We start from the raw sequence: 72,089 nt of genomic DNA, 5'->3' as shown, positions 1-72,089 counted from the left end.
AGATTTTATTTATTTGTTTGACAGAGAGAGAAAAAGAAGGAAAAAAAAAGAGGAAAGAAGTGATTAGGCTGGAGACTAGAACAAGCCCATGTGCTAGAGTTAGGATATATTTTGATCTGTTAGAAGACACTGTACCCCAAAATTTTAAAGAAAGAACAAACTATATGTATATAAAAAATAAGTTTACATATAATGAAGGGTTAGAATATGACAATAACAATGAAAATTTAAAAAGATTTTTTTAAAAGGTATTGATAAGATAAAATAGTTTTAAAAAGTTAAAATAGGAAGGAGGAAACATGTAAAAATCAGAATAGAATAAGAATAAAATAAAATTTAAAAAATTTAACTTTGAAAGACTGAAGAATCATGGGAAAAGAACCATCAATTCTATGTGTTGCATTCCCCTAGCACTGGTGTTTTGCAGTTCTCATTGATCAGTAAACTTGGTCTTAGGTGGATGCTCTTGCGGATCTTCTTGGGGAGGGGCCTGTTGCAGTGATTCTCAAATGTCTTTGCCTGAGGCAGAATTGCACCACCCTTGCCAGGGTCCAGGCTGAGTTCTCTGTTTGGGTTCACTCTTAGAAGCTTTTGTTCCCTGAACACTTTCCATAGAGCTCTGGAGAACAGGAATGGAAATGGCGGCCTCCCAGTCTCTGGCCTGGAGGAGCTGAGAGCTCGGGGCCTCACTCCCCAATCCACCCTCAGAGAAAAGCAGTCAATCCCTCCCGTCTCCCCGGTCTCTGGCTGCACTATGTGCTTACCCAGCCTGTGACCGGACATTTCTATCTCTGACGTACAGCCCCATTTGAAGTCTCCAAACCCAGCAGATTTCTGCCGTGGGCTCCCATGCTGCTCCTCCCGGAGGAGGATGGTGAGTTTCCCCAGATCTGCCACTTGTGGGGTCCCTGCTCGAAGAACAGTGGCCTGACTGTGCCTTGGATCATGGGTTAAGGTAACCCCAATCTCAAAGCTCACTCCTCGGCTCCATCTCTGTAGCCGGCTTCCTTGCTCTGATACCTGGGAGCTCTGCCATGCTCAGATACCCCCAGTCTTTCTGTGACCCTGAGGGAGCGCAGACCACACTGTCCCCGTGAGTGCTCCACCCCTCTGGAGCAATGTCCCTCAGTGGAGAGGACTTCTAAAAGTTCTGATTTTGTGCTCTGCTGCTCTCTCATGCCAGTAAGTGGCTGACAGAGGCTCCCGCCCCCTGCCCCCCCCCCCCATCCAAGTCCTATGTTCCCGTATATCATCTCAGATTCATTTCTCTGCAGGTCCTACCTTCCAGAAAGTGGTCGCTTCTCCATTCCTAGAATTGCTGCTCTTCTTCTCTTCCATCTCATGTTGAGTTTGTACATGTTCAGAATGGTTTGATAACGATCTAGCTGAACTCCTGGGACTGGATGAAATTTCGGTTTCCTACTCCTGCACCATCTTGCTCCTTCCCCCTGCTTGCTATTTTTATTAAACAGAATGTGCTTTAGTTTTTGATCTTTTCTCTTCTCAGGTAGTAGGAAACCATGTAGCATTATTTGTAATGCTGTAACAGATACACTTCTTCTTATTTTTTTTTAAGAGTTTATTTATTTATTTGACAGACAGCGATCACAAGGAAGCAGAGATAGAGGGGGGCAAGCAAGCTCCCCGCCGAGCAGAGAGCCCAACGGGGCTCCATCCCAGGACTCTGGGATCATGATCCAAGCCGAAGGCAGAGGCTTTAACCCGCTGAGCCACCCAGGGGCCCCAACAGATACACTTCTTTTAGCCAAATGAAAGTTCTATGAAATGTCAGCATGGTTGAATTAAAAAACTTGCTCTTATGAAAGTTTTACTTCTTAAAAATAAGTTTTTAAATTTTTAAAAATAAATTTCCTAAAATTTGTAAGATATGGGAACATAGAAGAAATTATATTACCATAGTTCCACTTCTCAAAGATCATCACTCTTTCTAAAAAAAATTTTTTTAAAGATTTTATTTATTTATTTATTTATTTATTTGAGAGACAGAGAGAGAGAGCATGAGCAGGGAGGGAGGGCAGAGGGAGGGAGGAAGGCTGATGCAGGGCTCAATCCCAGAACCCTGGGATCATGACCTGAGCTGAAGGGAGACACTTAACCAACTGAGCCACCCAAGTGCTCCAAGATTACCATTCTTAACATTTTACTTTACTTACCCACTCTTTTTAAAATTTCTTTTCCTCTTGCACTTAATTGTACATAATTACAGCCAGAAAGTACATGCTGACATATATTGTAAAAGTGTAAACAAAAGAAAGATGTTATAAAGAGGGGCCTAGTGGCAGATACTATTTACCACTTGTGCCTGTAACAGTTAGACTATCCTCACTACAAGGCGCCTGGATGGCTCAGTCAGTTAAGTGTCTGACTCTTGTTTTCAGTTCAGGTCATGATCTCAGGGTCATAAGATTGAGCCCTGCGATGGGCTCTGGGCTGGGTTTGGAACGTGTATGAGATTCTCTCTCTCGCTCTCTCTATGCCTCTTCCCCTGCTTGTAGGCTCTGTCTCTCTCAAAAGAGAGATAGTGAGAGAGCTCTTTACTCAAGTGACAGACCACCTAGCTAAAACTGGCTTACACAATGATGACGTTTCAGCATCACAAATGAAAATCTGCTGGTAGGTGATTCTAGAACTTGTTCAATAGTATCCTGACGTCTTCAAACTTCTTTGCATCCTACTCCGTCGACCTCACTGTTGTTGCTTTACGGTTCCCAAGTGGCTGGTGTGATCACAGGATAGGACAGAAGAGAGGGAAAAAGGCTTTCCTTGCTTGTCTCTCTTTTTCATAAGAGAGGAAACTTCAAGAAGGTCTCAAAAGGACTTCTCTCTCAAAAGGCTAGAAGTAGGTCTCATGGCCACCCCTAAAGGAAGCTGAGCGCTGAAAATCTGGCATGAAAAAAAACTATGAGAAGTCTGCCCAGTGCTTGTCAATGCACATGATGGACGGTTTGCCATCTGTGCTGCTCTCTACCTACTTGGCGGATCTTACCACTTTTTCAGAACTTAAAGCTGACTCGCAGGTTAAAATCAGTAACCATTCCCAGGGCCTAGAAGTCATCTATTTTAAGTCTGTTGTGCTGAAATAGGATCTTCTGTGACCCGTATTACTTAGCTTCTTGTCAGTGAGCAGATGGAGTGTGTGAAAAACTGCAGTCTACCAGGCCTCTTCCTGTCTCTATCCCTCTCACAGTGGTTTTCTGACTGAGCGTTTGACGCGAACTCCTGCTGTGGGCGGAGCAGGGCAGCAGGCCAGAGCAGCTGCCTGGGGCTTCCTCAGACAGCAGGACTGATGCACTGGGATTGCTTCCAGATCATGGCCAGAACGTGCTGGGGTCTGGAGGAGGCCAGGAAATAGCACCCCTCTTCACTCGCTGACCAGGTGATAAGGAAGAACATGAAGTGTACAAAGGGTGAAGGTCATCATCATCTCCATAATGAGAAAGGCTATGTGGGAGGATGCAAGTTAATGTGAGTCCCAGGACTCCCTCCTGACCCATCTAGTCCTTCAGATAAGCAGGTCAATGACCTCTTACTGGTCCGCGTGGAGAAGGGAGGCCAAACAGATCACCGTTCTTGGGCTCATGACGTTGTTACATTATTGCCTATTCACTAGGTAATTCAGTTCACCTCCAAGAGGTAGATGAGGAGAGGCAGCAAGACCAGCCAACATGTTTTCTCTTGGAGACCAGATGGATGACAAGAAGGCATTCACCTCCAAAAGTATAGATCTTATGATATCGAAACAGGGTGCCTTCAGGAGGGGCAGATAGTGGAGTCACCCAGATGAGCCATGGACCTGCTTTCTGTCTGGTTTTATCAACTAAAGGAAAACCACCCTCATTTCTGGCAATAGGTAAACTGCCAATTGTATCAGGGAGTATTAGGCAGGTGCTATTTAAATGAGACATGAAACGCAAACTTCAGGTGTATGCGAGTGCAGGATCTAGATCTGGGAAAGAATAATTTCTGCCGTATTCTGAAGTACGATTGAAGGAGGAGATGCTCAGCTTGGGAAGAGAAGACCCTATGAAGAAATAAGGTTCTTTTTACATATCTGAAAGGTTGTCAAGCAGAGTAATAATGCCAGCTTCCGTTTACTGATAACATACTGATAACTGGACTACGTACTTGAGAACGTGTCGCCTTATCTGACTGTCACAATAGTGGTATAAAACAGGCATTGTAACTCCTTTTTAGAGTTGAAAATGCTGATTCTTTGAGAGGTAGACTTGCTCAAGGTTGCCCAGCCGGCAAAGGAAAGAGCTGACAATTGACCTTGAGTCTGCCTGACTCCAAAGCCTGGGCTTGGAGACGCAGCACGCAGTTGCAGGGAAGGGAGAAAACATGCATGGTGCGCAGTTCTAGAGGTAAAATTTGGCTTAGTGGGTGGGAGATAGATTTCAGTTTAATATGAGAAAAAACTTTGTCTCAATTATAGGTTCTCGAAATAGTATGGGCTTTCTCAGGAAATTGTGATTTTCCTAACACTTGAGGAATTCAAGTAGGGTGTGGAGGACTAACTCTGGAAAGGATGTCTGTATTATGTGGGAAGTTTTATCAGCTCAACTCTGAGATGCCTTTCGAATAGACCTTCTAGGATTATATAATATTTCTTGTGCGTGAGGGTGACAAAATCTTTGTTGCCCTGGGCTTATCCCATTTCCAATGACAGTCAGAAGGAATGTGTTGGGCAAAAACTTGACCCACAACAGCTAAGAGAAGAACAAGGTTAGGTGACCCCTTCTTGGAACGTGAATATGCCGCATTTTTGGTGACTTTACCCTGTATCTGGTGTTCTCTGTTGGTCTGCTCTTTGTTCCCACTTTGTTCTCAAACTCTTTTATGGAATCTAGGCTGAAACAAGTACGTTGTACTTGAAGTTACTCAGGCTCAATAGCAGGGCTGTATGGGCTACGTGTGTGACTTAACTTGTATAAGCATGACACCTGAAGACTTGTTTTATGAGTGCAGCAGATAGAGCTTGTTTGGATGAGAGATGAGCTCCTGTTGGGTCCCAAGTGAAAGCTATCTTTGATGAAAATTCCTGGCTCAGTGTCTCATGGGACAAAGTCCCAAACAGATTTTAACCAAAGTCTACTTGTATGTTTAGACCTGGCACAGCAGACTGACAATCTGGCTCCTTTTAATGTTTTGACACAGTGAGAGAGAAAGACTGAAATACTCAAAGTTGCCAATACAAAAGCTTAGTACTGAGCTATTTTGGATTTGTTGGAGACTAATAATAGACTATAGTGTATAGAACCTAAAATCTTTAGAAATGGTGCTTTCTGACTTACTTGAACAAAAATTTTGAAACTCCTCAATTTATAAGCACTGGGATTTCCTGGTATGAGAATATGGAAATGATGCCACTTACCTTCTTACTTGACTAAAAGCAAATATGGCTTTCTTTATTATCTTCATCGTTGTTGTTATGGCCATCATCATCCTCATCGTCATGGGCACCATCAAAAATTATTTACCAACAGCTCAACGTAGAACATTGAGTTACATATAAATTAGCTTTTTCTGTTTAGCAAACTACCCCTCAAACTGTGACTTTAAACAGCAATCCCTGATTGGCTCAGGATTCTGTGGGTTAGAAAACCGGATGGAGTCATTTGAGTTCTTCTTCTGGTCTGCTGAACCCACTCTTGAGTCTGCTGTCAGCTGGTAGTCTGTGGTCTGCACACCTGTCTGACATTTGACTAGCTAACTGTTGGCTGGGCTAGTGGTTGGATGACTGGGCTAGGCCAGGCTTGTTCACTGATGGTGATCTCAGTGTCACGTGTCTGCTTCTGCTACGTTTGCTAATGTACACTGACCAAAGCAAGTGATAGGGCCAACCCAGATTCAAGGGGTGGAGGAATAGAATCCATTTCTTGGTGGGACAGTCTTCAAAGTCACATTGCAACAGCGTAGATACCAGCAGGGAGAGGATTTGTGGCCTTTTTTTGCAATGGACCCTACTTACTAACACATCATTTTTGTTCCTAAAGGTTCTCAGAATCTTACTATGGAGCTAGAACATAGGTATGAACAAATAACTAGCTCCCTGAAGTATATGTGCCAATAAAGTAGAACAGAGAAGGGAATGATCCATGAGGTCGGGATTGCTTCACCGACAATATGGGATTTAAAAGAATGTAGGTGAGGAAAGGTATCGCGACTACAGAGAAAGGTAGCAAAGACATTGTATTAGTTTTCTGTTGTCGCCCTAAAAGCTACCAGAAGCTTGATAGCGTACATTAACTCAAGTCTATTATTTAAAGTTCTGCAGTTCAGAAGTTCAGTGCGGTTTCACCAGGTTACAATCAAAGTGTTGGCAGACTGCGTTCCTTTCTGGAGCCTGTAGAGGAGAATCCATCTCCAGCTCATTTGTGTTGTTGGCAGAATATAGCTCCTTGCCATTATAGGATTGAGGTCTGTGTTGTGTTGCTGGCTGTCAACTCAAGACCATTCTCAGCTTCCAGAGACCACCACTTTTGCTGGCTCCTGGTCTCCTTCCTCCATCTTCAGAACCATCAGTGGTGAGTTGAATCTTCATGTCTATCTCTGACCTATCTTTTGGCCTTGGTGGCACTTTTTAAGGACTTGTGAGATTTAGATTGGGTCCATCCAGATAATCCAGAATAATCTCATCTCAAATTATTTAATCTTAACACAAAATCCCTTTTGTCTTGTAAAGTAACATAGTCCGCATGTCTCAGGCATTAGGACATGGCATCTTTGGGGGAGTCATTATTCTGCCCATGAAATACATGGAAACAGAACTGTACATAGTGTGTTTGATTGCAAAGAGTGAAGGTAAAATAAGGAGAAAGAGGTGGAAGGTAAAATAGAACTGATCGAATCACACTCGTGCTACTTACCCTACTTTGGGACCAGTTTTATGACTGGCCTTTTTAGACCTATGCCTTCCTTGACAAAAAATAAATGTTTTAGGCCTCCTTAGTGATTTTGAAACTTTTTCTTCATACCCTTGTTAACCAATAAATGTATATGAAGTTTCAGTGTTTGGGGTTAGTATTATAAAACAAATATTTTTAAAAATATAAAATTATACTTCAACTCTTTCAATATGCTTAAAAAGCTACACATTCCCTCCCTACATTCATCTATGTGATCTACAGGCCCTCTGTTGTCTTTCCCAACACCAAGAAATAGGATTCGCTCTGTGAGACACCTCATCTGCGCTGAAGCCCTGTTTCAGCTGACAACTTTGACCTTGTCTATACCACTTGTTAAAGCAGGAAGTCACCTGACTGGCATGAAACACACCCTCATCTTTAGGACCTTATATAAACTGCATTTTCTGGTGGGAGCCTACAGCTCATGTTTCTAGGACATAAGCATATTTACAAATATGGTTTAAAAATTTCTATTTAGGGGTGCCTGGGTGGCTCAGTGGGTTAAAAATTTCTGTTGATGTGATGTCAGCTTCTTATTAACCGGTTGTATCATTGTGGAACATCATGTCCTTGACTAGACCCGCAGCCACATTTTTGTTTTGTTCTCCTTGTGGTGAGTTTCCCCTGCGAGTTGGAGTTTGCGGTGTCTACAAAAAGTCTGAAGGACCATCCCTATTCTCAGGAATAGCATCAAGCAGCCCCGTAAAGGCTCTTTGAACCTCTGAGCTGGGGTGGAGATTAAAGGAGAAATGCTCTTTGCCTTAAAGACCGTTTTTCTTTCTTCATAAAAGCAATCAGCCTTACTTTACTCTGAAAAATGTTAAGAACAAGAGAAGTCATTTGCAGAGATGAAAACCTGAAAGCATAAAGGAATGGCAATTTGCTGTAGCTAAAATTAGACCCCACCTTGATGCATTTATATCACGTGGGTTGTTAGCAGCGCTGTCCAGCTTCATCTGCAAAGAGATGACGTCAGAGCTGGCAGTCAGGTATCAGATTCAGTTGGTTTTACTGTGCTTTTCTTCCAAGAGGGATGCATTTCAGTGATTTCCTCTTCAGACTCTCCCCACAGACATAAGGGGGAGGCATAATTATTCCATTTTTTGATTCTAGTCATTTATCGTGACACTACATATACCTATGAAAACCAGTCACAGTCCCTGCTTCCAGGGGACTTAGGTCCAGGAGGGGAGAAAAATACAAGACAAATAATTACACATTCTTTCATTACAATTGGGATAAGTGACAAGAAACAGAATGGGAAGTGCCATGAACATTATAAAAGGAGGAACTCAATTAGTTTGGATGTCAATAAAAGCCTAAGGAAGTGACATTTAAAAGACCTGAATAATGAGCAGAAGTGAACTGAGTGATGCTGAGTGGGGAGCTGGAGGAGAGGGAAGTGAACTCCAGGTGCCATCCAGGCAACAGTCTGCAAACTCTGAGCTGAGGGCCATATTTCCACTTTTCACTTGACTTCCACTCTTAATGTTGAAATGGGAGACCCAGAAGATTCCAAAGGGTCTCTGTAGGTGAAGACAGACTTTCCACCACAAAAAGCTTCCTGGGAGAAGTGGCAAGTGACCCCTGTGCCATCCTATTAAATTGCTTACATCATCACTATTTTTTCAAAGAACAGTTTTCATTTTAAAGAGAGGAAAAGTACAGAACTAATGTTTCAGATCAAGTGTTCAATTTCAATAAACATTTCACATTTAAAATATTTTTTGTTTTAATTTTCAAGCCAGGCTTTGGTGTGATTGCTCACCTAGCCTGTACTACACTTCAGCTCAGTGGCCATGTCTTGAAAGTTGTGATCACCTGCAAAAAAAAATCTTAACATTCAAAGAAGCTCCTCTTTGACCACCATCTTATGTCCTTCCAGATCTCTCCTTGGACACTATGTCTATACAAGTTCTTTGATTTTATTAAAACTTCCCTCCATTCCTAGTACTCTCCATATTTTCCCAATAGCCCTTTCTTCTACCTTCAATTTCTTTCTGATTCAGCTTAAACAACATGGTCCCTCACTTCAAACCCCTTGACAACATCCTCATCTCAGCTTGACCCATTGTACTCCTTTGTGCTCAAATGGCACGAACCCAAACATGCCATCAAAATCCTGGCTTTCGAAAAGATCAACAAGGAAATAAAGGCCTTAAATGAGAGACTGAACCAGATGGACATCACAGATATATTCAGAAAATTTCATACCAAAGTAACAGAATACACATTCTTCTCTAGTGCACATGGAACATTCTCCAGAATAGATCACATCCTGGGTCCAAAATCAGGTCTCAATAGGTATGAAAAGATTGGGATCATTCCCTGCAGATTTTCAGACCACAATGCTCTGAAGCTAGAACTCAATCACAAGAGGAAATTTGGAAAGAACCCAAATACATGGAGACTAAACAGCATCCTTCTCAAGAATGAATGGGTCAACCAGGAAATTAAAGATGAATTGAAAAAATTCATGGAAACAAATGATAATGAAAACACAATGGTTCAAAATCTGTGGGACACAGCAAAGGCAGTCCTGAGAGGAAAATATATAGCAGTACAAGCCTTTCTCAAGAAACAAGAAAGGTCTCAAGTACACAACCTAACCCTACACCTAAAGGAGCTGGAGAAAGAACAAGAAAGAAACCCTAAACCCAGCAGGAGAAGAGAAACCATAAAGATCAGAGCAGAAATCAATGAAATAGAAACCGAAAAAACAATAGAACAAATCAACGAAACTAGGAGCTGGTTCTTTGAAAGAATTAATAAGATTGATAAACCCCTGGCCAGACTTATCAAAAAGAAAAGAGAAAGGACCCAAATAAATAAAATCATGAATGAAAGAGGAGAGATCACAACTAACACCAAAGAAATACAGACAATTATAAGAACATACTATGAGCAACTCTACGCCAACAAATTTGACAATCTGGAAGAAATGGATGCATTCCTAGAGACATATAAACTACCACAACTGAACCAGAAAATAGAAATAGAAAACCTGAACAGGCCCATAACCAGTAAGGAGATTGAAACAGTCATCAAAAATCTCCAAACAACAAAGGCCCAGGGCCAGACAGCTTCCCAGGGGAATTCTACCAAACATTTAAAGAAGAACTAATTCCTATTCTCCTGAAACTGTTCCAAAAAATAGAAATGGAAGGAAAACTTCCAAACTCATTTTATGAGGCCAGCATCACCTTGATCCCAAAACCAGACAAGGATCCCACCAAAAAAGAGAACTACAGACCAATATCCTTGATGAACACAGATGCAAAAATTCTCACCAAAATACTAGCCAATAGGATTCAACAGTACATTAAAAGGATTATTCACCACGACCAAGTGGGATTTATTCCAGGGCTGCAAGGTTGGTTCAACATCCGCAAATCAATCAATGTGATACAACACATTAATAAAAGAAAGAACAAGAACCATATGATACTCTCAATAGATGCTGAAAAAGCATTTGACAAAGTACAGCATCCCTTCCTGATCAAAACTCTTCAAAGTGTAGGGATAGAGGGCACATACCTCAATATTATCAAAGCCATCTATGAAAAACCCACTGCAAATATCATTCTCAATGGACAAAAACTGAAAGCTTTTCCGCTAAGGTCAGGAACATGGCAGGGATGTCCATTATCACCAGTGCTATTCAACATAGTACTAGAAGTCCTAGCCTCAGCAATCAGACAACAAAAGGAAATTAAAGGCATCCAAATCGGCAAAGAAGAAGTCAAACTATCACTCTTCGCAGATGATATGATACTATATGTGGAAAACCCAAAAGACTCCACTCCAAAACTGCTAGAACTTGTACAGGAATTCAGTAAAGTGTCAGGATATAAAATCAATGCACAGAAATAAGTTGCATTTCTGTACACCAACAAGACAGAAGAAAGAGAAATTAAGGAGTCAATCCCACTTACAATTGCACCCCAAACTATAAGATACCTAGGAATAAACCTAACCAAAGAGGCTAAGAATCTATATGCAGAAAACTATAAAGTACTCATGAAAGAAATTGAGGAAGACACAAAGAAATGGAAAAATGTTCCATGCTCCCGGATTGGAAGAATAAATATTGTGAAAATGTCCATGCTACCTAAAGCAATCTACACATTTAATGGAATCCCTATCAAAATGCCATCCATTTTTTTCAAAGAAATGGAACAAATAATCCCAAAATTTATATGGAACCAGAAAAGACCTTGAATAGCCAAAGGAATATTGAAAAAGAAAGCCAAAGTTGGTGGCATCACAATTCCGGACTTCAAGCTCTATTACAAAGCTGTCATCATCAAGACAGCATGGTACTGGCACAAAAACAGACACATAGATCAATGGAACAGAATAGAGAGCCCAGGAATAGACCCTCAACTCTATGGTCAACTAATCTTTGACAAAGCAGGAAAGAATGTCCAATGGAAAAAAGACAGCCTCTTCAATAAATGGTGCTGGGAAAATTGGACAACCACATGCAGAAAAATGAAATTGGACCACTTCCTTACACCACACACGAAAACAGACTCAAAATGGATGAAGGACCTCAATGTGAGAAAGGAATCCATCCAAACCCTTGAGGAGAACACAGACAGCAACCTCTTCGACCTCAGCTGCAGCAACATCTTCCTAGGAACATCGCCAAAGGCAAGGGAAGCAAGGGCAAAAATGAACTACTGGGATTTCATCAAGATCAAAAGCTTTTGCACAGCGAAGGAAACAGTTAACAAAACCAAGAGACAACTGACAGAATGGGAGAAGATATTTGCAAACGACATATCAGATAAAGGGCTAGTATCCAAAATCTATAAGGAACTTAGCAAACTCAACACCCAAAGAGCAAACAATCTAATCAAGAAATGGGCAGAAGACATGAACAAACATATCTGCAAAGAAGACATCCAGAGGGCCAACAGACACATGAAAAAGTGCTCCACATCACTCGGCATCAGGGAAATACAAATCAAAACCACAATGAGATATCACCTCACACCAGTCAGAATGGCTAAAATTAACAAGTCAGGAAATGACAGATGCTGGCGAGGATGAGGAGAAAGGGGAACCCTCCTACACTGTTGGTGGGAATGCAGGCTGGTGCAACCACTCTGGATAACAGCATGGAGGTTCCTCAAAATTTTGAAAATAGAACTACTCTATGACCCAGCAATTGCACTATTGGGTATTTACCCTAAAGATACAAACATAGTGATCCGAAGGGGCACGTGCACCCGAATGTTTATAGCAGCAATGTCTACAATAGCCAAACTATGGAAAGAACCTAGATGTCCATCAACAGATGAATGGAGAAGAAGATGTGGTATATATACACAATGGAATACTATGCAGCCATCAAAAGAAATGAAATCTTGCCATTTGCGACGATGTGGATGGAACTAGAGGGTATCATGCTTAGTGAAATAAGTCAATCGGAGAAAGACAACTGTCATATGAGCTCCCGGATATGAGGACATGGAGATGCAACATGGGGGGTTAGGGGATAGAAGAAGAATAAATGAAACGAGATGGGATTGGGAGGGAGACAAACCATAAGTGACTCTTAATCTCACAAAACAAACTGAGGGTTGCTGGGGGGAGGTGGAGTTGGGAGAGGGGGAGTGGGGTTATGGACATTGGGGAGGGTATGTGCTATGGTGAGTGCTGTGAAGTGTGTAAACCTAGCGATTCACAGACCTGTACCCCTGGAGATAAAAATACATTATATGCTTACAAAAAAATAAGAAATTTTTAAAAAGTCTTGGCTTTCTATACTCCTATATTTAGTCTGACAAATGTTCATGGAGGGCGTCACACAATCACAAGGGAATGCCATTATGAATCTATGATCTTCAAGTCTGAGTCAACTATCAAACTGACTTGGTAATCTATCTAGTTTTTCAATGTCGTCCTTACTCAGAGTTCCCACCTTATCACCTTCCTGTTTGTTCTAAGTCATCTTGAGAGGTCTCTTGCTCTCTGTCAATCAGTTCTCCTCAAGCAGCTACAATGAGTTTTCTAAACTTAACCCAGATTTTTGCATTTCTTAGGCAAAACACTATCCACTTGTCTGCCTGAATTCCAACGACCTTAGCATGACGTAGAAACTTCTTCATGATTTGGTCCCTTCTCCAGCATCTTCTCACAACTCAACACACATCTTGGTCACTATAGCTCAGTCACATGGAACTCATGGAATTTCCTAGAATGAGCAGTGCTTTCCCTAGCCTCTTGAACTTCACAAATTATAGCATTCATTTAGAAATCAGGCAACTGCTCCCTCCTTCTCTATATTTTCCGACTTTAGGGAATTGTCTCTGACCTCCCAAAACTGAGTTAGGTATTCTCCCTACATCAACAGTTAAGTTCCCGCCACACCTGTGTCTTCAACCTGGATCCTTCACACCAGCAATTCCATATGTTCCAGGTCATACCACAGCAAAGAAATTTTTTCTTGATCACCTATCTCCATTTAGCTCCTGCTTTATTTCTCTTCTTACCTTTGTAGGCAAGCTTCTTAAAAGAGGTATTTTCTCTAACAAGAGAAAATTTTCTTTTGTTCACCCAACCCACTGTCTATTTCTCAGTTCACCAGACTCTCTTGCTTACCAATGACATCTTTGTTGCCAAACATAGCGAACATGCACCTCACTTACATTCTTGGAAGCATTTTTCATTGTTGCTGTTCTTCCTGCTCCTTCTTTGTCTCCTTGGTGGCTCCTTTTCATCTGCCCACATCTTAGATGCTGGTTCTCCCAATGTTTTCAGTCTTGGCCCTCTTACATCTTCAGTGCCCACAATGTCTTTCAGGAATATTATCCATTCCAGTGGGTCAAGCAACCATCCATATCCTGCTAATCTTTGTCCAGAGGTATCTCCAGAATCTTAAATTTCTATTTACCATCGATAATGAATGAACACACTTGGATGTTCCACCAATCCTTAAATTCAAATTGTCCAAATCTGAAATCATGAAATTTCCTCCCCAAAACTATACTTCATATGTTTTCTGCTTCAGTGAATAGCGTCACAGTTATTGAACTTCTCATTCTCCTTTGTCCTTACTCCCATTCCCACAAAAAGTCTCCAGATTTGTTTATTTTTGCCCCACAGTTCTCTGTTTTCTTTCCTATGGTTTCATCTCTCTAGTGAAATTACCCATCTGATCTTGCAGGTTGTCTATCTTTTCTAGTAGAAACTTTAACCTCTTAACCACTGAGCTCTTGGTTTCAGCATTACTTTGTCTCTTGGCAGTGTGCGGCTTTCTTATGCTTCATTATATTTTGTTGAAAGCTTTAAGACAGGAGATTCTGAGACATATTGTTTTATACCTGGAAAGGGGCATATCTTTCCTTCTGCTAGGTCTTTGGCATGGGGATTTGAATTAACTTTGGAATTAAGCTGGGTTTGAGGCTTGCTGTTCCCGGAGTTAGTCTCTGTACCACAGGATTCAGATGTCTCTGGTGATACTTTGTGTTTCTGATCGGGCTGCTTTGTCGGTGGGTTTTCATAGTGTTTGCTCCCTCTTAGATTTAGGTCTTTCCTTTGCATTGCACTCACAGGGAGCCCGTCTCCATGCTCTTGCAACTCTCCCAGTGTATTCCACCGTTCTTTGTTACTCGATGTTTGCCAGCCTTGAGTGGGAGGGGAGGGGAATTTTCCATTCTGCTGATTAATCTTTGGTTGTCAGTGGGTACTCTGTCCCTGGGTCTTGGGGTTGTCACATTTCTAGTGCTCTTACCCCTTTCCCAGTTGTAATGCTAGTTCCATCAGGTGTTCCTTCCCTCTGCTGTGGAGTAAAGAATTATTCCTATAACCTTCCCCAACTACAATGGGTTTTCATCCGAGCCCCAAGAGTTACAGTCCTTCCTATCACATCAGACATCAGGAACCATCAGCTCTTTTTCTCTTACTTCTTAACCTTAGATTCTTCTTCTTCACTGGCTTCTGTTCCACCGAATTTTAACACACTCAAGTCTTTGTCCTGACAGCCAAAATTATTAAATGAGTAGTCTGTACTCCCTGAATCTACTTTCTCAACCCTTCCCCATTCCCAACACTTTCCCATCAGGCCTCCACTATTCCTGTGACATTCCACTTGTCAAAGTTTCCAGTGGCCTCTTTGACACGTAATTAAATTGACTCTTGACTGTCTTTATCTTGATTGGTCCACGCAGTGTTTGGCACTGCAGACTACAATCCTCAGAGACCATGCTTGACCTTCTGCACCTTTCCCAGAACATTTCGGCAAGATAATGACTGAGAAATAGGAAAACAAGTGCCAAAAGAGTAACCAAGCCAGTTGCACTTCAGCAAGCAAACATTAGAGTCAATTATTTATAGTGCAGCATAAATTGTTCCTAAAAATTAAAGATGCAAATGATTGGAGGCATCTGGCTATAGTAAGCAAGTACTACATGGCAGAGTCCAAATGAGAGGGCTTTCTTTATTTATAATTACTCTCATTTTTTAATCATTCATGTCCATTATTGAATCTGAAATTCTGATTAGTGTGCTTTATTTGGAGTTTGAATTATTGTGGAGTTAAAGTCTTATATGCTTGGGGCGCCTGGGTGGCTCAGTGGGTTAAAGCCTCTGCCTTCGTCTCAGGTCATGATCTGGGGTCCTGGGATCGAGCCCCGCATTGGGCTCTCTGCTTGGTGGGGAGCCTTCTTCCCCCTCTCTCTCTGTCTGCCTCTCTGTCTACTTGTGATCTCTGTCTGTCAAATAAATAATAAAATCTTAAAAAAAAAAAGAAGTTTTATATGCTTTCTAATCCGGAGACAGTGGGTTAAATTTCAGACATATCTCTTTGTCTACGAAATCTTCTAAAGTTTTAGGACTCCTATACATTTGTTCGGGTGTTAATCGCTAGGGGTTCTTTCTGAATACTGGTGACCAGGAAATATTTCATTGAGCAAAGCTGCCATTATTTATTCCTTTTGACACAAATTAGCATAAACTGTCCCAGCATGTTAAGATAATGTTTCTGGGGGCACCTGGGCGGCTCAGTGGGTTAAAGCCCCTGCCTTCAGCTCAGGTCATGATCTCAGGGTCCTGGGATCGAGCCCCACATCGGGCTCTCTGCTCAGCAGGGAGCCTGCGTCCTCCTCTCTCTCTGCCTGCCTCTCTGCCTACTTGTGATCTCTGTCAAATAAATAAATAAAATCTTAAAAAAAAGATAATGTTTCTGACAATGAAGATAATTAACAGAATGGTTTTCATATTGTACACAAATTAAAATATAATCTGATAAAACCATGATTCTTCCTTCTGTGAGTCGATACCTTAAAAAAAAAAAAAAAGACTGGTGGGACAGTGGTTAAAAGCTTTTGAGTCCAGTAGTCACTGGCTTCACGACTTATTAGTTGGGCAATCTTGGGCAGGTTACTTAACATGTCTGAGCCTCATTGTCTAATGTGTAAAAACAGTAATTCATAGGATTTTCATAGTGTCTGAATCATAATTCTGCTGCGTGCCTGACATATAATAAGCACTAAACAAATGATAGCTATAACTAGTAACAATATCGTTAGGCATTAACTATACCAAAATGAAATGGCATGCATGTTCAAGGATAATTCAACAAGGCAGTCTAGCCTCAGGCTTGACAATTCCTTTCAGTTTCAGGTTAGTCAAATTTAGCAAGCATGATCTGAGAGAATTAAAACTAGTACTTCATTTGTTCACGGTGAAACTGAGAGAAAAGTACAGGGATTTCCTGTATACCTGTACTTGACACTATCAGAATAGTACATTTCTTACAATTGATGAACCTACATTGACATGTCATAATCACCCATTGGTCTATCATTTATATTATGGTTCACTCTAGTGTTGAGAGTTCTATGGGTTTGGATAAATATATAATGACATGTATATATTACTATAGTATTATACAGAGTATTTTCACTGTCCTAAAAACCCTCTGTGCTCCTTCTATTCATCCTTCTAATCCATCTTCAAATCCCTGGCAACCACTGATTTTGTTATTTTCTTCATAGTTTTGCCTTTTCCAGAATGTCATGTGGTTGGACTCATACAATATGTAGTCTTTTCTTATTGGCTTCTGTCACCTAGAAATACGCATTCAAGATTCCTCCATGTCTTTCTGTAGCTCACTTCTTTTCGGTGCTGAATAATAATCCATTGTTTGTTTATACTACGGTTTATTCTCTCACCACTGAAGGATGTCTTAGTTGCTCCCAAGTTTTGGCAATTACGAATAAAGCTGTTTATAAACATCTATGTGCAGGTTTCTGTGGGCGTGTTTTCATCTCCTTAGGTTAAATACAACAAGTGTAAGTCTGACCATAGAGAGGGCTTACACGGGATCCAAACCAGACATACAACAGTGGGAAGAAAGCAATTATTACCTTTATCCTCTTCTAGGCAGTAGAGACAGCCTGAGCACAATTCATTTTAAAGGTTAAGAAATCAAAGCTCAGGGCACCTGGATGGCTCAGTCGGTGAAACATCTGCCTTTGGCTCAGGTCAAGATCCCAGAGTCCTGTGGGCTCCCGCTCAGCAGGGAGCCTGCGTCTCCCTTTCCCTCTGCCACTCCCCCTGCTTGTGCTCTCTTTTGCTCTCTCTCTCTGTCAAATAAATTAATAAAATCTTAAAAAAAAAATCAAAGCTCTGTGAAGTTGTCAGGAAGTAAGTTCAAATTCTTGTTCGCTGACTCCAAACTCAGTGCTCTGAACCTTCAGTAAAATGGCAAGGAAATACTTGTCAAGTTTCTTTTACTTCTGCCTTCATTTTGTGATAGAACATTTTAGTCCATTTGCACAGACAATCTTTTCACTAAAACAACTAAAGGCTTCAAGGCAATTTTGATAGGCCTAATCCGGGAAATAAAAATAATTCTGAGATTTGAACTCTGGATGAACTTCACATATTTTTAGCAGGCTTTTGTGGGTATTTAGCAGAACCTATTACTGTTTTTGATTAAGACTGGAATTTCAATTGCATTTGGGATTGTAAAAGTATTTTTTCATAATTTCCTCCTTCTCCCACCCCGCCTCTCCTCATTGTTGCACATCTTCTGCGCAATAATTCTTTCAAGGTAGATGCAATGGGTTACTTGGCCATACCTGTTGGTGACTGTGGCATCAGCAGCTGGGGCAGCAATGTGCCGGCTGGCTGGCCAGCCCTCTGAGATCTTCCCACACTGATTAGCTTCAGATGTAACACTGTGAGGGCAGGCTCTGGTTGGAGGAAAGTTGTAAATAAAAGTGACAGCCTGTAATTTCCTCCTGTCTTTTGTTTTGAAATTTGCAAGTAGATTATTTGAGATGGTAGTAGGACTTTCCAGATCTGTCCCCTCGAGAAAAAAAAAAAAAAAAACCAAAATCAAAAACCACAACTTACTTCCCTTTTCCTTATTTCAGGAGTAGCTCTACTCTCCTTAACAATTATATGTATTTTTTCAACTATGTTGTTTATCATAAGTCCTGCCTTACATATCACCTTAAGCAGTAAAGTAACTTCATTAATATTTACATTTTATTTTTTAAAAAATTACATTGTAGGAAAAGAAGGTTTGTGTATTTTACTGGTATATAAAAATAGGCATTAACTTATAGTGTTGAAGGATGCAGACAGTCAGATACTCTTTGTAGAGAAAGAGCCTCATAGTGAAGATTGTAAAATGGCTATACAGACAGACAGACAGATACACACACACACACACACACACACACACAGAGGTAGTCGTGGGTTAAAGCAAATTAAGCAACTGCCTGTACCACATCTTGCTAGACCTTAAGAACACGCACTTCCTCTACTATGAAAATACTGACTTTTGACTCTTGCCTGTGGACACGTGACATTTTATTCATAAGAATACAATTTAGGTAAATTTTATCATATAAGCGAAAGTGCTTTTTTTAATTGTTTTTAAAGCAGAGACACTGTGTTTTGGAATTTTCATTTGCAAAATCAGTGAAAGTGTATATTATCAGTTACCATTTAGAATAAATAAATGAGCAATTATTTATCTTGATAGAATACAAAATGTTTCATAAGAAACTTAAGAACTGGATCTCTCTTACACATGTGCCTCTATTTAGACCAGTTGGATCCCACAGGAATACGAGCATTTCGGTTTGAAATTTCCCTGATGCATCACTCACCCCAGAGATGCTGGCTTACCACAATTCCTGGAACTCAGTCATTAAAGTGTAAGAGTAACTTTATAAACACATTAAATTAAATGAAACACATTAAATAAAACATATTGAATTAAGTCAAATTGTTCACAGTGGGTAATTAATAAATAATAATAAGCATATGGCCATTAGAAGAAAAAGGATATGGCCATTAAAAAGATGTTCAGGGGCACCTGGGTGGCTCAGTGGTTTAAGCTGCTGCCTTCGGCTCAGGTCATGATCTCAGGGTCCTGGGATCGAGTCCCATGTCCGGCTCTCTGCTCTGAAGGGAGCCTGCTTCCCTCTCACTCTCTCTGCCTGCCTCTCTGCCTACTTGTGATCTCTCTCTGTCAAATAAATAAATAAAATCTTTAAAAAAAAAAAAAGATGTTCAGAAGGAAGTGAACATGACATGAACATGATATGCAGTAAGACAGGAAAAGGAAATAAAATACATACAGATTAGGGAAGAAAAAAATAAAACTCTTTATTTGCAGATGACGTGATTTTTATTTGCAATTCAGCATTTTAATAAAATCAGAATCTGTACAGCACATTCAATGCTAGCATCATACAAAAGCAATTACAACAGCTACAGTGACTTGAGGTTCAGTTATTACATTCAGCAAGCTTAAGTCCATTCTTACATGATTTTTGAAATCTTATTTACTAACTAAAAATATTGCTTACTGATAAAATTTGTTCTAATGCAATTGCTGAATGTACAAATCACTGATTATGCCAATATAATAAAGATAGCCCCGTGTTTGAGGATTGCAATATGTCACCAGACATTCACTGAAATACACACACACACACACACACACAATTAAACAAGACTCACACAACAATCAACTGAGAATCTGGACATATTATTTTTTATTTATCTATTTTTTAAAAGATTTTATTTATTTATTTGACAGACAGAGATCATAAGTAGGCAGAGAGGCAGGCAGAGAGAGGGGAAAGCAGGCTCCCTGCTGAGCAGAGAGCCCGATGCAGGGCTCTGTCCCAGGACCCGGGGATCATGACCTGAGCCGAAGGTAGAGGCTTTAACCCACTGAGCCATCCAGTCGCCCTGAATCTGGATATTTTAAATCACTGTTTTGAAGTATTTCAGTAATATCTTAAGACATGTGTATCAAAAGCTTGTCATGATTTAATTCCAAATTGCCAATTTTGTTTTTACTAACATCAGAAAGTTATGGCAACACTGCCAATGCCCAGGTCTGCTTAATTTGACTAAAGAGTTTAGTGTTAACTTAACATTGAAAACTCATGCTACCCTGAAATATGTAATTTCAGGCATATGGTAACATTTGACACTCAAGTACCAGTGTTTTTGCATTGTCTTTTGGTCAAGATTCTTTAAACTTTCAAAGAATAATTTTTATTTATTTTTTAAAAGACTTTATTTTTTTATTGGAGAGAGAGAGGGAGAGAACAGGAGGAAGGCAGAGGGACAGGGAGAAGCAGACTCCCTGCTGAGCAGGGAGCCTGATGTGGGGCTCCATCCCAGGACCCCGGAATCATGACCTGAGCTGAAGGTAGGTGCTTAACCAACTGAGCCACCCAGGTCCTCCTCAAAGAAAAACTTATAGGTTTATAAAAACAGATATTTGTCAAGATGCTCAATAAATATTACATAAACTAACAGCAAAAAATATTAAGAAATCTGAATGAAAATCCAAAGAATTTATTTTTTAAAAATATTTTATTTATTTATTTAACAGAGATTACAAGTAGACAGAGCAGCAGGCAGAGAGAGAGGGGGAAGCAGACTCCCTGCCGAGCAGAGAGCCCAATGCAGGGCTCGATCCCAGGACCCCAGGATCATGACCTGAGCCGAAGGCAGAGGCTTTAACCTACTGAGCCACCCAGGCACCATCCAAAGAATTTATAAAACAAAAACAAAACTCTTAGAACTAGCAAGTGGTTATAGGAAGACTAGAGGATACAAGGTTAAAATACAAAAAGTTGGGGGGGGGGCGCCTGGGTGGCTCAGTGGGTTAAAGCCTCTGCCTTTGGCTCAGGTCATGGTCCCAGGGTCCTGGGATCGAGTACCGCATCGGGCTTTCTGCTCAGCAGGGAGCCTGCTTCCCTTCCTCTCTCTCTCTGCCTGCCTCCCTGCCTACTTGTGATCTTTCTCTGTCAAATAAATAAATAAAATCTTTTAAAAAAAATACAAAAAGTTGGGGTGCCTGCGTGGCTCAGTCAGTTGAGCACCCGACTCTCGATTTGGGCTCAGATCATGATCTGAGGCTCCTGAGATTGAGCCCCACATTGGGCTCCATGCTGAGCATGGGGTCTGCTTGAGATTCTCTGTCTCCCTCTGCCCCTCCCCCTGCTTTCTCTTTCAAATGAATAAATAAATAAAATCTTAAAATGCAAAAAGTTGATTGCTTTCCTAGACAATAAAAACAAACCTTTGGAATTTGAAATTAAAACACAGCACCATATATATCAACACTAAAAAATGAGATACTTAGGTATAAATACAACAAAACTGAAGGAAATCAAAGATCTGAATAAATAGATATCCTATGTACATGGATAGGAGACTCAATCTCATCAACATGTCAGTTCTTTCCAGCTCGATCTATAGATTCAAAACAACCTTCCCATGTTCCCAAATCCCAGCAGTTTATCTTGTGAACTTTGGTGGACTGGTTGTGAAGTTCATCCGGGAAGTTGACAGACCAAGAACGGCTAACACATTGAAGAACAAAGTTGGAAGACTGACACTGTTGAACTTCAAGTCTTTCTGTAAAGCCACAGTAATTATGACAAAACTGATGTTGGTGAAAGAATAGGCAAATACATCAATAGAACAGAAAATAGAGTCTAGAAATAGACCCACACAAATGTAGTCAAATGATCTTGACAACAGAGCAAAGGCAGTTCAATGGAGATAGGATAGCATTTTCAACAAATTGTGCTGAAATAATGACATTTACATGCAAAAAAATTAGTCTAGACACAAGTTTATACTTTTCAGAAAAATTAACTCAAAATGAATCATATGCCTAAATGTAAAACACAAAACTATAAAACTTCCAAAAGATCCCATACGAGAAAGTCTAGGAGTCCCTGGGTTTGGCAATGAGTTTTTAGGTAAGCATGAAAATCACAGTCTCCATGAGAGAAAAGAATTGATAAGTGGGACTTCATTAAAAATGAAAAACCTTCTGTTTTGTGAAAGACGCTGTGAAGAAAATAAGAAGAAAACCACAGACTGGGAGAAAATATTTGCAAAATTGAAATCAGACAAAGAACTTGTACCCCAAATATATGAAAAACCCTAAAACTCAACAATAAGAAAACAAACAATCCAGTTTAAAAATAAACAACAGGGGGCGCCTGGGTGGCTCAGTGGGTTAAAGCCTCTGCCTTCGGCTCAGGTCATGATCTCAGGGTCCTGGGATCGAGCCCATCATCGGGCTCTCTGCTCCGCAGGGAGCCTGCTTCCTCCTCTCTCTCTGCCTGCCTCTCTGCCTGCTTGTGATTTCTGTCTGTCAAATAAATAAAATATTAAAAAAAATAAATAAATAAACAGCAGGGCGCCTGGGTGGTTCAGTGGGTTGAAGCCTCTGCCTTCAGCTCAGGTCATGATCCCAGGTTCTGGGATCGAGCCCCGCATCGGGTTCTCTGCTCGGCAGGGAGCCTGCTTCTCCCTCTCTCTCTCTTCCTGCCTTTCTGCCTACTTGGGATCTCTGTCCGTCAAATAAATAAATAAACAATCTTTTAAAAAATAAAAATAAAAATAAACAACAGATATGAATAGACACCTCACCAGAGAATATACAGATGGCAAATAAGCACGTGAAAAGATGCTTGAAAGCACATGTCATTAAGAAATTACAAATTAAGATAATGAGATACCACTACACACCTATTCAAATGTCCATAATCTGAAAAACTGATAATACCAAATGCTGGTGAGGATGTGGAGCCAAAGGATCTCTGATTTATTGCTGGTGGGAATACAGCCACTTTGGAAGACAGTCGGGCTATTTCTTTTTTTTTTTTTTTTTTTTTTTTTTTAAGATTTTTATTTTTTATTTATTTGACAGAGAGAGATCACAAGTAGATAGAGAGGCAGGCAGAGAGAGAGAGAGAGGTAAGCAGGCTCCCTGCTGAGCAGAGAGCCAGTCGGGCTATTTCTTACAAAGCTAAACGTATTCTTATGAGATGATCCGGCAGTTGTGCTCCTTGGGATTTACTCAAATAAGTGGGAAAATTAGTTGTCCATGAAGAAACCCGCACCTGACTGTGAATAGCAGCTTTAGTCATAACTGTGAAAACCTGGAAGCAAACAACACGTCCTTTGGCAGGTGGATGGATAAAGTGCGGCCCATGCACACAATGGAACATTATCTGGCACTAAACAGAAATGAGAAATGAGCTGCCAAGCCATGAGAAGACACGGAGTCTTACATGCATATTGCTACGTGAAACAAGTCTATCTGAAAAGGCTATGTACTTTTCGATTTTAACTCTGTGGCAAGCTGGAAAGGGCAAAACTATGGAGGCAATAAAAAGCAGGGTTTGCCAGGGGTTTGTAGGAAGGAAGGGAGGAATGGGTGGATGGAGTATAGGACATTGTAGGGCACTGAAACTTTCTTGCATGTTGTACAGTCCTGATGGACACATGTAATTACACATTTCTGAGAACACTATGGATCTGTACAACACGCAAGTGGACCCTAATGCAAATTATGGACTTTAGTTGATAATAATGTATCAATATTTGTTCAGGTGTAAATTTACACATTCATGCAAGAGGCTAAGAAGAGGGGACCCTGTCTGTGTGTGTAGGTTATGTGTGTGTGTAGTTAGTGGGGGACATTGACGTGGTACTTGAGAACTCTGTGTGCACTCTGATTAATTTTTCTGTAAACCTAAAATTTCTCTAAAAAATAAAGCCTATTGGGGTGCCTGGGTGCCTCAATGGGTTAAAGCCTCTGCCTTCGGCTCAGGTCGTGATCCCAGGGTCCTGGGCTCGAGCCCCGCATCAGGCTCTCTGCTCAGGAGGAAGCCTGCTTCCTTTCCTCTCTCTCTGCCTGCCTCTCTGCCTACCTGTGATCTCTCTGTCAAATAAATAAATAAAATCTTAAAAAAAATATAGTCTATTAAAACATGGGATCGAGGTTGTGGAGATACAAAGGCAGATGATTTGGAAATGAAACCGTTTGCTTCACCTAAGGGCTAACTAGCATTGACTGTAGCTCCTTTCACCTCATGGCCTTAATTGGCAATGTGGCTGCCACCTGTGCCTGAGAAGCTGCTCTTGCTGCCACCCGTGGCCACTGTAATCTTCCAGCTCTCCCTAATGATGACATTTCCTTCAGCAAGTCTGGAGAGAATCCTTCTCCTATAGGTATCAAACTGCTTTGGGCTTCTTAAAGCTACTGGGCACCCGTGTTTTGTTTTGTTTTGTTCCTTAAACCCCAGACAATCTTCCTCAGGACAGGGTCAGAGTGTCAAGGTGACTCTAACCATTGCTGTTCCTAAGAGCCCCTGTCTCTTCTGAATATCAACGATACCCTCATCCTCAAAAGGTCAAGTTTGTGTCTCCAGCCCAACTCTTCCAAGTTTGTTCCACAGTTTTAATTCCTGGACCTAATCATCAGTCAGAAATAGAAATCATCGATTATAAAGAGAGGGAAAAAAGTATTTAAAAATGGGTCCTCTTTGCTGTTTCTTGTGAGAAGCCCTAATATTTCTTAGTGACCCTGGTCACTCCTGTAGGGACAAGTTGATTTGTCTCTTCCTTGGACTCTTTCATCTCACACAAAATTAGAGATACCATACTTATCCCATTAACTGTGTATTCTTGTATAAATACAGGTCTTTTCTAACATCATAAAAAGATATTTTGTGTCAATTCACAGGAATTGCCCTTGGTCATTGAACTTAATAATTCTGGATGCCCTTGAGTCTATTTTAATACCTTGTTATGGATTTATTATTTGTTAATTAATTTGCAAATTTTCTAAAAGTAATTACTGTGTGGCTTCCACTGTACATTTTAAAACTCATCTCAACAATATAGACGGAAGTGTGGTGGCCTGTGCTGGTCTTAGGCTTGGTTTACCTCCCTGAGTACACAAAACGGAGATCATCTTTCCACTTTAGACATTCTCTCAAGAGAATTTGTAATCTCTAAAACCTGCCTGTTGATCCAGGGGTTAATTTTAAAGGTGATCTGTAGAAATATGGTCCATCACTTTAAAAACTTAATTGATGTTTTAGGCAGATTTCCCTGGTCTGGAAAATGACAGGGTGTGAAATAGTGTGTTTGTAAAATCACATATTTATTTGAAATTCAAATATGTATACAAAAATGGAAGTATAAAGATGTGGGGAGACTTTTATATGGCTGAGAGATAGAATCAAGTGGTATACTAAAATAGGGCCCTCAAAAAAAAAAGGGGGGGGCATGAGATAGAATCATAAGGATGGTTTTGAATAAGGGTGCCTGAGTGGCTTAGTTCATCCAGTATATAACTCTTGGTTTTGGCTTAGGTCATGATCTCAGAGTTGTGAGATCAAGCGCTGAGTCAAGCTCTTTGCTGGGTGTGGAGTCTGCTTAATGTTCTCTCCCTCTGCCCTTCCTCAACCCACTGCCCCCCCAGCCCCCACCCTGCTCCCACACCTGTGCACACGCTCACGCTCCTTCTCTCTTGCTAAAAAAGATAAAAAATAAAAAACAAAAAGAAAGGATGGTGTTGAATAAATTTATCGAAAGGGAAAGGAAAAGAGAGAAGGAGAGAGCGGTCTGGTGGTCCCCCAGAAGGCAGGCCAAGATTGCCGGGATATGAGGAGCTGGGGACCGGGCCACAAGTCCAGGTCGTAGTTGAGAATGGACAGTACGTGCTCTAAAACCTGGGTGGCTCCGCCATCAACCACAGGTCTTGAATTCTGTGTAAGGCTTCCAGCATGACTTTGTAACCTGAGAGAACCTCAGTTCCTAGGTTTGTGGATTTGAGGTTTGTGTTTCACAATGATCTCAGACACTCACTCCCTGATATTTCACTCCTCTCACCTCACCCCTGCATCCTCACTTCCACGCCTTCCTGGTCCCTGGCTACCCTGCTGCCCAGTGTCACATTGAACCCACGTTTGCCCCTGTCTAGCAGGAGGGACAAGATGCTAAAAATAAATGGGGCCCCAATAAGATTTCTCTCTAAGTGAATCAGAGATCTGAAATGCAGAAACACTGCGAGGAAGTCTTGGGTTGAAGAAAAACAGTAGGAGGATGGCTGTGTTTCATTGTTCTCTGGACACGCTCCTCTGAGATGGGGGAGGTGATTCTGAGCCCCATGTTTATTTGGATGGTGAACCTCCGGGGACTTCTGTTGAACAGAGTGTTCCCAATTCCAGGGAAAGACTGCTGAAATCGCAAAACTCAGCCTTTAAAATAACATCTCTCTGGACAAGGATCTCTGGGGCCGGGCACAGGGCCTTGCATATTGGAATGAGACAAAAGGTAACCATGGGATTTTGAACTTAGCAAGTGGGGGAAGGCTTGTGGGGGCCAGGGAGTTGCTTCTTCAGTTAAAAAAAAATTTTTAGGAGAAAAATGGACAGTTTTTATAAGTTGACCAGGTTGTTGGCAGATTCGCAGCTATTATTGTCACTGTGGATGGTATCTGGAAAAATAGAGCTAATAAAACTAATGATTGCCAGGGACTTTGGACCTAACATCGTATCCCTTTCTCAGTCACTTTTAACTTTGCAAAGTGATGTTTCATTTAAGGTAATTAGAATGCTATTATAACCTGCGGAACTGGGAGCCATTTTTTACATTTCTGAGTCAGTTTCCTTTCTGTAACTTGGGTCTAAAAGTGATTTGGTGTGAGAAATAAATAAGGTCTGAAAGTAAAAACCCTAACACGTAACCTTAGTGCCTTTGCTCTTCTCTTTACCCTGCTCTGTTTTAAGGTATTAGGGACAGATGACCATTTCAGACAATTTTCATAAATGGACATGGTAGAGACAGTAGAGCGTTCCCTTTCCTGCAGGTGACAGAAGAGCAAGGAGACCGTTGTGGACAGGACAAATTAGTCTCACTTCTGGTCAGGGAATCTTGTCAAGGTTCTGTTTCCACGAGGCAGTTCCACCCACAAACTGGATGTTTGGACAATCTAGAAACAACCTATGGCTTTAATAGGAAATGCCACTAGTTAATTTAAAAACAAAGAACAAAAAAGAAAAAGAAAAATGAAAGCACTCTGGCTTGGCATAGTCACCTGACAACCAAATCACAATCTGGCTCTACCATCGACTTCCTGGGACTCCACGGTCCCAGAAACCACTTTTGTTCTCATAGGCCTCGACCGCCACTTCTGTGCAATTCTTTAAGCTTCAAATGAAAGTAGTTTTTGTTTTTTTGTTTCTTTTCTTTTCTTTTTTTTTTAAGGAATCCCATTGACTTTTTCCCTCCTTACTGTTCTTATTTAGACTCCAGGGAACAGAGAGTCTCCCTGGACAGTTTGGAGCCGTTCCAGGACTGCTAACCTTCTCTGAAGGGGGTTGCTCTGCGGGGGAAATGCTGGCTTTTCAAAAATATCTCCTCTGAGAGGCCATCAGCTGCCTCGTTTTTGCTTAGTCAGGGAAATTTCATCCTCAGATAAGGGGTTTGAGAAGAGTTGGCTAAAAGACTCCACAAGGACGAATGTCCAGAACACAGTCACCCCCGTGACAGGGGTCAAGGTCTCTTTGTTTTTACCCTTTGTAGCTTTTCCTGCATTCTTATTCTATCTTTCTCAATCTCATGCCCTGTTGTGGGTCTGGAAGGAATCACAGCCATTGAACATATGCCTGGAATAATCTATCAAGAACCAATACATGGTGTGCCTTCTCCTTTCATTCATTAATTTGTTAGTTCATTCACGCATTCATTCATCTGAGTAGAATTTTATATTGTTAAGAAACATCTGTTACATAACATCATTGTTTTTCTAACCACAAGTCATGGAGAGGATGCTGACTTCCTTTGTTTTGTTCCTCTAAAGACATGTGGAAGCAGGGTTTTTAAAAAATTAAGTACTTCGGTGAATGGTATTTTTACTCTCCCTTCTTCCCCCGCCCCACCATAAGGTGGTTGGCACCCATTTAAATGGAAACATTCAGTTTTCCAGTTTTGCTCTCCCCTCAGGATCTGTGAAAGATCAGAGAGGAATCAAGAGGGCATAAAGTGGACAAGTAACAGGTTCAGGCTTGAGTGTGCCAACGGGAATCCAAGTCCATCCAGCACCTGGCGAAGAAGGAAGCCCTTTTTCTGGCAAATGCACACTCCTGAGTGTTGTGGGCTGCTCTAGTTTGGGTGTGCGTTGGTCTGAAGATGCAAGGCACCCAGTGTGCCTTTCGCATTCTCCACATCCCCATTATTCAAATAGTAGCATCATGCAGTGTTTACATGTTAAGAGATTTTTCTGTAATTATGTCCCTAATACATCCTCAGGGAGGGTGTTATCAAGACTGTAAAGAGAGTACGTCAAGAACTTCATTAATCTATGGTGTATCATATATAAAGAGAGCATTTGCTTATACCCTGAAGGGATGTAAGTGAGATTATATATTCACTTATCAAATAAAATGTCAGCCAGAATGCCATTTTGAAATAGAAGTGACTCAGTGCAGTGAGCAGGCCCCCAGGCATAAGTGTGAAAAGCTAAAGTTGCTCTTTGATGTCTCCCATCATTTCTGCTTTTCTCTCTCCCCCACTTTAACATACCCTCTCTTCCCACACTACCCTGTCCTCATCTCTCTCTCTCTCCTCTTTTATGTCAAATCTCCAGTATCCAGAAATGACCCCAAACCTATTCTCTCTAGAGCGTAGAAATGACTCAATTTGATTTTTCACTCATGGGACCTGGAATATAATAAAAAGAATGAAGACTTAAATGCAGATTTTCATTCATCTGGGAACTGGGTGTGAGGGTCTTCAAGGGAAGAGAGCTTCCGGGAGCCCCTGGAATCAGGAGGCATAGGTGAGCTGACTCACCCCTGTTGTTTGACTTCTCAGCAGCATCCGACACACTGACAGCTCGCCTTTCTGTAAAACCCTCTTCCACCTTGGATTTCTGTTATCTTACTTCAGCTCTCCCCCAGTTCACTACCCAAAGCATCTCAGATTCCTTTGATGGATCCATCTCCATCAACCACCCTTCAGAGATCAGTCTCAGAAATTCTTCTTTCTTTCTTATAATGTCCCTCCAGTTTGCCTTGTCCATTTTCATGGCTTTTGTGGAGATGACCTGTAAATTTTTATGTCCAGCCCCCTGAGTTCTAGACTCTTTCAAGTGTCTGGTGGACATGTCCAACTTAAGATAGCTAAATCAGACTGTTGCTTTTTCTCTCCAAAACTTGTTTTGCTTTTTTTTTTTTTTTTTTTTTTTTAAAGATTTATTTACTTGACAGACAGAGATTACAAATAGGCAGAGAGGCAGGCAGACAGAGAGAGGAGGAAGCAGGCTCCCTGCTGAGCAGAGAGCCCGATGTGGGGCTCGATCCCAGGACCCTGGGATCATGACCTGAGCTGAAGGCAGAGGCTTTAACCCACTGAGCCACCCAGGCGCCCCTTGTTTTGCTTTTTTATGGGTCTTTTTTATCTCAGTAAATGGCACCACCAGATGCCTGGTTTATTGCTTATGCCTGAGATCTGAGAGTCTTCTGTGATTCTTCTCTTTTTCTCTTCTCCTCTCGCCACTGCATCATCAAATCCTGTCAATTCTACTACCTGAATATATCTGAAATCCTTTGTCATATCTTATCTCCTCTTTTGTTCCTTTTCGCACCCCACCAAATTCTTACTCAACCTAAAAGCAAAAGTGTAGTGGTTAAGAATACATACTCTGGGCCACATGGCTGGCTCAGTTGGTTAAGTGTCTGCTTTCGGCTCAGATCCCAGGGTCCTGGTATCCCTACTCAGTGGGGAGTCTGCTTCTCTCTCCCTTTGCCCCTTCCCGGGCTCGTGTTCTCTCCCTTCCTCTTAAATAAATGTATATATATTTTTTCAAAAAGAGTGCATACTCTGTAGTGATAGGACCTGGGTTTGAATTCTGACTCTGCCAATTATGATGTGAATTTAGGCAATTAATTTCCCTTTTCTGTTTTATAGTTGCTTCAGTAATAAACCATAATAACGCCTGTCTTTTTTTTTTTAAAGATTTTATTTGTTTATTTGACAGAGAGAGACATGGCGAGAGAGGGAACACAACAGAGGGAGTGGGAGAGGGAGAAGCAGGCTCCCCGAGGAGCAGGGAGCCTGATGCAGGGCTTGATTCCAGGACGCTGCGATCATGACCTGAGCAGAAGGCAGATGCTTAACCATCTGAGCTTCCCATGCACCCACAGAACCTGTTTTATAGAGTTATAATTAAATGAGTTTTTTCCCTCTTGAAAAAAAGTGAGTAGTTATTCCATTCTTGAAATCCTTCAGTGGTTTCCTATGTACTTGATATAAAATCCAAGCTCCAAACCAAGGCCTCTGTGCCCCAAGTGGCCAGGCCCAGTCTTCCACCCTGACCTCATCTCAGCTCACTCTTTCCTTCCCTCATTGTGATCCAGAAGCACAGGTCTTCTCTCAGTTTCTCAGGCATGCTAAGCTCCTTGTTGCCTCAAGAACTTTCTGTCTCACTCTGCCAAGAAGCTCTTCCAAAGCTTGACTCCTTTGCCTGCTTCAGACTCAAACTAAATGACTCTTTTCTTAGCAACCTCTTCTGGCCATCCTATATAAAGTAAGTCCTCTTTTTATTCTCTGCTACAAGTATCTTATTTGCTTTCTCTATATCACTTATCAAAATATTTAATAATTTATTTGTCTTTGTTTCCTGGTAGGAATTCCTACCAAAATGTAAGTCCTGTGAAGGCAGGACCATGACGGTTGTGTTCATTGGTGGATCAGTAGTGTCTACCTAACATAATAAATACATGGCATACAGTAAGTGCTCATTGTTTGCAATGGGATGAACAACTGTTAAGCCAACCTTGACTTTCAGTAGAATTTAAATGTAAGCCTGAATCCAAGTTCTGCAGAATAGATCAGACAGTATGCCAACAGGTTCTGGTCACCTGACCTGCTTTGTTGTTTGGTGAAACAAGCAATACAGTGGCGTGCTGTCAGCTAGTGAAGGAGAAGGAGTCCTGGGCACAGAACCAGGAGCCTTGGGTTCATTCCAGGATCTGATACCAGCCAGTTCTGTAACCTTGAAGAGTCTCTAAGTATTTCAGAAACCCACTTTCCTATGGGAGAATGAGAGTAATTGGAATAACCAACGCTTTATTTCCCCCCAAACACAAACATTCTGTTTCGGTTGCCACATTTTCTGGCAGAGAAGATAAAATCAGTACACCATTTCATTTTTTGTGGAAGAGATAATCACATACTGAATTTTAGGGGAATCAAAGAATCATCAAGGGGTGCTTGCACAGATTCTCTTTTGGGGTATTTTAAATAGGTGATAATTCATCCATTCAGCAATCATTTATGGACCACCGTATGCTCCCTGAAGTCATGCTCACTGTACCTTGTCTGAAATTTTTTTTCGTGCCTTTTCTTTGTTTCTAGAGTACATGCGCACACGTATGTGCACACACACACACACACACTCACGTACACATACATCAACCCTCAGCTTTTTACCCTTTTCTTCTTCTTCAGCAAAATATTTCTCGAGTTGCTGGTAGTGGGACTTTATGGCAAAACTTCCAGTTCAATGTTATTTATGCTACATCCCAGGATGTTCTTGATACATTCCCTAGACTGGACCTTAAAGATCATAGGTTTGAAACTTTTAAATTTTTTTATTTTAATATTTATTTATTTATTTGTTAGAGAGAGAGAGAGCGCACAAGCAGGCAGAGTGGCAGGCAGAAGCAGAGAGAGAAGAAGCAGGCTCCCCCTGAGCAAGGAGCTGGATGCAGGACTCGATCCCAGGACCCTGGGGTCATGACCTGTGCCGAAGGCAGCGGCTTACCCGACTGCTTACCCGACGCCACCCAGGCGTCCCTGTTTGAAACTCTTTTAAAGACTTTAATTTCTTCTCCTCTTCACTGAATGCAAAGTTTTTGCAGTGAGAACTCCAAGAGAGCCCAGTTCAATTTTGGATAAGTTTAATGGTTAGACACTGATCATCAGATGTCGGAGAGTTGATGCCCCTTATCTCTACCTCAGCCTGCCTCCTCGCAAGGTTTGGGTGGATATGAAGACAGCTGGCTCTAACTACCCGAGCAGTCTGAAAGCTATTTCCATAATGATATTTTGTCTTTTCCTTTTCTCTTTTTTTTCTTCTATTGACTATGTTACCACACGTTTCTGTAATAAGTTTCCACTTCTTATACTAAAATTATCTCTTGTGAGAGGCTGAAAATTTTAAATAGAATGGATGATATATTTTGAGACACTCCAAAATAAATATTGGGCTAGAGAGACAATTAGAGCAGTGCCCCAAGTATTATCAAAAGGAGTCTTTGTGGGGCGCCTGGGTGGCTTTGTGGGTTAAAGCCTCTGCCTTCAGCTCAGGTCATGATCCCAGGGTCCTGGGATCGAGCCCCACATCGGGCTCTCTGCTCCGCAGGGAGCCTGCTTCCTCCTCTCTCTCTGCCTGCCTCTCTGCCTACTTGTGATCTCTGTCTGTCAAATAAATAGATAAAATCTTAAAAAAAAAAAAAAAGGAGTCTCTGTACCAAAAAGCAAGCTCTTCATGGGCCATAAAGAAGCTAGCCAGGCCACATGTTCTTGCACATCCCTCACATTTAGGATTATATCAATTAATATGCTTATTAATTGCAAAGAGATTCAGCTGGGCTGAAGAAACACCAGTCACCAATAACTGATTGTGGTATAGATATTCCTTTTAGTAATGGGCAGCCAAGAATCAAAACCATTGGAGGAGAAATGAACAGGATGAAAGAGAGGCTCCAAAATGGAAACAAAAATGGAGAAACTAAATCCTGATGAAATCAGATTAGTACAGGAAATAGGAATTTAATAAAATTCAATCTATGTGTCTCCAGAAAGATTTGAGAAGATTTTAAACCATAAAATAGTTGCAAAGGAAGCAATTAGAGAACACTAAAGAGCTTTAGGAAATTTAAAACTTGATTTCCAAAGCATTTCATGCCCCTAAGTAAGAAGGTTGAATGGCATAGCTGACAACAGAATTAGCAATGGAAAACAGTTCTGCTCAATAGATATCATGCAAGGAGTGCCTGGCTGGCTCAGTTGCTAGGGCATATAACTCTCGCTCCTGGTGTTGTGAGTTCAAGCCCTACATTGATCACAGAGCTTCCTTTAAAAAAAGATAGAATAAGAAATACCATTCAAGCTATATGTATAATTTGAATTTGTCTGGTAGCCGCAAAAGTAAAAAGAAACAAGTGAAATTAATTCACATAATTATATACCAATATATTTAACCTAATATATTCAAAATATCATTTTCACATGTAATCAATATAAACCATTATTAGTGAGATATTTACATGTTTATTATTCTTGAGGTATTGATGAAATAACTACGGATTACTGTAAGAAAACTTTTATTTTCATTCCAATTGTTTGAAAAGTAGATGTGTATTTTATACTTATAGCACATCTCTGTCCAGACCAGCCACATCTCAAGTGCTCGGTAGCCACTTGTGACTAGTGGCTACCGTATTGTACAATAATAATTCAAGGAGGTTGAATTGAAATCATTATTCCAGAACACAGTAAAAGAAGTATGAGAGAAAAATTAAGCTCCAAAAGGGACACAAATATTCTCTCAGGAATGAAGAAGAGTGAGGGTGAGTTAGAGGTGGTGGTAAAAGTTCAGGTGAGACAAGATGAGGATTTAGCGGTGAGGTAACAATAGAAATGGAGGTTGTTGGGAGGATATGGGAGCCCTTTGGGATAGAAACATGGGGTTTGCTGGCAGATTCGATATGGAAGATCAGGAAGAAGAAGACTGAGGCATAGTCCTTAGTTTTCAGCTTGAGTTATTTGATGACCAAAAGGCTCTTATTTTGAGGGGATACAATACAGAACATAGCCCAAAATTTGAACAAGAAATACCGTCCAATATTCTGCTAAGCCAATCTTTTAGCATCACATGGTAAAGCCTTTGCTGGACATAGGTAACCTTTCATTTTGCCTTCATCTCATGTAGTCTGAAAAATAATTTGCATATTTGTAAATTAAATTAAACTAGCAAAGAACAGGGAAAAAAACTGGTCTCTCTTTGAATACAATTGTTCTAGTAAGTCTGTAAAGAGCATAAAAGTGAACCAGCAGAAACAACAGTGACTGATAATGGGGAGAGTTCAAACATGATTCCCATTAGTCTATATTTCAAGGACTTTGAGAAATTTCCCCTTCCCCCACTCTCTTCCTTAGCACTTTTCTGGAAATAAGGGCTTTCTGAGTCTTTTTGTTTTGTTTTTTATATTTTTCGTTATTAAAAAAAACATTTCAGTATAGTTAGCACCTAATGTTACATTAGTTCCAGATGTACAGTGTAGTGATTCAACCTATATTATGCTGTGCTCACCACAAGGGTAGTTCCCATCTGTCACCGTACAACACTGTTATAATACCATTGACTATATTCTCTATGCTATGACTTTTATTCCCATGAATTATTCATTCTATAACTGGATTTTTGCTTCAGTTCTTAGCATTGTTCCTGCTTCTCAGAAACTAGTTACAATTAAAAGAAGCCAATTCCTATAAGGAAGATGTGGTCCATATACACGATGGAGTATTATGCCTCCATCAGAAAGGATGAATACCCAACTTTTATAGCAACATGGACGGGACTGGAAGAGATTATGCTGAGCGAAATAAGTCAAACAGAGAGAGTCAAGTATCATATGGTTTCACTTATTTGTGGAGCATAACAAAGAACATGGAGGACATGGGGAGATGGAGATGAGAAGGGAGTTGAGGGAAATTGGAAAGGGAGATGAACCATGAGAGACTATGGACTCTGAAAAACAATCTGAGGATTTTGAAGGGGCGGAGGTGGGAGGTTGGGGAACCAGGTGGAGGGTAATAGGGAGGGCACGTATTGCATGGAGCACTGGGTGTGGTGCAAAAACATTGAATACTGTTACGCTGAAAATAAATAAATAAATAAATAGATAGATAAATAAATAAATAATAAATAAAAGAAGCCAATTCCTCAAAGTTCTTTAGTAGGACAATTTTATTATTGTTTAAAAAAAAATCCAAAGTATTAGTGAATTTGGTTTTATTACCTGAATAGTCTTTATAATTAAAATATGTAGGGATTGAAATCAATACATGCATAAGGTTTACAATATACAACATGCTTTTCATATGTAATTTCATCTAATCTTCACAATTGTCCTATAAAGTGTAATTATCACTTATATTAATAGGTGAAGAGGTGTATATTGAAATATTTGCTAACATAAGATAATGTATACAAAGTGCCTAACAGAATGGCACATAATACACACTGAATGCTATCTAATAATGCTAACGGTAATAATAATGTTAATAATAATGATGATAATAACAATGATAATCAATTTACTCAATGTCACGTAAGTGGTGGTGCTGAGATTTGAACTCAGGAATCCCTGATAATTTCATGAGCGAATTAACTTGTCAAAATGAGTCTGTCTTTATTCATTTTTTTATTATACAAGTAATGTACTTACACAGAGAATTTGATAGAGCAAAATAAGTCACTCACCTATAATTCTACCATTTCAATATAATAGGTATTATCACACAAAATGATTTTAGATTTGTAAAGGTTGCTTTAAAAAGTATTGCTGATGTTTTAATTTGCCCTTTTTAGAACCCTTCTACTGAGTAGGAAAAAAAACACACTGTGTTTTTTTCCACTTCTTTCTATAACTTAAAAATATCTAGATTATAGATATAATCATTCTAAATAAAAGTAACTTTGGACATTAACCCTTTATTAGATATATTTTGCAAATATTTTTCCCATCCCATAAGTTGCCTTTTCACTTTGTTGATTGTTTTCTTTGCTGTGCAGAAGCTTTTAAGTTTGATGTAGTCCCACTTGTTTATTTTTCTTTTTGTTGCCTGAGCTTTTAGCGTCAAGTCCAAAAACAATCATTGTCAAGATCAATGTCAAGGAGCTTTCCCCCTATGTTTTCTTCTAGAAGTTTACAGTTTCAAGCCTTATGTTTAAATCTTTAATCAATTTTAAGTTGATTTTTTGTGTATGGTGTAAGATAAAGGTGCAATGGTATTCTTTTGCACGTGAATATCCAATTTCGCAACACAATTTATAGAAAAGTCTATCCTTTCCCCATTGTGTATTGGTTCCCTTGGTTCCCTTGTCATGGATTGGTTGACTGTATATGTGTGGGTTTATTTCTGTGGTCTATTCTGATCTATGAGTCTATTTATTTTAAAGATTTTATTTATTTATTTGATAGAGAGAGCAAGATAGCGAGTACACAAGCAGGGGGAGTGTCAGGCAGAGGGAGAGGAAGTAGGCTCCCTGTGGAGCCGGGACCTCCTCCAGTGTGGGCCTTGATCCCAGGACTCTGGGATCATGACCTGAGCCGAAGGCAGATGCTTAACTGACTGAGCCACACAGGCACCCCTCTGTGAGTCTTTTTTTATGCCACCACCACATTATTTTGATTACTATATCTTTATAATATAGTTTGAAATTAGGATGTATGAATGCCTTCTTTCTAAAGATTGCTTTGGCTATTTGAAGTCTTTGTGATTTCTTGCAAATTTTAGTATTTTTGTTATATTTTTGTGAAAAATGCTATTGGAATTTTGATAGGGATCACATTAAATCTGTAGATCAGTTTTGGTAGTACAGGTATTTTAACAATATTAATTCTCCCAATCCACCAGTTTGGGATGTCATTCTATTTCTTTGTGCCTTCTTCAATTTCTCTCATTCATAACTTTTTTTTTTTAAAGATTCATTCACTTATTTGAGAGGGTGGGGGCTACAGGGGGAGAGGGGCAGAGGGAGAGGGAGAGAAGGAGATTCACCACTGAATGTAGAGCCTGACATGGGGTTCCATCCCATGACTTTGAGATCTTGACCTGAACCAAAACTGAGAGTTGGATGCTTAACCAACTGAGCCACCCAGGTTCCTCTCATTCCGGTCTTATATTTTTTAGTGTACAGATCTTTCTCAATAACCCAATCCAAATAACTTCATTAAAAGATGGGCAAAGAACATAGAGATTTTTCCATAGATTTCCCATATATGAAAAGATGCTCAATATCACTAATTGCCAGAGAAATAGAGATTAGAACCACAATGAATTATTGCCTCACACCTATTAGGATGACTATTACCAAAAGACAAGAGATAGCAAGTGTTAGTGGGGGAGTAGAGAAAAAGGAACCCCTCTACACTGTTGGTGGGAATGTAATTTGGCACAGCCATTATGGAAAAACAATATGGAGATTCTTAAAAATATTCAAAGTGGAACTACTATATAATCTAGCAAGCCTAGTATAGTGTATATATCCAAAGAAATTGAAACCAGGGTCTCAAAGAGATATCTGCACTCCCATGTTCATTTCAGTATTATTCACAATAGCCAGATATGGAAACAACCTACAACCTAAGTGTCTGTTCATGAACAAATAAGAAAATGTAGTATATGTATACACGATGGACTATTATTCAACCATAAAAAAGAAGGAAACTCTTTCATTTATGACAACATGGATGAACCTCAAAGACATTACGTTAACAGACAGAGAAAGAAAAATATTGTATGATCTCACTTATCTGAGGGATGTAAAAAAGTCAAACTCATGGAACTAGGGAGTAGTATACTGGTTACCAGGGAATGGAGGATGGGGAAACTGGTAGACATTGGTCAAAGGGTACAAACTCTCATCCAAATAAATAAGTAATCCAGTTAAGAAATAGGGAGAAGACATGAATAGACATTTTTCCAAAAAAGACAAGAGATGGCTACTGTTAGCCATGAAAAGTTTCTCAGTATAACTCATCATCAGAAATACAAATCAAAACTTCAATGAGACTTGCCTCACACCTGTCGGAATGGCTAAAATTAACAACACGGGAAACAACAGATGTTTGTGACGATGTGGAGAAATGGGAACCCTCTGACACTGTTGGTGGGAATGCAAACTGGTGCAGCCACTCTGGAAAACAGTATGGAGTTTCCTCAAAAGTTAAAAATAGAACTATCCTATGACTCAGCAATTGCACTACCAGGTATTTACCCAAAGGATATGTATATACTGATTTGAAAGGGCATATGCACCCCAAAGTTTATAGCAGCATTATCAACTATAGCCAAATTATGGAAAGAGCTGAAATGCCCATAAACTGATGAGTAGATAAAGAAGAGGTGGTATATATATGCAACGAGATATTACTTGGCCATCAAAGGAATGAAATCTTTTTTTTTTTAAGATTTTATTTATTTATTTGACAGAGAGCTCACGAGTTGGCAGAGAGGCAGGCAGGGGGAGGGGGAAGCAGGCTCCCCACTTAGCAGAGAACCAATGCGGGGCTCAACCCCAGGACCCTGAGATCATGACCTGAGCCTAAGGCAGAGGCTTTAACCCACTGAGCCACCCAGGCACCCCAAAAGGAATGAAATCTTGCCTTTTGCAATTAAGTGGATGGAACCAAAGTGTATTATGCTAAGTAAAATAAGTCAGTCAGAGAAAGACAAATACTATATAATCACTCATGTAGAATTCAGGACACAAAACAGATGAACATAGGTAAAGAGGGCGTTAAAAGAGAGGGAGGCAAACCATAAGAGAGACTGTTAACCACAGAGAACAAACTGAGGGCTGCTGGAGGAAGGTGGGTAGGGGATGGGCTAAATGGGTGATGGGTATGAAGGAGGGCACTTGTGTTGAGTGCTGGGTGTTGTATGTAGGTGATGAATCACTTAATTTTTCTCCTGAAATGAATGTTACACTATATGTTAACTAACTAGAATTTAAATAAAAACTTAAAATTTTTTAAAAAATAAAATAAAATTACCCTAAATATGTAAAAAAAAAAAAAAGCTACAAACTTTCAATTATAAGAGGAATAAATTCTGAGGATATAAAGTACAGCATGGTGACTATAGTTAAAAATATTGTAATGTGGGATTTTCTGTGCTACCCAGGAAAGGGTCCATATGGTGGTGTTCTGTGTTCCCATCATAACTTAAAGGGAAACTTTCACAATGTCCGGAACACTTGATGTCCTGCAAATGAAGGAGTAGAATGTCCTCAAATTCCCTGCAGCAGGGACTCACTTGTGTGGCACCAACCTTGACGTCCAAATGGAACAGTACAGCTACAAAAGGGAAAGTGATGGCATCTACATCATAATCTGAAGAGAACCTGGGAGAAGCTTCTGCTGGCAGCTCGTGCCATTGTGGCTTTTGAAAGCCCAGCTGATGTCAGTGTCCTATCCTCCAGGAATACTGGCCAGCGAGCTGTGCTGAATTTTGCTGCTGCTATAGGAACCACTCCCATTGGTGGAGGCTTCACTCCTGGAAGCTTCACTAACCAGATCAAGGCAGCCTTTGGAGAGCCGAGACTGCTGGTGGTTACTGATCCCAGGGCTGACCACCAGCTTCTTACAGAGGCGTCTTATGTTAACCTGCCTATCGTCGTTCTGTGTAACACAGACTCTCCACTTCACTACGTGGACATCGCCATCCCTTGTTACACAAGGGAGCTCACTCAGTGAGCCTAATGTGTGTGTATGCTGGCCTGGGAAGTTCAATGCATGTGTAACACCATTTCTCGTCAGCACCCCTGGGAGGTCATGCCTGATCTCCACTTCTAAGAGATCCTGAAGAGATTGGAAAAGAAGAGCAGGTTGCTGCTGAGAACTCTGTGACCAAGGAGGGATTTCAGGGTGGATGAACTGTTCCAGCTCCCGAGTTCACTGCTACTCATACTGAGGTTGAGTAGGTGCCCTCGGTGCTTAGTCAGCAGTTCCCTGCTGAAGACTGGAGCGCCCAGCCTGCCACGGAAGACTGGTCTGCAGCTGCCACTGCTCAGGCCACAGAATGGGTAGGAACAACCCAATGAGTGGTCTTCAACTGCTTTTCCACAAAAGCAAACAAAATGGAAAGAAGGTTGATGGAAAATAAGCAGTTTCTCAAAAATAAAAAAAAATACTGTAATGTGGTCCTCACTGGGTTAAGCATAGAACTCTTGGTTGCTACAGGTCATGACCTCAGGTTGGAAGATCGAGACGCCCCTGGAGTCTGTGCTGGGTGTGGAGCCTGCTTGGGATTCTCTCTCTCCCTGTCTCCTTCTGCCCTCCCCCACACTCTTTCTCTACAAATAAATAAATAAATAATAAAAAATAAATATTGTAACGTGTACTTGAAATTTGCAAGAGAGTAGATCTTATGTGTTTTCATCATATCAAAATAAATAAAAATGTGAGGTGATGAATGTGTTAATTAACCTTATTGTGGTAATCATTTCACAATGAATACACATTACACAGTACACTTACAGATATAATTTTTATTTGTCAGTTTTGCCTCTGTAAAGTTGTAAAAAACTTTGCAAATAAAAAGATGACAAAAAAAGAGAATTGTTATGAATGAAAAGGAGAAAATCATATCACTATAAGGAGAAAAGTGTAAACACGTTGGTAGTCATGGTTTTGGAAACATCAAAAGTTTAATTTAATTGAAATGTGATATTAATTTATCTGGTGGAGATAAAAACAGCATTACGATGAACAATCTAACTTTTCTATATGTTTTTTGATTACAATTATATTGTCACATTGAGTATCAGCGGGAGATGTTTATCAATTTTCCCTCCTCGCATACACACTATCAACATAAGTGAGAGTTGACTCATACTCATAACTCTGCTCCTTGCCTGCCTTCCCCAAATAATCCTTACCATTGACTGAGAAATAACTTTATCCATTTAGACTGACCTTTAATTTTAAATGATAGGCATTGAAAATCTAATTAGAGATTTAATTAATATGTGACTTTACTAACCTCCATGAGATGGATTTCTAAACTTCAAGAATAATATTGAAGTCTTTAGCTCATCAAAAACAATAAGTATGCTCATGAGACTTTCCAGAAGAAAAACTAATTTAATAAGCACTGTGAAACTACTTAGCTTGACTTCTATCCCTCAGCATTTCTTGTTATCCTTTTTCAATATCTTCCTATCTAATTATCTTATCTCCATTCCCTCTATCCCAAATTCATCTTCCATGTAGAGCATTCCATCGGGGAGCTCTTTTAAGAACACCCATTTGATCACATTATTCTCCAGCCTGTGCCCTTAATATCCTTCAGAAGCTCCCTGTTACCCTCTAAATAAGTCTGAACCTTTTGTCATGGCATACAGGGTCCTTCGTGGTCTTGAGTCTGCCTATTTCCCCATTCTTGTGCCTTTTTTGTTTCACACTGTACAGCATGTTAGATATAGCCACATCTGCAGCCTAAAGTTCCTAAGATGTGCTACTTTTTTTTTTCCTCTGCCTTCGCATTTGCCGTTCCCTTTCCCCTATTTCCCCTGCCGTTCCTTTCCCCCTATTCCAGGGTAAGTTTCTCATCCTTTGAAAAGCGGCTTGTACATTGCCTGCTGTTACCTCTCATGACAGACCCTTCTATGCCATGGCTTCACCATACCCTAATTCCTTTTCCCTCTGGAATCGGTTAAAATGCTTTCCCAGGGGCGCCTGGGTGGCTCAGTGGTTAAGCCTCTGCCTTCGGCTCAGGTCATGATCTCAGGGTCCTGGGATCGAGTCCTGCACTGGGCTCTCTGCTCGGCAGGGAGCCTGCTTCCTCCTCTCTCTCTCTCTCTCTGCCTGCCTCTCTGCCTACTTGTGATCTCTGTCTGTCAAATAAATAAATAAAATATTTTTAAAAAATGCTTTTCCAGACTCCCTCAAAGCTCTGATTGTGAGCTTGTGTTCCAATGAAACCTGACCCCTAACATCTCCTGGATGATACCCTGTTGTCTCCCTAGTTTCTGATCTTCTGACAGATGCAAAGGATTCAGTGGAGGACTCCCAGGTCCTAGGGGATAGTGGAGCTACTAGATTGAGCAAGCCTGTTTACAGTTGGGCCATCAGACTCGGAACACCCATGAGGTCTACCGCCTGAGCAAGGAATAAGCCTGTATTGTGTGAGGTCCCTGAAGCTTGTGGGTTGTTTGTTATTGCCATTATCCCACAGCAAATAATAGACCTCCCTTCATGCCCCCTTTCCTCCAAATACACTACCATTGGGACAAAGTAAGTGTGAATAAAGCACCCCTCTTCAGACTCGGCTAGGATTGGTTTATTGATGTAAATAAGAAAGAGAAAATTTCTTCCATCATAAAGTTCAGATTCAGGTTGGGAAGACAGCTACTAAATAACAAAAATTTGAAATGTAATTTTAGGTCATGCAAGCTCTGTGAAGCAAGATGAATTGGGGGGAGGGAATGGAGAATGAAGAGAGAGGGGTCCATTTTATAACGTAATCAGGGAAGGAGAAAAGGGGATGGGAAGTTGAGGACCTTAGGTGGGAAGTAGTGTGGCTGCTTACAGCAGGGATTGCAACAACGGGAAGAAGACAAAGGAGGACAGTATGGCGGAAGTAGAGTGAATGAGCAGAAGAGAGGCAAGATGGAGTTCAAGGAGGTGGGGAGGAGCCTCCGATCATGGAGATTCCCTTGTGGAAATCAGGAGTCACTGCGGGATCGTTTGAAATGATCACTCTGGATGATGTGTTGAGAACATTGTGTGTCTTGGGTGTTGGCAGACCACCACCTGGTTCCAGTGTCTGGGACCCAGTGCAGGCTCTCCCTCCAGACCCTTCTGAGCAACGAGAGCCAAAGGTAGATGCATCGGCAGCGCATGTGGGATGCTTCGGTGCCTCCCTCGTCTCCCAGCCTCACTTCGGATACCATCTCACCTCAACTTTCTTGACATTTCGTCCAATTATTTACAAAATTTTTTTAAAAAAATATTTTATTAAGCCTTTTCTGATATGTGGAAGGAAGATCTCAGTGTCTGGTCAACGAAACCACCAGAACCCAGATTATATCTATTTTTCAGTGAAATTAGAAGCAAAGTCTTCAGTCAGGAATGAGAGTGGGAGTGTGAATGGGAGGGAGAAGGAGACTGCTTATTTTAGAGAGCAGAGAGTAAATTCACTAGGGAAATGTAGGGTTTTGTTTTGTTTGTTTGTGTTTTTTTGAATAGGGTCAGAAGGGATTAAGCAGGGATCAGTTATTGTGTTGAGGATTGTGGCAAGGGAAGGATTAAAACATACAGTCCTTCCGCAAGAAATATAGACTAGTTGGAGAAACACTAAGTAAGAGTAAATAATTTAAAGGCTATGCTTCATTCTTTCAACCATTTATTTACTCAACAACAATTTACTGATGATTAGAGTAGATGGCTAAAACACAGCCTCTGCTCAGAGTCTAATAGGGTGAGGGAAAAAATGAGCTCTTTAATAGAGGTCTACACACTAAGAAGGCAACGTATGGGTTTGTTAGAGGGAGTGTGTAGTCAAGAAGAGCTGTTGACAGAGGAGTTGAGCCTTGAAGGACGAGTAAGAGACCCCAGGTTGAGGACTGGGACGGGCAGGTAGGCGCACACAGAGTAACAAAAGACACAATGAAGAACCGAGAACGTAATGTAACTCAGAGATGAGACAACTATTGGAGTTTGGTATGGTCGGGGATGGCTGCAGTGGGAAGTGAGACTTGAATTTGGAAGGATCTGAGAGGAGGATCCCAGGGGGAGTAGCATTTGTGACAGAGGTGGGGATACTGAAGGCATGTGTTGAGGTGGTCAGGAGACGTGCCTGGTGTGCGGAACCACCACTAGAAGCGCCATGTGGGGGCGCCTGGGTGGTTCAGTGGGTTAAGCTGCTGCCTTCGGCTCAGGTCATGATCTCAGGGTCCTGGGATCGAGTCCCACATTGGGCTCTCTGCTCAGCAGGGAGCCTGCTTCCCTCTCTCTCTTCCTGCCTCTCTATCTACTTGTGATCTCTCTCTGTCAAATAAAATATATATATATATATATATATATATAAAAAGAAGCGCCATGTGTTTTACAGATCACCTTCTCCTCCTGCAGAGTCGCAGGTGATGAGGTGGGAGAAGGGCTGACTGGGTTAGCTGGCTTGGATTGCCAAGGAGCTCCAGGCTTTAACTCTGGTGTTCAATTGTCTTTGCATGAATATGAAAGGAGGCATTTTTCTCTTTGTCTGTTCTGGTCTCATCAAGCCATAGACCATTGTTTTTTATTTTTATTTTATTATGTTATGTTCATCATCATATAGTCCATCATTTGTTTTTGATGCAGTGTTCCATGATTCATTGTGTATAACACCCAGGCCTCCATGCCATCTGTGCACATTGTAGAACCCAGTGTAATTTCCTCAGGCATTTGAGATCATCGAGGGATGGACAAATATCCCTCAGAAGGGAAGCTAGGTGGCACCACATTCCTGCCCAGCCACTGATCTTTCAGAGGCTAGGGCCCACTGAGTGTTGAATACATTTTGGTGAAGCAAAACTCTTTAGCAGAGCTTTGAGATAGATGGCCTGGAAGCCTTCTAGAGAAAGAAAAATCTGTTCTTTGGTGGTTTTTTATGTAATGAATCACTTTATTTGGCTGAGAATTAGCTAGCTGATGTGCCTGAATGATCCTGCGTGGGGCATAATTCTGTTTGTAGATGGAGATGGCTCTGTATTTGGCTATTTGAGCAATTCTTTATTATACTCTGTAAGTAAAGCACTGAAGAGATCAACGATAGATCACTATCTCCTTCTAAGCTTTAAAAAGAAAAAAATGTCTTTTCGGTTCCTTAGTTAGAATTCAAAAAGATGAAGATGGGAAATAAATCTGCCTTCTTTTGCCGTGGAAGAATTAGGATTCCCCATCAAGGGCTAATGACAGCTAAATGAGTGTTTGCCTGCACAACCTGCTGCTGTTTTGATTTCCTCAGTTTTCTTTTCTGGGGAAAGTGGCACTGAGAGCTAGATGAATTTAATAACCCTTTCTACCTGATATAGCCAGTCAGCAAGCGTCAAAAAATAAGGTGCTTGCCTTTGCGGCACAGAGAAACCGGAAAGGTGCCTAGACATCCTCCACTAATAGAACACGTTGGTCTAAAACATGAATGTACTGTGGAAGAAGTACAGGGGAGAACATAAAGAAAATTTATCGAACAGGCAATGACTTCTGCAAAGCTTTGTAGTTTACTTGAGAACTTTGGACCCTGCCCCCCATTTTTCTCTTGACTCCCACTTTTTATTGTATGAAATTATCTGTTGTCTAAGTTAGTAAGACTGAACAAAACATTCAATCCTCCTCCTCTCTAATACATCAATTTCAGAGTCACCTCTTACAGGAAATCGAAGGTCTGAATGGGCCGTTGACTATAGATGTTATTTTGGGGTCAGTAGGACGTAGCTGAGGTGAACTAGGAACTCCCCAAGGCCATACAATGTGGAGAGGCTGGGAATTCTACTAACTGTCCACTACTATTTGAAGGGTAGCAGGAAGTGGAGGAGATCGGCAGGTCAGATGCCATCCTAGCTCACAGGGCAGTGTCGGTGGGTTACAGACAGAGCCCAGAGTCCGGTGGTGGTCATGGATTGAGTAGAAACTGGACTGGACAAGAGAGGAGAGACTGCAAGGGGTACAGACTCTGAAAGGTACAGGACTGACCAGTGAAAACCATGTTCTGTTTTCCATTCCTTCCTGCCCACGTGCTGATGTAATTTTTACACACCTGGAATTAAAACTGTGTTTAATGAATCCTAAAGTCTCTTCCTAAAGGAGGTGAAAAAGTGATTGAAACCAAGATTTTATTTATTTATTTGACAGACAGAGATCACATGTAGGCAGAGAGGCAGGCAGAGAGACAGGGGGAAGCAGGCTCCTCGCTGAGCAGAGAGCCTGATGTGGGGCTCGATCCTAGGACCCTGGGATCATGACCTGAGCTGAAGGCAGAGGCTTTAACCCACTGAGCCACCCAGGTGCCCCCAAAATGATTGAAACCAGCATCCTTTTTGACTTGCCCTGGATCGTAGTTTCACTGCCTTCATGAATAACTGCCTAGGTTATATTTCCAACACTGTATGAAAACACAGGCATTTGGGCCCTAGGACTATGAGTAGGTGGAACTGTCCTATTCCAAAATTGTAATAAAAGTTGGCCATTCAGGGGCGCCTGGGTGGCTCAGTGGATTAAGCCACTGCCTTCGGCTCAGGTCATGATCTCAGGGTCCTGGGATCGAGCCCCGCATCGGGTTCTCTGCTCCGCAGGGAGCCTGCTTCCTCCTCTCTCTCTGCCTGCCTCTCTGCCTACTTGTGATCTCTCTCTGTCAAATAAATAAATAAATAAAATCTTTAAAAAAAAAAAAAAAGTTGGCCATTCAGAATTCGGTAGGGTGTCAGAACACATGATAAATTTGTAGTTAGTGAAACAAACATGGTAGGCAAATACCCTGTGAGGTTAATCAGGTCTCTGAGAGCCCGATTGTGGTAACGGGAAAGTTAGAATAAAAGACATACCGTGTTTCCTACCATGGGTCTGTGTGTGTATTCTGATTACCTTAGATTAAAATCAATCAGTTGTGGTTTTGAAAAGTCCTGAGTATTTCTTCACAGAATATATAAACCAATTTGATTTTTGAAAAGTGAACAAAAGCTAAATGCAGCTCTTCATAAAAGGACTTGTTTCCTTGTTTTACGAAAACTTTTATTGTAAAAATAGTTCTCTTCCTCTCTGTTATTCTGTCTACTGAATCCCATCGAGGGAACAAATTTCTTTACTTCACAGAATCAGGAAAGTGACTGAGATCTGAACCAGCCTGTAAACCCTGTGACTTTACCACAGCTCCAAATCATCATAATTCATAATCGTAGTAGGAAACACAGAGGATTCACTATGTGCTACAGTCTGTATTAGGTTCTTCACACACGTTAATCAAATTAATCTTCATCTTAATTCTGTGAAGTAAGTTATCAATTCATTAAAAATTCAAAGCAGTTTTCAGATGTCATGTAAGGATTGCTGGAATCTTCTGAATGTTGTGAAGTTATTGGTAATCTAAAATGTTCCTTTCAGTTCTGCTTTGAAGATAATGTTCCAAGGATCTCTATTTCTCCCTAGAGTTCCAATTTCCCAAAGCAGAAAGCTGATTGGAGATTTGAGAAAAGCATCTCATTTCTTGAGTTCTAGGTAAGACCCATTCATTGGACGAGGCTGGGATTTATTGCTTTTCTCAGCAGCTTTATTGAAAAGCATATTACATTCTACTGGCTGGGAACGGATGTTTGTTCTGTTCTTCTAAAAAATGCATAATTGTGCATTTTATTGAAGCCAAAGTTAAAGAATTCTTTCTTTTTTATCAGGCCAAAGGTAGGTAACAGCCTGCTGGTAGCTTAGATTATGACTGTGAATTGTCCCCCTGATAAATTCCTGGGGTTGAGGGATGTGTTTCTTGTCAACCAGACCCCCGTTTTCTCCAGAAAGAGGAGGAATAACAACCCCTCAGTTATTAGGGCTGTAACAGTTTCCTCACTCAGCATGACCTTGGTTTCCCATTTTCATAACCCAGGACAGTATGTTCCCTTTCAACTCGGCAGAAGCAGTACATGGTTGTTGTCAGTCAGCTTTGTTAGATGCTTGCAAACTTCGGAGGCTAGTTTTGGTATTTATTTCCTCCATGAAGATCATGGGTTTGAGAAAAACTGAAAATGTTCAGCCTCTGCAAGATGTCCCAGGGTATGCTCCGTCTGGTGTCTTGAGACAGTCTAGAAGCCCAAGATCCACATGCCAGCTTCCCTGATCACTAGCCTTGGCACCATGTGATAGTCACTCAATCTCTTGGAGCCTCAGTCTCCTCAACTGACATCAGGAAGAGTCGATACAATATCAAAATAATGTTAATAGCAATAATAATAGCTGACATTTGTTGGGTGTTTTTCTGAGAGCCTTAGATGGCTTCTCTCATGTAATCCTCACTACAACACTTTGGAAGCCAGGAGCTGGTATTACCTCATTTCACAGAGGCATTGACTGAGCTAGGGAGGGACTGGGTCATCCACTTGTTTAACCCAGTGAGTGGTAGAGACAGTATTTAAGGTCAAATAAAGTCTATTTCTTCTCCAAGTGTGATCCGTAGACCAGCGGCATCAACAGTATCTGGGAACTTGTGAAAATGCAAATTCTTGGGCATACTCTAGACTGACTGACTGAATCCAAATCTTTGGATGGGAGGCCCAAGAATCTGTGTTTTAACAATACCTTTGGGTGATTCTGGTATACATTAAAAGTTTATAAACACTGTTCTAGGAGCTGTGTTTTCCATCCCTATATTATGATTTTCTACATTCAGTGAATTTTTCAGAGTGTCTGGAACATGGTTCAATTGACTTTGTTTGGTTATGTGATTGTCTCCTTCCTCCCCCACTGCTCTCTGTTTGCCCTTCCCTCCCGCAGCTGGGCGCCTTACCCAGAGAAGAGCCTGTGCCTAGAGAAGGGTCCAAGGGCATTTGAAGAGTGTATTCCTCTCTTGTGGCTGCCATTACACTTCCTTGGCTCATGCATTATCAAAGGCAATGCATATTAGTTTTGCTGCCAGAAGCCTTCCTATTTTACAATTCAAAAAAATACACAAACTATTGGAAATTCATTTGAATATGAGAACTTGGTCCTGTTTAATGCATAAGCGTCCCCTCATTCCTACCAAAGGGACTCTGATAGACTTTATCTGTTCCAGGAGATTTTGAGGCTTTTAGGTATGCGAATTAACCAGAGAAACTGCATACTTCTCTTCTCTTGGAAAAAAGTCAAGTTGTGTTTATGACCACCAACGATAACAGATGCTGTAAATACAAAAATCTGACGTATAGTCAGATTGTTTATAAACCCTTAAGAAGCTTTGAAAATATTTGCAGGAAAAAAAAAAACAAATGGAATTTTAATTTTTTTCTATGTAGCCTCCAATCGATCCAAGTCACCATCAGCTACCATACTGTTAATACATTTTTTCAAAAAGTCCAAATTCCTCCCACTTAGTTGAAAATAGTGAGGGAGTATGAAAGTCAGTTTGCATTTGAAGAGTGTTAAGAGAAATATAACTGAGAAAAAGAAAGAAAATTCTGGCAGGAAAGAGAAAAAGTATGTTATGTCTACTTTTATTTTTATTTTTTTTTAAAGATTTTATTTATTTATTTGACAGAGAGAGATCACAAGTAGATAGAGAGGCAGGCACAGAGAGAGAGAGGGAAGCAGGCTCCCTGCTGAGCAGAGAGCCGGATGCGGGACTCGATCCCAGGACCCCAAGATCATGACCTGAGCCGAAGGCAGCGGCTTAACCCACTGAGCCACCCAGGCGCCCCTGTCTACCTTTATTTTTAAGTTTCTAAAAAGTACTATTAGAAAAATTCTGAAAGTATAATAAAGTACAAGAGAAAAATAAAGATCACTCATATTTTCATGATTCAGCACTGTTAGCTTTTTAGTGCATGTACCTTTTTAGACTTTTTTTTTTTTTTTGCATATATAGACGTTCGTATTAGAGATCTCTATTTTACCAAAAATTAGATCTTACTTTGTATTCTGTTTGGTAAATGCAGTGGGTCTCACTTCATGGCAACATATGTAGATGCATATAGCTCTCTAACTGGGAACAGTTAGACATAATTCTGATGTCCTTGGCCTCCATGTTGTGTCTACTGAGACATGCCCAGTGTCATGTGTTCAGAATAGAGGGAGATGAGTGGGGGGACATGATATGCCTCCTATACTTGGTCACTTCAAAACCAAATAAAATAACTAATGTGGAGCTCCTGAATCATTCATTCTATTGCCCATGGATTGCTTGCCTGGTTGCGTATGAATTTCCAATAAATGCATTTTACATTTACTAAATACTGAGCAGTTTTGCTTTGGAAAGTTCAACTTAAGGCACATTTCTGTGATTAATAGCTCCCTTCCCTTACCAATGCAGATATTCCAAAATAAAGTCTGATTTCATTTCTTTTGTTCTTTTTTTTTCTTCAGGGAAATTCTGCCCCAGGGAAAGCACTTTTAGGGAGATTCCAGGGATCAAATTCAGGCCATTTGAACCATGTCTTAACTGTTTACTTATTGGGAATACTTAGGGATAAAAACCTTACCGTAAATCTTAAAGGCTCCTGGTTTAGGTTTTATCCACACATAAACTGGCTTGGGGCAAAACAAGGTCACTGGAATTCCATCAAGCATGTAGTGATGAGCTAGTTGCCAGCTGGGTGCACTTTGCTGCCTTTTTCTCAAGCTGATTCTTCCTGAAAGCTAGACCAAGAATATCTCTTTTTGGTGGTGGGTTTTTCTGTCTTTCAAACAGAAGGGCTCTCCAAGCACAATCTGGAGATCTCTCACACATTGCCCAGAGATGTTTACTCTAAAGACTTGCCAATTCAGAACAGGATAATCTGTCTGAATCTGATAATAGGCAGAGGAGGATTCTTTCTTTTGGGAAAGAATATTACCCGAAGAACATACAGGGTTGGAACACATGCAGGAGGGTTATCTCTTTCTGCTCCACATCAAGGCACTCAAGAAATAACATATACTGCTGTGAGACATGGGAGAACATAAGAACAGATTCTAGGCAATGGCTGAATTGTCCTCAGACAGGCAGAGAGCATTTGGGCACTTTAAGAATAAATGATTTTTTTTTAAAGATTTTATTTATTTATTTGTCAGAGAGAGACACGGTGAGAGAGGGAACACAACCAGGGGAGTAGCAGTGGGAGAGGGAGAAGCAGGCTTCCAGCGGAGCAGGGAGCCCAATGTGGGGCTCAATCCCAGGACCCTAGGATCATAACCTGAGCCGAAGGCAGACGCTTACCGACTGAGCCACCCAGGCGCCCTGATTTTTTTTTTCTTAACAGATCAGAATTTCTCTACCATTTCTTCCTAGGCAGATATATATAAAACAATAGTTGTCTAGTGTATTAATAATTTTCACTTTCTGTTTCTCCTCTTTCTAGAGAATAGAAGGAATTCTCTATAATTTGCATAGTTTAAATAAAGACTATAAATTATATATTTAAAATGTAACAAGTAATTCTAGTTTAGAGGCTGGGCCTTAAAAGGAAATTAGAAAAACTGAACCATATATCTACCTTTTACCCTAATTCTGTGACTACCCAAAGTCAAAACAACCCACTGAGGATAAGACACAATGGTTATTAGAAACTTGAGGGCAAAAATAGACATTCAAGAGAACAAAATGTTTTTAGAAACCTAATTTGATAATTTATGTAGATGTTCCCTCCTCAAGGAGGTGGAGCATAACTTCCCAGCCCTTAAATATGAGCTGCTTATAATGACTTCTTTCCAAAGAATACAGTACAGAAAAGGGCACGGGGAGTAACTTTATAAAAGAGACACCCGGCAAACACCACCCAGCCAGGTGATCAACATTAACATTAATAGCGATAAAGCATGTTGACAGCTTTTAACCTTGATATCATGTGATGAGAATGGCACTTTGTGGTCTTCTTCCCCAAAACCTATAACCCCAGTGTAATCAGGAAAAAAAACCACCAGGCAAAATTCTAGTAAATGGGCATCCTACAAAATATCTGACCAGTAGTCCTCAAAATAGAGCCATCAAAAATAAGGAAAATTTGTGAAATTGCCATAACCAAGAGAAGGCTCGGGAGACATCAAAATTAAATGTAATGTGATGTCCTAGATAGGATCCTGCAAAAGAAAAATCAAATAAGAACTGAGGAAATAAAATATGAGTTTGGTTCAGACACCGAATAAAGTATGGACTTCAGTTATTAATAAGGTATCAATATCGATTGATTAGTTATGGCAAATGCATCATTGCTAACGTGAGATGTTAAAATAGGAAAAACTGAGTATGTGATCTGTGGGAATTCTCTGTACTATCTTTGCAGCTTTTCTGTAAATCTAAAACTATTCTAAAATTAAAAATTTGTAAAATATATAATTAAACATAGGCCCCCTGGATGGCTCAGTTGGTTGAATGTTTGACTCTTGGTTTTGGCTCAGGTTATGATCTCAGGGTTGTGGGATCAAGCCCCCAAGTTGGGCTCCATGATCAGTATGGAGTCTGCTTGAGATTCTCTCCCTCTCCCTCCCAATCTGTGTGTGTATGTGTGTGTGTGTGTGTGTGTGTGATATAAATAAATAAATCTTTTAAAAATACGTAATTTGACAAAAATATTTGTTTTTAAATATGTATTCAATGTGGAAAACCCATGCCAATATTGAAAAAGGGCAAAAGGGGTATCCTTAGGAGAGGGTTTAGAATGGGCAATGGCCCCAAGTGAGAAAGCATGTAGTGAATTTGACACTGGGCATGGCTGGAGCACAGAGCATAAAAAGGAGGGAGTAGTGAGAGATGATTCTGTACAAGTCAGTTTGGACTAGTCATGGAGGGTCTTATTTCCACGCTAAAAATTTGTCCTTTCTATTGACAGTGAGAAGCCATTGAAGGCTTTTAAGAACAGAAGTGACTCTCTAACAAGTCTGGTCTTGTTGTGGAGAGCTGACTCATGCCAAATAAGGAGAATGAATTAGCACAGGAAGTTAGAGGCAGAAAGAGCCCTCCTGCCCTGCTCAAGCCAACTAGGGAAGGCATATGACTAAATTAAGGCAGTGACGTGGATGTGGGAGAAAAGACTGGTGAGAAAAAGTTAATCCTTCCCCATCTGCATATTATTTATTCATTCAGTGAGCCAACCTACAAATCTTGGGGTTTCTGTATACAACCCAAAGGGTAGTGCACCGCGTGGGGGCTGTATACAGTGGCCACGTGCTCTGTGAATGGCGCCCCCTAGAGTAGAGTCATGGCAGGCCTTTAGGGTGCCCACTCTGGCAGGCGCAGAGCTAGATGCTGAGAGGACAGTCTTGAACAGAACAGCTGTAGCCCTATCTACACGGAGCTCTCCCTCCAGCCAGAGCCACACCAAGATGGGTGGCTACCCCGGGCAGGGGAATGATTTGGCATCCCTTAAACTGTGAGAGAGGGATCGGGTGTTTTTAGTGGAAGTGTTCTGCCTCTTCTCTTCGGTCTAGAGCAATTTAGCTGTCCTCAGATCTGTAAGTGTCATCCAGCAAAGCAGAAGCCCCGGGGCTAATTCCTTCTAGCTCCTGAGAATGCAGTTAAACTTGTTGCTTCGATATTTTTCCTTCCTGCTGGGAGACATTTATTGTTTCTTCCGTATTTAGTGCTCTAAAAGTGATGAGGTCAATGCAAACTGCTTCCTTCTAATGACAACCTGGCCAGGTTTTAGCATTAAGTGGTTTTGACTCACCTTTTAGACTGGTGTTTGGGATAGTTGGCTGGCTGGGTTTCCTCTTAATCCAGCCCTAGTCTAATGTGGAAGATAGACAGTAAATAAACCTCATGAATATTTCATTGGAATTAACTTGACTTTGTGACTTAGGTAATAGAATTACCCCAGCAATTCCCAGGCAAATCTCTTTACCATTATTCGCCCAGCCCATTCCTGAAGCTTCTAAGGGAATAAACAGCTTACGCCCCCGTGGGACACCTTAGAGACAGTCTGAATGAGGCCAGTGGTGCAAAGCGGCCCACCTGTGATCATCGTTCTCCAGATCCAGCAGATACTACTTTCTCTCTCCCAGCAGAGCGCATGGGAACGAAAGCCTTATAGAAACACTGCTTTATCCTGACTATAGATTTTTGTCAAGAAACAAAATCATTTCTCCAGATAACCAGCTTTTTTATATAAATGCGTAGAAATCACAGCAAGAGGGGCAAGAGGCAAGGTGGGAGCTTAGTTTTGCTGCCATGTAAAGTCCCTTCTGGTGGATGGGTGGGGTTCCAAAGTGGAGAGAATAGACTGGGGGTGAGTGAACATTACCCTTTAGCTCTTTTTGGAATGGGCCGGTTGACAATCAGCAGGTTGGTCGGTGAAGTTTGACTTCAGAACCTACTGCTTACTCCTGAATAGTTTCCTGGTCTTTCTGTGTGCCTTTTTGTAGCTAGTTGCTCTTTTCTCCTTCCCCGCCCAATCTGCGGTAGCTAACTCTAATCCAGATGGATTCATCTTCCCTGGGAGACAGGAAGGCTTCTGCCCTGGAAAAACACTACAGGCAAGAGGTAGGAGTTGAGAGGGTCTGAGGGCCTGTGTAGAAGGGCTTGCTGGGGAAGCCTTCAGATTCACGGGGAGAAGGAGCTGCTCATTCAGCTGTTCCCTCAGAGGCAGAACAGAAAGCTGGGAGCTTCGTGGCTCTGCTAAGCCCTGGCCTCCTGAAGGCATGTTCAGCGGTGATGCTGAGGAAACATCCAGCAGTCAGGAGATTTTTCTCTGTCGACTGTCTGACTTCACGTTGAACTCCAGTTCTCTCACGTACGAGTTGGACAGGTTACTTACCCTCCTGGAACACAAGCTGCCTCATCTGTAAAATGCCGTGACAGTGGATACCACCTTGCAGGACCTTTGCTATGAAGGGCGAATGAAATGGCACCAAGCACGGTGCCTAGCACGTCGTCAAGCGCTCAAGGCAGCTGGTAGCTCTTCTTTATAAAAAAGAAACCGCACCAAGATGGCGCGTGCTATGGTTTTCCATTCAGCTGGAACAAATACTGGTCCTGTTTCCACTGAGAGGAGGGTGGAGATGCATAGATGTGGGGCGGGGGGGTGGGGGGAGGAAGAGAGTCTCAGCTCGACAGGATGTGTCAGGCAGCTGGTGACATTGGTGCAGCTCAGGCAATTGCAGAGAGGCTCTGAGTGACACTTCTCCTACTCCCGAAAGGCTTAATGCCGAAATAATGACATGGATGACAGGTTTTCATTTCCCCCCCAATTTTCCTGCCTACATGGTTAATCTAGGGGCGCTATCTGTGTGCTGTATCTGAGGTGGAATATAAAATTCTAACAAAGGTGTCTAAAATGTATTACATTTTTGCATCCAAGGATATTACACTGCAAATCGATCCAGGGACTGACCTAACAGGTAAACACAAACAAAATCATACCATACTTAAGATTTTAAGAAGCTGCATTCTGGGACCAATAATTTGAGCACTCGCTATATTTAGACAAATTCAAACTGGGGGGGGGGACCAAGTGACTGTAGTAGTTATTAAACATTAGGATGAGTTTTTTTTAAAATATTTAATTAATTTATTTTTTCAGCGTAACAGTATTCATTGTTTACACAACACCCAGTGCTCCATGCAAAACGTGCCCTCCCCATTACCCACCACCTGTTCCCCCAACCTCCCACCCCTTACCTTCAAAACCCTCAGGTTGTTTTTCAGAGTCCATAGTCTCTTATGGTTAGCCTCCCCTTCCAATTTTTTTTTTTATAAACATATAATGTATTTTTATCCCCAGGGCTACAGGTCTGTGAATCGCCAGGTTTACACACTTCACAGCACTCACCATAGCACATACCCTCCCCAATGTCCATAACCCCCTCCCCCTCTCCCAGCCCCACCTCTCCCCAGCAACCCCCAGTTTGTTTTGTGAGATTAAGAGTCATTTATGGTTTGTCTCCCTCCCAATCCCATCTTGTTTCATTTATTCTTCTCCTATCCCCCTAACCCCCCATGTTGCTTCTCCATGTCCTCATATCAGGGAGATCATATGACAGTTGTCTTTCTCCGATTGACTTATTTCACTAAGCATGATACCCTCTAGTTCCATCCACATCGTCGCAAATGGCAAGATTTCATTTCTTTTGATGGCTGCATAGTATTCCATTGTGTATATATACCACATCTTCTTTATAGGATGAGTTTTTTAATGGAGAATAAGGTCCCATTTCCCTGAGGTGATTTGGAAGTGACGTTGCCTGAGGGACGACGGATGAGCTAGTGGGACAGCCCGAGTTCACTCAGCTCTATGCCATTCCGTGCAGGGGCTCGTGTAAATGCTTTCTCTTAGCCGTTTGGCATAGCATCTCAGATTTAATTATATATTTTAATCTTATCTCCTTTCTTAGCCCGAATATACCAGTATACACATTCAGCGTTAATAGATTTACCTCTAGTCACTCGTCCTGTAATTACAAAAACAATTAGCAGTAATACTAAGCATTTATTATGTTTACTATGTATCAGGCTTGGTACTAAGCCATTCAAATGCTTTACATCGTCTGAGTTCTACGTTTTATATTTACTTACTCCTTGACCATGCCAGCTGGGTGTCCCATGGGCATTTCAAATGGAACAGGACCAAAGAAGATTTGAGATTTGTTCCAGTGACTCATATATTTTCCATCTTCGTAAGTATGACTGGCTACCCAGCTGTAGACATACATAGCAGTCATCTTTGATTTTGTCATTTCACTCGTATTCTGTATCCAGTCTCTCAGATAGTCCTGTTGTTCCCATCTGCCCACTTCTCTCCAAACCCACTCTCACCATCATCCCAGAGCAAGCTCCCACCACTCTTTACTTCGGTCACTGTACTCCCCTCCTCCCACATTCCACAGTTGTTCCCTAAACCCATTGAACACAGAGATCAGAATGATTCCCCCTCTTCAGTGTTTTACTATGCAAATGTTGAAATATGCAGCAGAGTTGAAATAATTTGGTAGTGAATATTCATACTACTACCTAGTTTCTGCCATTAACATTTTACTTCTATGCATTAGTGTGTTAGGGCTACCATAACAAAATATCACAGACTGGATGGCTTATGCAACAAAAATTCATTTTCTCACAATTTGAGAGGCCAGAAGTCCAAAATCAAGGTGTCGGCAGGTTTGATTTCTCCTGAAATCCCTGTCCCTGGCTTGCAGTTGGCCGTTTTATCATGTGTCCTCAGATGGCTGACCTTCAGTCTGTGTTATCTGCATTCTCGTCTCTTCTTTCTGTGAGGATACCACTCACTGGAATAGGGCCCACCCATATGACCCCATGTTACCTTAATTACCTTTGCAAGCTCCTATCACCAAATAGCATTCCATTCCAAGGTACCAGGGGTTAGGACTTCAACATGTGAATTTTGAGATGACACAGTTCAGCCCGTGATGCATATACTTGCTTTACTGTATTTCTGGCCATCCATCTATTCCCCTGTTCATCATGAAGCCACCTTCATTTAGGTGTATTTCAAGTAAGTTGCAGATATTACTATTCTTCCCTGTAAAAACCCTTCAGCATACTTATAATTAATGGGAGTTCAATAATTATGTGGGTGTTTTTGTTTGTTTGTTTTATTTTTTTAAGATTTTATTTATTTATTTGACAGACAGAGATCACAAGTAGCCAGAGAGGCAGGCAGAGAGAGAGGAAGGGAAGCAGGCTCCCCGCTGAGCAGAGAGCCCAATGCGGGGCTCGATCCCAGGACCCTGGGATCATGACCTGAGCGGAAGGCAGAGGCTTTAACCCACTGAACCACCCAGGCACCCCTGTTTGTTTGTTTTAATGTAAGATTTAACTCTTGAGTTTACATTTGCTGAGTTTGGGCAACTGTTGAACCTTAACTCTTATCTAGTACAGCACATTAATTATGCCTTCCGAAAGTTCCCTAATCCCCTTCCCAGTCATCCCTGCTCCCACACCTACCTCAGAAGAAACCACTGTTCTAAGTATTTTCCATTACAGATGGGCTTTGTCTGTTAGAGAGTGTCATAGGAATGGATTCACACAGCATGTTGTTGCCTGTATCAGTAATTCACTTCTTTATTGTTGAGTAGTAGTCCACTTATGAATATATTGCAATGTGTTTATAATTTTTTAATTGATGGATATGTGGACTTTTTCCAGTTTGGGGTTGCTACAAATAAAATGGTTATGAATATTCTTACATGAGTCTTTTCATGAGCACATGTTTTCATTGTTTTGGATGATTACTTAGGAGTAGAATTCCTGCGTAGGTGTATGTTTATTTTTAAAAACAGAGTGATTTATTTATTTATTTGCGAGAGAGACTGTGCTCAAGCAGGGGGAGGGAGAGGGAGAAGCAGACTCCTCTGCTGAGCAAAGAATCTGACGTAGGGTTCGAGTCCAGGGATCATGACTTGAGCTGAAGACAAACACTTAACCGACTGAGTCACAGAGGCGCCCCAGAAGGATCTTTTTAAAATGTGTCAAATAATGTCATTCTTCTGTTTACAACCTTCCAATGACTTCCCATTGGACTTAGAATAACCAAGTAGAAATGACCAGAAAGATCAGACTCCTGCCTCCTTCCTCCCCCAGTCTCATGTTACTCCATGGACCACATCACCCCCTGCCTCTCCTGCCAGCTGGTCCCACTCCAGTCTCTTTCTTGTACAAGCCAAGTGTGCTCCAAACTGACATCCTTGCTGTTACCCCAGCCAAAACCTTTATTCTCCCAACCCATTGCCTGGCTGACTCCAGCTCATCCTTCAAATGCCAAAGTGTCACTTTCTTTGGAGAAAAGTGAGGGTTGGAGAGGTTAAGTTAGGAAAGAATTCAGTATCACACAGATATGCAAATCCTTGCAAATAGGCAATCTGACTCCAGAGTCCTTGCCCTCACCGTGCTAAAATATAAGCCCTCCTACCACTGTATGTCTCCTGATAGCTTTTTTTTTTTAAGATTTTATTTATTTATTTGACAGAGAGAGAGATTACAAGTAGACAGAGAGGCAGGCAGAGAGATAGTGGGGGAAGGAGCTCCCCTCTAAGCAGGGAACCCGATGTAGGACTCGATCCCAGGACCCTGAGATCAGGATCTGAGCCAAAGGCAGAGGCTTAACCCTCTGAGCCATCCAGGCGCCCCTCCTGATAGCTTCTTGACTGCTCTCTCTCAGCCACCAATCATTGTCTATTTCACTTCAGTCTGTTTAATTTTTTCCTTGCTTTTTCCTGTTCCCTGAAACTATTCCTACTAAAGTCACCCATGAACACCCTGTTGTCAAAGCTGCTGAGGATAGTTTTCAGGTCCCACCTGACTTTGCCTCTCTGCAGCATCTGACACTCTCGACATGTTGCATTTGGATTGTGTAAGCATATTCCTTCATGGTTTTCTCTGCTTCTGTAGCTTTTAGTTTCCGGTAGGGGCTCATTGTTCCAGTGCTTACCATTTAGTGTTGGCGTTTCGAGGTTCTTCCCCTGGAGTTATTTTCACTGTGCTCTGCACATTCTCCTGGGAGACCTCATCTGCATCCATGGTTTTCATCATTGCCTATGTACCGATTTTCTTCTCAGTTAGATCCCAGCCTGGATTTCTTTCTGAACTAGAGACTCATAACTTAAATACCTATTAAACTTCTCTAATAGCGTGTCCCAAAGGCACTGTGTTAGTCTCCAAAGATGGGCCCCAGTGAGATATGTTCCCCAGTCTTCAAGTCTGAGGAAACCCTCACTCCTTGAATCCGAGCTGACCCTGTGACCCACTCCTAACTACTAAATGATTTCTAAGGCCGGGTTATTAGAAGCCTTGCAGTTTCTGCCTAAGCCTCTAGAAATGCTTTTCCTTTGGACTCTATCTCTTGAAACCCAACTATCCTGCTGTGAGAAGTTCATGTCACCCAGAGAGGCCTCATGTAGGTGGAAAAGCCCTGCTGAACTCCTCTCCAAAAACCAGCATCAGCTGCTATCAGGTGAGTGAGCCATTTTGGACAACCAGCCCAAATGAGCCTTGCAAAGATGACAACCCAGTCAACATCTGACAGGAATTATCTGAAAGACTCAGAGCAAGAATTGCCCTGCTGAACCCATTTAACTCATCAACATGAGCAACAGTCATAAATTATTGTTTTAAACTATTAAGTTTTGGGGCAGCTGGGGGGTTCAGTGAGTTGGGCGTCTGCTTTGGCTTGGGTCACAATCCTGGGGTCCTGGGATCAAGCCCCTTGTTGGGATCCCGGCTCAGCGGGGAGTCTGCTTCTCCCTCTGCCTCTGCCTCTCCCTCCTGCTTGTGCGTATGCTCTCTCTCCCTCACACTGTCTCTCTCTCAAATGAATAAAATCTTTTAAAAAATTAAAAACATAAACTATTAAGTTTTAAGATGGTTGGTTACATGGCAATGATAGCTGGGACAGGCATCTTAAGTATAATATTCCCCAACTGAACAAATTGTCTCTCTCTCAAACCAAGTACTTCTCTTGCATTCACCGTTCTGGTTAATGGTGTTGCTTCTACCCCAGAATGAAGCTAGAAATCATCCTTCTCTCCTTTCCTCCTTGATCAAATTCCACTCCAGTCAGCTTCCCTCCGACTTCTCTAAATTCTATCATTTAAATAGCTCATGAAAGACACTTCTCCAATGAAGACATACAAATGGCTATCAGACACATGAAAAAATGCTCATCATCACTAGCCATCAGGGAGATTCAAATTAAAACCACATTGAGATACCACCTTACATCAGTTGGAATGGCCAAAATTAGCAAGACAGGAAACAACATGTGTTGGAGAGGATGTGGGGAAAGGGGAACCCTCTTACACTGTTGGTGGGAATGCAAGTTGGTGCAGCCACTTTGGAGAACAGTGTGGAGATTCCTCAAGAAATTAAAAATAGAGCTTCCCTATGACCTTGAAATTGCACTACTGGGTATTTACCCTAAAGATACAGATGTAGTGAAAAGAAGGGCCATCTGTACCCCAATGTTTATAGCAGCAATGGCCACGGTCGCCAAACTGTGGAAAGAACCAAGATGCCCTTCAATGGATGAATGGATAAGGAAGATGTGGTCCATATACACGACGGAGTATTATGCCTCCATCAGAAAGGATGAATACCCAACTTTTGTAGCAACATGGACGGGACTGGAAGAGATTATGCTGAGTGAAATAAGTCAAGCAGAGAGAGTCAAGTATCATATGGTTTCACTTATTTGTGGAACATAACAAAGAACATGGAGGACATGGGGAGAGGGAGATGAGAAGGGAGTTGAGGGAAACTGGAAAGGGAGATGAACCATGAGAGACTATGGACTCTGAAAAACAACCTGAGGGTTTTGAAGGGTCGGGGGTGGGAGTTTGGGGGAACCAGGTGGTGGGTAATAGGGAGGGCACATATTGCATGGAGCACTGGGTGTGGTGCAAAAAACAATGAATACCGTTACGCTGAAAAAAATAGATAAAAAATTTAGAACTAAATAATTAATAAATAATTAAATAAATAAATAGCTCCTGTGGCTCTCCCTCCCCCTCCCCCGTCCGTATTCCCTTCCCTGTTCTCACCTGTACAGTGACATTACTGTTTCCGCTGGTGTCTGCTCGCTGGCCCCTCTGAAATCCATCCTCTCCTCTGCTGTCCGTCATCTTCCTGAAATGTAGATCTGAGTTTGGGTATAGACCCTCTCATGGCTGGAGGTGCTTTGAGGCTTAAGTACAAACTTCAGCAGGGTACGCAGACCCTCTCTAATCTGGCAGTTATCTCTTCACTCTCATTTGCTTCCGATGCTCCCTCGTGACCAGTCTGTCGCTTTGCATTGATTGACTCCCATTTTCCCCAGAAGGCCTTGTTCTTGCCTTGCTGGACCTGTGCACACATCTCTCTGCACACTGTCCTACTGGTTAATAGCTCGGGCTCTGATTCTGACTGTGGACTCATCACTTTCTAGTTGTGTGATTTTGGCCAACCTGCTTCTGTCTCTGTGGATCAGTTGCCACAGCAGAACTACCTCATGTAGTTTTTGTGAGGGTTAAAAAAGATAAGTGCTGGTAAAGAACATAGCACATGGCTTAGGACATGGCAAACACGTCAGCGACACGCACATCGGTAAGCATTGGCAGCTGCGAGCCATCTTTATTTCCCCGGAATTCTGTCTCCAGCCCCCTGCTCCTTTTCCTGTACTTACCGCTCAGAAACTCCCATACGTCCTGAAGGACTCGGCTCTGCAGTCTCACTTTGAGGAAAAGTTACCAGGAACTGCTGGAACAGAGTTCTTCCTTCCCTGGCCCCCATGCCTTGTAGATGCCTTTTTATCCTACTTACCACTCTCTCCCTCAAATACTGCATTACCAGACAGAAGCACTGGAACTTAGTCCCAGTGCCTGATACCTGACAAGGACTTAATACATACTTGTTGAGTGACAGATGGATGAGCAAAGGACCCAATGACAGAAACCGGGGCACAGAATATTCCTGGCCAGATTGAGGAGATAAGAATTAGGGAAGAAACAAATGAAAGAGAAGAGTATTTTTGTGTCCGTGAAGTTTGGTTGTGGGATAGCACAACCCATTATTATGTTCCTTCCTCCCCCATATCAGTATGAGTTCTATAGACGGAAATGAGAATTGCACCTCGAGCCCCTTACTGCCATTTGGCTAATCTTGTTTGCCTGCCCCCATCACTGGAAAGGGCAACCCTCCCCAAGGGGTCACACTGCCTGCTTCATTTTTCTCAGCACGCTCAATGATCTACATTAATCCCGAAGTCTAAGATACCACTTCAAAGAGGAAATAGCTAAGACCTGGTTGCAATTTGTGCCAAAAAGGCCTGAGGAAAGTGCCTGGCTTGCTCATACAACTCAGGGAACTCAAAACCAGAGCTTCTGACCAGTATTATTGGGATTGATAAAAGGAAGAACTTGACTCCCTGAGATTTAAGACTGTCCTTACCTGAGCAGACAGAATCCTCATTTTGAGGATGTTTATGAATAAATAGGCCACTACCGAACATGATTTTCCAGGTTTCAGAGGAAGGAAATATATTTGCTCTCTGCATCAGGAAATAAAGTTACTGATTCCTCCCATCAGGACCCTGTGGTCTTGGTGGCCAGGAGCACTGACATTGGGCAATCGGAGAGTGGAGGGGAGTCCTGCTTACTTAGAAATGTGCGTTCTTTGCAGAACATTCTCTCAGGATGACTCCGGTGCTCTTAGGGCTACCACTCATGCTGTGACTCTCAGAGTAGCTCTTTGGGTCCAACAGCTGTGCACAGGGTAAGGGTGACCTCGGAGCAGAGGTACGCTGCAGTCTCCATGAGGGGGGACCAGGGCCCCCTTGCAGCTGTGATTCTTACTGTCTTCAAAAGCAATGGCAGGGGTTCCTTCAGGACGGCAGGGGAGGTCCTTTTGTAGAGACTACAAAGAATCTGTGGGATACAAAACTTTCCACAGCCTCAAAGAAAGTCCCACTATAAAAACAAAACTGTAAAATATTTTGTGGTAAGTGTTCTGTTGAAATACATGGGACTGTGTTCACCCATTTTCTCAGCAAATATTTCTCAAGCAACTACTATGTGCCAGATGTACCTTAGTGGCAGAAGCTACTTCTTCACGTTTATGACCACAGCACCTGGTACAGCGCCTGGCTCATACTGTGGGTCATACACTCTATGCAACACGATTTCCCTCAGCCTGGCCTGAGTTCTGGGTGTGGCTGACATGTGGAACTATGAAACAGGCCTTCTCTCTCTCTCTCCCTGAAGCTGATGAACATTTCACAGGACCCGAAACTCCTGATTTTGGCCTCTGTTATCAACGGAGTCAACCAACTGCAGTCAGAGGGACAGTGGCTATTAGGATTGAAGATACTATATAATGGGGATCTTCGTGGCTTAGCTCCTACTGTTGGACTTCAGCAAGTCATGCTGGCTTAAAAACCCTCATTGGATAAACATTGCTGCTCCCTTGGAAATTCTGGGAGTTCCAGCTTGGTGACTGACCCCTCTCTGCTGTTTATTTGTTTAATGCCAGCATTTCTTAAGCTTCCATTGTGTATGGAATACTACACGGGGTTCTGGGAAATGCACTGAGCTACGCTTGCTGTCTGTAAGCTGGTCACATTTTAAGTGAGGAATGCAATAAATGACATATTCAAAGAGCTTAACCATTATAAACAGAGAAAATAACTCTATGGGCAATAGCTTGCATCTCCAGATACAGTCTTGCCCCCAGTGTATGGCTATGACACGCCTCCTGTCACAGAGAAGAGACGTAAAATGTGGGACAGTAGTTGAAATATTACAGAATTAATGGAATCTTCTTTTTAGTCTTCGGGCCTTAGTACATACAGGTTTTCCCTTGTCTCCCCACCCCACCCCTCTTACTTCTAAATTAAGCTCATATTTTATTTCATTTATTTTTCAAAGGTTTTATTTATTTGAGAGAGGAAGAGAGAGCATAGTTAGGAGGAGTAGCAGAAGGAGAGGGAGAGGGCTGGAAGCAGATACCCTGCTGAGTGTGGAGCCTGACTTGAGGCTCAACACCAGAACTCTGAGATCACGACCTGAGCTAAAAGCAGACATTTAACTGACTGAGCCACCCAGGGGCTCCTTAAACTCATATTTGAAGTGTCAACGGGGATTTAATCATAGGAATCTTTGGTGACCAGCTTCTACACAAACACACATGCGTGGCGCGCACACACATACACACACTTGTGCTAGTTGCCCCTTCTCTGTGGTCCCAATAGCTCATTACGATTCTCCCATTATGATAGCATTTACTATAAGATATTGTGGGTTCCTCTCAATTTCTCTACATGTCTCTTCCCACTAGAATATTCGTTCGGTGATTGTTGGGACCGTATCTATCTTGTTCACCATCATATTTCTTGTGGCTATAAATAGTAGTAAATACAATAAATATAATACAATACAAAAATATAATAAATAGTTGCTGAATGTGTATATGTATGAATGTATGAGTGGATAAATGAATGTCAGAAACAACACCAGAGTAAAATCTTCATCTGTTGTCCAACTGCTTTGTGTAGTAACTTTCTAGGTATTTTATGGATTTTCATTTCTATGGGCTTATAAAGTTGTCCAGGGATATAGTGTTTATTAAATGCCTCATTCACCTATAAGATTTAGTGCTTATTGCAGGAAGAAGGATGGGAGCCTACTAATAAGAAAATCATAAACTTGGTCCCTGGGTTTTCATCTGGAGCTCTCTGCCTTGCATTGAGCTTCATCTAGCTTAGCCATTTTCACCTATTACTGTGGGCAAAGGGTTTGGAGGTGAGTGACAGACTAGGAGAGAGGATATGAATGACTTAGAACAAACTACAGAAAGAATTCTAGGAGCATGTGACCCAAAAAATTCCTTTTCTGCTGGGGAAAAAAAAAAAAAAAGGCCAAAGTCTGTGGAAAGGACAGGGAATATGTTCCAGAAATACAGCAGTACAAGTGGGTAAAATAACCAGCAGTGTTCAATTTGAAGTAAAAGAGTTTCATTTCAAAGGGCAAAGCATGGTAACATTTATGATAAATTTTGGTGACCTTTCTGAAGGTCACCAAAACAAGTTCTGAATTTAGCTTCCAAAATCCAGTTTTTGCTCTGTTAATTATTAAGGATTTTTTGAGTAAACAATCCATGTAGAGCTCTGGACTCCACCCTGCTGTTTTCTACCTTCAAGGGTGGTCATCCAGGAAGGATTTCTTCTCTGTCATAAAGGCCGGCAGTTAAGACATGTGGGACCTCCTGCCTGATATATCGTACACTTCCCAGAACCGTAGAAGATTAAGATGAATCATTTCAAGTGAAATGACCCCTGACAGAGAACTCAGAGGGCTGGCATACTTTTGCTGTAACCTTCTGAGTGAGCTCTTCATTCAGTTTACATGTTCTTGAGAGGGCGCCTTCCGTAAGGTGATGAATGAGCCATCCGGCCTGCAAGGCCTCCCCCTGCCTCACAATACAGTGATTGTTTTCTGAGGTCCTGGACATCTGGATGACCCTTTAGTTGCAAGCCACATTGCCCAGTGCAGGTACCTAAGAAACAAGTCACCCCTCTCTTAATATGACTCTCTTGTGGTTCTTGATTTTTTTTTTTTTAAGATTTTATTTATTTGAGAGAGAAAGATAGTGAGAGAGAGAGAGAGAGAGCACAAACAGTGGGGAGATAGAGAAGCAGACTCCCTGCTGAGCAGAGAGCCCAACATGGGACTCAATCCCAGGACCCTGGGATCATGACCTCAGACAAAGGCAGAGGCTTAACAGACTGAGCCACTCAAGCGCTCCTTGATTATTTTTTGTGGTATGAAAATGACTCTCCTTTTTAACCTAACATGTTTAAACTTGTTGTTCAAATGGACCATAAATTGACAATTACTCAACTTTAATGTAATTTTTTCTCACGTGTTTTTTACTGTGGCAAACGATGCATGACATAAAATTAAGTGTTTCTAAGTGTACTGTTCAGTGGCATTAAATACATTTAGAGTGTTGTGCAACCATCACCACCAATCATCTCCGGAACACTTTTATTTTGTAAAACTGAAACTCTATTCCATTAAACAATAACTGTGTTTTCCTGTTGCCCTAGTCCCTGGCAACCACCATCCTACTTTCTGTCTCTAGGATTTTGACTACTCTGGATGTCTCATATAAGTGGGATCACACAGTTTCTATCTTTTTGTGCTTGGTTTATTTCATTTAACCTAATGTCCTCAAGGCTCATCTATGTTGTAGCCTGTGTCAGAATTTCCTCGTTTTTTTTTTTTTTTCCAAGCTGTCAGAATTCAGATTTAATATCAAGTACGTCGGTAGAGGACAAAAATTATATTTCTACAAAAAACTTTAATCTTAGCATTCAGGTACCCAAAACACATTTTCTTTCTTTCTTTTTTTTTTTAATTAAGTTTTTCATTTGAGTTCCAGTGTATATGTACAATGGAATAATATTCACTCTAAAAAATGAAATCTTGCCATTTGTAACAACATGGTTGGAGCTAGAGAATATAGTGCTAAGTGAAATAAAGTCAGCCAGAGAAAGACAAATACCGTATGATTTTACCCATTTGTGGAATTTAAGACACATAACTAACAAAGAAGGAAAGAGAGAGAGAGAGAGAAACCAAGAAACAGAGACTCTTTCAAAAAATTTTTTATTTAAATTTTAGTTAACATATAGTGCAATATTGGTTTTGGGACTAGAAGAAACAGATTCTTTTTTTTTTTTTTTAAGATTTTATTTATTTGTCAAAGAGAGAGAGAGAGAGAGCACAAGCAGAGGGAGAGGCAGGCAGAGGGAGAAACAGTTTCCCCACTGAGCAGGGAACCTGATGTGGGACTTGATCCCAGGACCCTGAGATCATGACCTGAGCTGAAAGGCAGGTGCTTAACCAACTGACCCACCCAGGCATCCCAAAGAAACAGTCTCTTAATTGTAGACAATTTCCCTCCTTTTTAAGGCTGGCTAATAATCAATTTTATGTATACCTTGTTCATCTGTCAATAGACACTTGGGCTGCTTCCATGTCTTAGTTACAGGGAATACTGCTGCTGTAAACATGGGTGTAAAAATATTACTTTGAGATGCTGCTTTCAATACTTTTGGGTACGTATTCAGAAGTGGAATTGCTGGGTCATGTGGTAATACTACTTACAGCTTTTTGAGGAACCGCCATAGTGTTTTCCAGAGCATCGGTACCATTTACATTCCCACCAGTCGGGCTCGAGCATCCCAATTACTCGACATCCTCACCGATGCTGGTTCTTTGCTCTGTTTTGTTTCTTATAGTAGCCATGTGGATGGGTGGCGGGTGGAATCCACTGTAGTTTTATATTCTCTTACAGAGGATATTGAGGTGAAAAGCCTTTACGTAATCAACAATTAGGTGTGGGGATGAGTTAGACTTTTCGTTATCACTGTCATCAGCTTGGTCTATCAGGTATTCAAAAGGAAACTGGATTGTCTTCCACTACCATGAAGTCCGTCTGCTGCCATTGAGAGTGACAGAAACTGTATAGGATAGTTGTTAAATTCCAAATTAAGAGAGGCCTAGGATCAAAGCTCACCTCTGCTGCTTACTAGCTGTGTCAACTCTAAGATTCAGTCACATTAACTATATAATAAGGATAATAATACTCCATATGTGATAAGAGGGGTAATCCCATGAAATAATGAGATTTTCAAGGAGTCAAATCACTTAAGAGTTAAATGAGATATTGCATAAAAAGCATGGCACACAATGAACACTCCATAAATATTACCTGTATGAATGATGAAGATTCTTATGTAAATTGCCCTACATTCTAAACATGAGAAGCAGCTTTTTGGCTAAAACCAGTCCTTGAACTGTAACAGGGAAACCTGTTTCAACAGGAACATAAGGGGAAAAAAAAACCAAGGGACAGAACAATGTTTCTAATCTTAGAGTTCAGGAGAGAATAGTTTTTTTTGTTTGTTTTTGTTTTTTTTTAATCATTTGGCAAATCACAGATCTTTTAGGGACACTGGAAGGAGGCACATTCAGAAAGATGTACGATGTTTTTTCTCAAAATGAACAAATTTCCCTCATAAAAATTTTTGCTGGGACCAAGTTGACGGGATGTATTTTAAAAAATAAACTTGGGGCGCCTGGGTGGCTCAGTGGGTTAAAGCCTCTGTTTTCGGCTCGGGTCATGATCCCAGGGTCCTGGAATCGAGCCCCACATCAGCCTCTCTGCTCAGCAGGGAGCCTGCTTCCTCCTCTCTCTCTGCCTGCCTCTCTGCCTAGTTGTGATTTCTCTCTGTCAAATAAATAAAATATTTTAAAAATAAATAAATAAACTTTTCATTTTGCTTGGGTCATGCAAGTGGGAGTCAGTCGATATTCTGGAAGATTTGCTAAATGTAGCTGCTTTTTTAAAAAAATGTTATCTTTTATCCATCAGAATAATATTATTGTTATTAAATACCTTTTTCGGTTCTACCTTGTGAAGGAAACTGTGCTTAGATATAGGGAACCAAATATGAATGAGTTAGCCTTGATTTTAAGGTTCTTAGGTGGGAAGACAGAACACACCCATTTAAAAAAAGCTGTATTTGGGGCGCCTGGGTGGCTCAGTGGGTTAAGCCGCTGCCTTTGGCTCAGGTCATGATCTCAGGTCCTGGGATCGAGTCCCACATCGGGTTCTCTGCTCAGCAGGGAGCCTGCTTCCCTTTCTCTCTCTCTCTCTCTCTGCCTGCCTCTCTGTCTACTTGTGATCTCTCTCTGTCAAATAAATAAAATTAAAAAAAATCTTAAAAAAAGCTGTATTCGGCATCAAGGGTTAAATACCTTATAGCCCAAGAAAAACTAATTCTAACCAGAAAAAAGAAGAGCTGGGCTCTAGTTTTGGGGTATTAGTTTTCTTATTAGGTTTGTAACCTGGGAAAATCCACTTAAATTCTTTGAGTTTTCAGTGTTTCAAAGGCCAGAGATGGTATCACCCCTGCCATTCCCATAAGGTTGACGTAAGGCTTAAATGAGTCAAAGTTTATGAAAGCACATAATAAATTACAATCCTACCGCAATGATCTATGGTGTGATAATTTTCCTTCCTCTGCCTTCTTGTAGAGTGAGACTCTAACAGACTTTCTGTTTTGTGTTTCCTATCTCTGCTTATGAAATAGCTGGAGGTTGTATCATTGTGTGTATGTATTGTGTGTGCATTATCAACTGTCATCTGGCTGAAGGAGCGGAACTAAACACAGACAGCTGGACTCCTAAGTGATATTCCAACACTTGAAGCTGCAGATAATAGGTTGTATCTATTTCAGAAAAGAGTGTCACCCTCTATCTACAGCAGAGGACACTGAACATTGATTCATGTAACACTTACTCAATAACCGTGAAGAGCCTTCCCTGTACCAGAGGCCCTGCTATCAGCTGAAAGGATGAGATCAAGAAAAGTCAGGGAGCTCAGTTCTATTCATCTATATGAATCTATCGGTCTATCTATCTATCCTCATCTATATTCAGATGAATGATTTATCCTCCTGCCCTTCAGTTTCCTTCTCTGTAAAACTGAAGGGTGGTTAAGTTGCAAAGTACACAGCCAATATGATGCCTGGAAATACTGAAATAAAGAGACAAAGCAAGAAAAGGAAGGGTAGGAAACTCCTTTCCATTTAGCTGGGAGAAGGATGGTGGGAGCTACTCTTGGGAGTTGGGAGTCAGCAGCTCCCTGCTGCAGTTGGGGAAGAGCATCTTATTGATGGAGGCCCTGGAGATGCTGTGTGCTAGAATTTAGGAAATTGTATTTTTTTAAAGATTTACTTATTTATTTTAGAGAGAGAAAGCATGAGCGAAGCGAGGGACAGAGAGAGAGAGAGAGCGAGAGTGAGAGAGACAGGCAGACTACCCACCGAATAGGGAGCCTGATGTGGGGCTCAATCCCAGGACCCGGAGATCATGACCTGAGATAAAACCAGATGCTTAACCAACTGAGCCACCCAGGTTCCCCTAGAGTTTAGGAAATTTTAAAACTGAAGTTGTTATGGGCCAAAGGAATTTTTGTGGATGGTAAGAGATCTCAAATTTTGTTGGTAAGCTTAAAAGTAGATGATGATTCTACATTGGATGATGTGGCACATTTTTTCATTCTGGATTGTCTACATTTTCGTGTGTATGTGGTTTGTCAGCTTATTGTGAAACATATTAAACACAAGTGAAAGCAAACTTTAATTGAAAGTTAAAGGAAAGAGTAGTCAATAAAATAATCTTCCAGGCAGGAACTGAAATGGGCTAAGGAGTAGTCCCAAGAGGAAGAGCATTACCACACATTGCATTCATATGAGTGCCTGCCGGGCCCTGGGGACTTTCATATAAAAAAATAACCTCCCTGTAGCCTCACAGGGTTACTCTTATGCAGATCTGAAAACTGAGGCACAGAGAGAGTAAGCAACTTGTCCAACCTCAGGGAATGACTGTTGCAGAGGTCAAGTTTGAACGGTGGAAGGTATGAAGTCAGTCTTCTCTCAGAAACTCCGTCATAGACTTGGCACCCTTGCCATACTCACTAATCTTTCCAGAATGATCTCTACATGGAAAAGGGAGAGTCTGCTCTCATACATCTGACATGGTGTTAGCATTATCTGAAGATGTTATTCTAGTGTGGGGCACTTGCCGTTGGGTGTAGATGTATGAGGTTTCTATCGTCATCCTGGGATAAATGCTGCTGGAGCTGGCATTCCAGAAAATCTGCCTACTCCGCTTAGTTAGGAAAACCATGGGGGTGGAGGGGTAAGAATCCTCATTCCCACGTCGTTTGGAAAAACGTCCAGTGAGAATGAAGCTACAATTAATACTTCCTTCATGCAACTCTGATTCCTCCAGTGAAGTGTTACTTCCTTCTTTTCTGAAACCTACTAGCTCTTTGTTTGAAGGTCTCCAAATAGATTTGTGACATTTTGCATTGTATTGTAGCAACTTGGGGAATATGCAGTTTCATAGACTCAGAGAATTTCAGAGCTGAAAAGTACTTAGCATTTTTGTCTGTGGCTCAATCTGGCTAGGGGAAAGCTAGGACAAGAGTTCATTTATCCCCCGTGCCACCCCCGTCCTCATCCATGCAACGTTTTCCTGTCTGTGCCCTGGGTGCATGATTAAGCCATTTAGCCAATTCCTGAATTTGTAATTTATGAACCCAGAAAAAGGGCACTTATCATTTGAATCACTCTAGAAGCATGTGTGAGAGTTAGGGAGGCAAAGATTTCTTCCAAAAGCTCCATTCTAGGCTATTTCAGGTGGGCATCCTTGTCTGCCTTGGATACTGTACATGCCTTGCTGAATCTGGCCTGAGTTCTCCCAGCCCTGATGAACTCGGAAGTACCAGCCCGGAAGTTTCTGCTTGATGGTTCCCATCAAGGATAAAACTGAAAATAGGAAGCCTTTGGTTGCGGACTGTGAGATAATCTTGCTCAAGCAGCCTGCCAAAAGCAGCAGATCATATGAAAAGCCACATGACTAACTAGAAATAATTGAAGCTTAGAAGATGCCAACGTCGATGAGTAAGATTTCTTTCATCAGAGAATCTAGTTAAAGCAAATTCACCCACTCACAAGTTCTTAAGTGCCATTATCTTTTACCCTGAACATTTCACTTGCCCCAATGTGGTTTCATTAACACAGAAATAACAGCTTTTATTGATGACAACTAGCTGTCCATTTATTTCTCTATTCAACCCAGCTTTAAAATCGATGTGTTCCAGGTGTGCTGCAAGATACAAATAATACTTCTGGGGCGCCTGGGTGGCTCAGTGGGTTAAAGCCTCTGCCTTTCGCTCAGGTCATGATCCCAGGGTCCTGGGATCGAGCCCCGCATCGGGCTCTCTGCTTGGCGGGGAGCCTGCTTGATCCTCTCTCTCTCTCTCTGCCTGCCTCTCTCCCTACTTGTGATCTCTATCTGT

General features: G+C 41.3%; 1 pseudogene; it reads left to right on the top strand.

Annotated features, from left to right (window-relative positions):
* The first annotated feature begins 39,281 nt into the window (after window positions 1-39,281).
* LOC123953237 lies at window positions 39,282-40,140 on the top strand (annotated as a pseudogene).
* Window positions 40,141-72,089: the final 31,949 nt, after the last annotated feature.

This window comes from Meles meles, chromosome 1, assembly GCF_922984935.1.
Source record: "Meles meles chromosome 1, mMelMel3.1 paternal haplotype, whole genome shotgun sequence".
Classification (NCBI taxonomy): domain Eukaryota; kingdom Metazoa; phylum Chordata; class Mammalia; order Carnivora; family Mustelidae; genus Meles; species Meles meles.
The sequence above is the reverse complement of the archived record's forward strand: the minus strand, read 5'-3'. Positions and strand labels throughout refer to the sequence as shown.